Source organism: Gossypium hirsutum, chromosome A05 (assembly GCF_007990345.1).
Source record: "Gossypium hirsutum isolate 1008001.06 chromosome A05, Gossypium_hirsutum_v2.1, whole genome shotgun sequence".
Classification (NCBI taxonomy): domain Eukaryota; kingdom Viridiplantae; phylum Streptophyta; class Magnoliopsida; order Malvales; family Malvaceae; genus Gossypium; species Gossypium hirsutum.
In genome coordinates, this window is record NC_053428.1 from 34,709,056 (window position 1) to 34,781,144 (window position 72,089).

Here is a 72,089-nt window from a genome sequence, read left to right on the forward strand (position 1 = left end):
TAGTTTAACAAAACGAAAAACATTACGGTATTTAAGTTTTGTAAAAACTCTTAGATATAAAATCGCGATATTACAAAAATCTAAGTCCAAATAACGCTTACAGTTAATCAGACGACCCTAAGCCATATTAGATTCCTTAATACTTATACAAAGGCCCTAACAACCGTTGGACGACACAAGAAACAGAATGGATAAGTTATGCAACAGAACAAAAATTTGTGAAATAGGGTTATACGACCGTGTACTCTAGTCGTGTGGAAGTGCTTAGGCCGTGTGGAGGTCAACATGCCCATATGGGGAGGCACACGTTCATGTGAAAAGAGGCAATCGGCCATGTGGCTAAGGCACACGCCCATGCGACCTAGGGACCTGGCCGTGTTATCCGACTATGTAACTCTCTGTCCGTTTCTGGTAAAATAGGGTACAGGGAAGACACGACCGTGTGAGAGTCTCACACGATCGTGTAACCACCAGACACGGCCGCGTGTCTAAAGCACACGTCCGTGTGGCACCAAAACACCTAAACACTAATTCCAAAATGCACACGCCCATGTGCCCACGGGACACGGCCGTATGGAAATCAACTAAAATTCCCAAATCGGCCACACTACCGTGTGGCCAGGCCGTGTAGAGCCAAAATTTGTTAGAAAACCCCAGTTCCCAAATGCACACGGCCGTGTGGACCACCCGTGTGGGGGCACACACTCGTGTGTCCATCCATGTGGTCACGAAACCACCCAAAACCAGCCTAAAAATTAAGCTTTTAAATCGCTAAGCTTACCCCCAATAAAACATAACATAACAAAACGAATTTCATGCAATTTAACACCAATTAGAGCCTTAATTTTGCAACTACAAAATCACCCTAAAGGTTTTCGAATTCCATAATAATAAGGTACTAAGTTGCACAGTTCAGAACACACACATTATGTCAAATTTCACAGATTCAACTCAGTATTTCGATAATGAAAAGAAAAGTTTAGAACCCACACCTTAATTTGTGATAAAACACCCCAACAATCAGTGAACCACAAAGCCTTCACTTGCTACACAATTATATCTCCCTCAAGAACCCAATACCAAATCAAATCGACGAAACCACAATGACTAAAAAAAAGATTTAGTGAGAAAAGAGGGAGAGAGGAGAAAAGAGGAACGTAAAGAGAAACATTAGGAAACCCATAACGTGAAAGAAACCCATGTTTTCTTTTTACTTTTTTTTCATATCAAAAATAAAAACAAATAAAAATAAGCAAAACAAATAAAAAAATAAAATTTAACCTTTTAAAACTAGAACAAAACTAAATCAAAATAATTCCCTCAAAACACACTTGAGGACTCAAACCTAGGACCCCCAGGCTAAACTAACATATAACCAGCCACCAGAGCAAAAGGATCATTCTAACACTTGAATGCAAAAATATACACAATAGTCCGATTTAGCCACTGCCCCCTTCCCACAACTCACAAAACTTCCAATCCTAAGAACCAGGGTGTTACAATGTGCATGATGGAGAAAGTGATGGTGGTGGTGGTGGTGGTGGTGAATCAAACAATTCAAATGGAATTAACAAGAGAATTTATAGATTCTAATTGAATGAATTCACTTTAAATTACAAATCCTAATGTAAAATTTTTAATATTTATATTTGGTATATAAATATTACCACTTTTTGAAACTTTAATCCAAATACATGTAATATTTTAATTTGTTAGGTTTATGTTTTCTATGTTATGTTAATATCTAATATGGGTTATATATTCAAATTACATTTTAAAACAAAATAATAGAAATGTGTTGATATCTAATTAAATTTTATAAATAATTAATATTAATTGCTTAAAAATATTTAAAATTTATATTTCATACATTAAAATATCAACAATTTTAATAAATTATTTATTATATTCTTGCTAAAATATCATAAACTAACTAATTTTAACATTATTTAAATGCATATTTGTTACATTATAATACCATGTCTAAAATGTAAATTTTATTTCTCAAAAGCACTTTTTGACAACAATACTAAATAGTTAAATCTTAAACCAAACTTTTCAAAAGTACGTCTCAAAAGTACTTCTTAAAAGCATTTTCCCACAACATTTTTTAAAAGTATTTTTCAAAAGCAATGTTAAATTAGCCCTTAGTTTTTTTGCGGGCATTGCATTTATGGGAAGCAGACTTGAGCCAGCTTCGATTTGGCATTGCACAGGACTAAAGAGACCCTTGACTATATCCATTCCTGATTTATGGGGTCTGACTCTAGTCATCTCCAAAGGAGGTAGTAGATATCTTCTAACTTTTATCGACGACCACTCCAAAAAAGCTTGGGTATACTTCCTGAAGCACAAAAATGAAGTCTTCGGGATCTTGGGGATGCCTCTTTTGTTTTAGGAATTTAGATACATCAAGACCGATCTTGGGGTATTCTTGGATTTCCACAAAAGAGCTATATCAATAAAGTACTCAAAAGGTTTGACATGCAAGGCTGTAGATGTAGCGCCCTGAATAAATTAATCTTGTTTCTATAAATCTTGACATAATTAAGTATCTGCTTTAGTGGTTAAGTGTTCTGGGTGTGTGTTTAAGGTCTTGAGTTTAAGTCTCACTCTCTGGGAAAATTCTGTTATTTTTTTATCCAAGCCTGATTCTTATAGGGTGGGCTTATGTAATACTTTTTGTAAACTCATATTAGAATGAGCCTACTAGTTCGAGCTGTAAGAAGTTAGCTTGCTGGAGGTCTTGTGTTTGAATCATTACATGAGTGTGGGTGATAATTTTTGCTTTAGTTGTCTGAGAGAGTTTGGATAGGTTTCGAAGTCTGTATAAATGGATGAGAGAGTGGGTAGTTGGGATTGGTTTGATAGGAGATTATGCCTTAATTTTAGGGATTTTGGTTTGTTTTTATTTATTTTTTTGTTTTTTTCTTTCTTTTCTCTCTCTTTCCAAGGAAAAACTCTAACGTAAGTTTCTCCATTCTTTCTGACGTTTTCTTCTTGTTCTCCTTCTCTACACCTTTGATACTTTCTCTCGTTTTCCTTCCTTTTCAAATTTATTTACATCTTTTGTTCTTCACGTTGCACTTTGGAACTTGGCATTTTTATGTGATTTGGGTAAGCTATTGGTTTATTCGTTTCGTAGTAGCGTAGTGATGTAGATAGGGGATTTGATTTCTGTAAAATTTTGTGTAGGAGAAGGCTACGTAGAAGGGGGTTTCACTTCGACAGTCTAAACCGGGTTAGTATCTATTCTTGTTGATGGTAAGTTATGTGCATTATTTTAGGTTATGTTGTTGATTCGTAGACTGGTTGCTAATTGGTCAATGGGATGCTATTTCTTAGGTTTCGGTGGGCTTAGGATTGTTGCAGCATAAAAAATGAACCAAGTGTATACCTTGAACACGAAAAATTAAGGTTTGACGAAAGCCAAAAAAGGGCACTGTCGACGCCACAAGGGCGTGTGCCCGGTCGTGTGGCTGGCCGTATGTAAGACACGGCCATATGAATGTCGTAAGTGTAGCTGTGTGCAAGACACGATCGTGTGTCGGTGATGGTGTTGCCGTGTGGGCCACATAGGCTAGGTTAAATTGGGGGTATAGGTTTTGGGCTAGGCTGTGTAGGCCAGACAGGTAAGGCCAACTAGGCGTGTGGAATCACACGGGCATGTGGGCCCAAAATTTTAAAAATTTCCCTAGGGTCGTATGGGTTGCTCTGGTCAACTATGGGCCTACCATAGGGTTGGTAAGGGCTAACCAAACCATAACTCATGCGATCTAATACTCTAATAGTTTGATCTAAGTAGGAAACTGATATGTATGTCTAACTGTACTGTTGGGTATGTATTTATTTGTATACGAGCATGTTAAGCATGTTTATTCTGTTATTTTTACATATGTATTCTATATTTGTGTTTGGGGTGGGATTTGTTTATGTGGAGGAAGTGATTTGTATGGTGACTTTTTGCTTATATACTGGCAGCTTGACTGCATATGATCTGTTCTGTGTTACATTGACACAATATGGTGTGTAGGATTGGGTGGGTGTTTTTAACCCCACATGGTGTGATGTGATGGACGGAGATGGTATGTAGAGGATGGGGTAGGATTCTGTACATCTGATCTATTATCTGATTCTGATATCTGTTTCTGTTATTGACTTAGGTCCAAATCTATATCTGACTGTATATGAAATTCTGTGTATATTGCATGACTATCTCTGTTGGGTTACACACTGAGTTTACGAAAACTCACATCTGTTTGTCTGTTCTATTCAAGTAATCCCGACATAGGCGGGCCAGTGTGACGAAGGCTCAGCAGTGACTGCTTGACAGAAATTGTTTTCATTATTATTATTATTTAACTATTTTACTGAAATTTTCTATTTTCGTGAGAGTTTTGTAATTTTTGAAAACACGAGCTTGGTTTTGTTTAAACGATTTTCAAACTTCCACTGCAAATTAACTGGTTAACTTTAAAGAAAAACATGTAACGGTTACAGTAATATATATAAAAATGAATATGTTTTACAAAACTGAGACATTTTGTCAAATAACTAAAACATTATTTTATCGAAGTATCGTCGGCTTCAAAACTCTTCTTCGTAACACTCCTGAATTTGACCAAAATGTTTAGGCTGGGTTCGGGGTGTTACAGTAGACCAAGTGACACCCCTGTTGCTAAAGGAGACCAATATAATCTTACTCAATGCCTTAAAAGTAACTGTGAAATTCAAGTAAAGCAGAAGATTCCCTATACATCAATTGTTGGGAGTCTAATGTATGCTCAGGTATGTACGCGTCTGGATATTATGTACATTGTTAGGATGTTAGGTAGACATTTAAGCAACCTAGTATGAACCATAAGGTAGCTGCTAATAGGGTTATGAGGTATCTTCAGAGAATAGAAGATTACATGCTCACATATCGAAGGTCTGATAAGTTAGAGATCATCAGGTATACAACCTTCGATTTTGATGGAATATTGATGCAAAATTTTGTCACGAGGGTGTAAATTGTGATAATAATTGGTAGTCGTTTATTCCAATAACAACAAGAGCACATCAAAGTCAAAGCACATAAACTTTATGTTCCTGGTTGTTAAAGTAAAAGTTCAGAGTGGTTAGGTGCCTATAAAGCATATTGGGACAAACTTCACGATTGCGGACCCACTTACTAAAGGACTACACCCAAGGTTTTATAAGAGCACACTGCTCATATGGGTATAATGTCATTTGAGAATTTTGGTTTTAGTGGGAGTTCGTATTTTTAAACGTTTTTATGTTATAGTCACATTTTTAGTTATTTTAGTTTATGAATATTAAGTTTATTTCCTGTAGAAATAAAGTTTATTTGGTTTATTCACACTTTGATTTTGGTAAGGTTTGATCTTATTAAAGTTTAAGGAGGATCAATTGGAAATAAACATGTTTGGTTCATACGTGATCTATGTCATTTGGTTATGTTAATATACTTGTCAAGGATGGATTTAGTTACAAAATATGTAACGAGAGTCGCTTTGGTTCTATGTTAACATAATTAATGGATGAGATTATTCGGAATACTTTTTGGATATGATAGTAAAGTTTTAGGCTCATAAGGTTATATAATGACATGTAATTATAGAGTAATTAGTATATATATGTGGTCCAAGTGGGAGATTCTTGAAAAATATGGAAATTAAATATATAATAAGAGTAATTACATATTATTTACTATCATAAAAGATTAGCTCAAATTAAAAGTGATCTAATTTGGTTAATGTTTATTGGGCTTTAGTTATTAAATAAAGTATGAGTCAAATATGTGTAAATACTCTAGTAACTAATTTCTAATTGATGATAAGTTGATTAGAAATTAAGCTTAATGTACAAAAGTTATATATTAGGGTTATGGTCCACAAATTACACATATGTAACTTTTCTGATATCCCATCTTCAGAAAGAGAAAGCAACCCTTCTCTAAAATACTTGTGTGTTAATTTGGAAGATCAAAACCCAAAAAATAGAGATTTTAAGAAATCGATGGATTTGGAAACGCTTACTATTGCGAGATAACCATTCATACAACAAACACACTTGGCGAACTATTCGAGAGTGCCGAACCCACAACACAAGGCAAACACATAAGGAAGACTGAACATGGCAAAAGCTTCATGTTTGGTGAACTCTTAGAAACTGGCAAACCCATATTTAGGAGTTTTTTTTTCTTGTTATAAATACGTGTATTATATTGTTCAAATATATTGTAAAAAAATATAGAACTTTATCGGACAGTTTTAGTTGCTAAAATTCTAGTCTTTTCTCTACAATTCCTTTTTCCTTAATATCGAAATTCCAACACTTCCGCATTTAGTTTTGTTCTTGGTTTATTATTGATGACTTAACATGATAGTCCTTGGTTAATAAAGTTTTATATCAAATATATATATATTTTTTAACATATGCACTTATTGAAACAGGGCTCTAGCTCAATCGCGAGAGATGCTTTCCCAAGACAATCTTACAGTACTCAAAGAAGGTCAATCCACAACCGTCAAAGCCTTAACCTCAACCATGCTGTACTACGAGATTAGATATCTCACCGAAAAAGTTGTCCTGTTTTCTTTTGGGTTGCTATTAGCTCCATTGGCCATATATTCTACAAGAAAGTAGTTGGCATTGATGATTTGATTTAAGCTATTGGTGAAGTCTGTATTGTCAAGGCGTCAGGTGGAACGTATAACAGATGCCTTGACCATTTCTTACTTTTACCAATCAAGCATGTTTACTTGCTGGTAGTTACAGCTACTGGTTATGTATCGAGTTGCTAGGATGCTAGTTATGTTTTATTGTGCTGTTGGAGACATGGTTTGTTGAATTGTTGTTGGGAGTTTATTTGTTGTCAGATTTTCTATGTTATGGTTCGTGGTTTGTAGTTTAATAATACGATGGGTGGATGCGGAAGTTGGAGAAAACATAAACTATAAATTTGAGTCAAAAGATAAAATAGTAAAGGCCATTCTGTTTTATTTTTCCATAATATTATACAAATAGTCAACCATGCATATATACATGGCACTGACATGATTGTGAAGGCCTACACACTTTCTAGTAGTTGTACCGGCTATCAAATTTTTTTATTATAATTGTAGTGCAGGTAATGCAGCAGCAGGCAGCACATTATTATTTAATTTTGATAGCCTTAATTACAAGCATAGCTTGATGAAGAAGCAAAGGCAGTTAAGCCTCTAACCCAAATGATGCCTTCATTGTGGGTGAACGGCTCGCGGCATCAATTTCAATAGATGCAACGTACCCAAACTTTGTAACTTTATATTTTGGTTTTCCTCTTTTCTCAAGGTCGGTTTTGATTTGCCCCCAGTGAACAGGTTGCCTTTGGATATCAGTATAGACCTGCAGCATGCATACAATTAATCATAGATTAAATGATTATGTATACCCATTCTAACTAGTTAATTAGTGATAAGATTGAATCGAGTGCAATATATACCTTGCTGTTCTCATCTAGAGGGTTGCTCCAGGCAACAACCCACTTAGTTCCATCACGTCGCCTATACACAAGACCAGCAACTGAACCAAGACTATCAGCATCGTCAGTCACTGATTCATGTGTAAACTCTCTCGCATCTCCATCTTCAATTATTTCTGGGAAATCCGCATAATGAGAGCCTTGCCAAACTTTCTTGTCAGTCAAGGTTAGAGCTTCGCTGGAAGAGTTCGAAAGCTTGCCGTTTGTGGTTTGTTGAGCATTTTTCTGAGAAGCAGCCATGGTAGTTATCTATGTGCTATGGTTTGGTTGTGTTATGCTTCAAATATTGCAATGCACAACTACTTATATACTAGTTTACACCATGCATGCATTGTCCATAACAACAATGTTTATTATGCGCATGAAATTTATATCAAAACTTTTTTTATTCCTATTCTTGATGTGTCTTTTCACTTCTAACCAAAAAATTTAATCAATTAAAGAAATATCTTTTAACGTATTTGGATTTTCTGATAAATTATTATTTTCTAAAATGATATAATTTTTGTCTAATAAATTAACAATATAAAGAGTAAATCACTGCCAATGTGTAACACCTTCATACCCAACCCGATTGTCGGGTTAATGTATCGAGATATCACATTCACTGTCGAAGCAATTACAAAAATTTCAGATTGATTTATGACAGAACTATTTATGAGTTGGAGCTCATTAAAACATGATATTCAATTAAAGATAAGAAGGTTTATAAAATTAACACAATTATTGAACTTTTACAAATAACTCCATTGGAGGACTTGCACTTCTAAAGTAGTTTACCCACTTTTACGAAGTATAGAAACTAAATTTGAAATTTACGAAGAATATAAGGACTTATGAAAATTTTTAACCTAGTATAAAATATGAATATTTTAATTATACAAATATGAGTATTTGTTTAAATAATATTTAGCTTATTTATCTCATATGTAGAATATATGTAATTTAAATTAGCCATTATTTATTATCAAGTTTATATATGTTATTGATTATTACAAAATATTATCTTATTATAAAATAAATTTCAATTGTGAAAAGGAAATTGTGTTATAATATTTTGTAACAAATATTTTATTTTCATTTACAAAGAACAACTTTTAGAAAATGATTTTGAAAAATTTTATCAAATAACGAAAAATATTTTAAAAAAATATTTCAAGCAATACAATATATATCAATTTTTTTTTCAAAAAATCAATTCATTTTTAAAAGAATCATTTTCGGACAACCTTAATAGTTATTAAATAAGGAGAGTTGGAATCTTGAATGTCCAAAAGCCACCTAAAATGGTCACGAAAGAATACGATAGTTTTGTTTTTTTTCAGGTAAAGAATAAGATACTCTTTAAGTTAAAAACCATGTTAGATTACGTCACATTTATTACGTGGGTGATTGAAAAAAATATAGATGAAAATTATATCTCGGAGAACATATAAAATAAATTTTTAATATCGAATTTTGATATTTCGTGTTAAACTTTTTTTCAGAAATCATATTTCCAAATTACTTTTCATAAATTATCGTATTTTATTTCATATTTAATTATTTTTAAATTGTGTACATGCAATTTAGCATGTATAATATTAATGACATTACTAGATTTTAGTTGTTCTTTTAACTTTGAATTATCTTCTTTTTACAATTTTTTTAAGAATAACCAAATATTTTGAATTTAATCAAATGAGACTTTGGTTTAGTTGGCAAAAGCAGAAGTCTTGAGTTTTGAGTACCTAAGTTTAAGACTTACCATGTACAATTATATACGTAAGGTTTTTGAGTTTTACTTCAGATAATCTTAATTTGGTTTTAGTCTTGACTATGTTAGTACAATTGATTTATGGTTATTTATATTTGTAACTATATTGTACTTGTTATACTTAAAAAAAAAGTTGATAAGTGAGTGAGGCAGAGGAAGCGAAAGAAGCATTGTATTCAAGTTGTTTGACTCAAAAAAAAATTTGGATGTGACTTGAATGGAAGAAACCAAACAAATTTAGAAAATAACAAAGGAAATAAGAAAAATTAGAAAAAATAAAGGATAAATATTCAAAATAATAACTAAATAGTGAGAAGATAGATTAAAGCAAAGTGGAAGATGGAACGATAAAACGATGAATATGATGGATAGAAGGATAAATACCCAATTGAATCTTTTGAGATATAAGTCCCAACAAACTCAATTAATGGCTCTAATCAAGCCTTTAAGAAATAATCATTGGCAAATTGATGGGTGAATAATGAATTCCCACAGCTCCTTAAAGAAAATTGAGAAGAAAACTATTTCTAAAAATCACAAGAAAGAAATATTGCACAAGAAACAAACTCAATAATATTCAAAAAGTAATGAAAGATATTATTTTGATCCTTCAAATTAGCTTCAATCATGGACGTCTCTTTTAAAAATAAGGTATAAACACTAAACAAAGAAATGCTAAGAACATGAGTGTTCAAGTAAAATACAAACTATAAATTTCTTTGGATATGCATGGTCATCCATAAGAATTTCCAAAGATTAGTTAATAATTTCACATAATAATTAAAATCTAGAAGTTTAATATTATTATGTAAAAATTTATATTTAAAAACTAAGGTAGAAAATTTGTTGCAAGATCAAATGCATAAAGTTCTTTAATAAACATATCAAATGCAACAAAAGTAACCTTGCCATACCTAGATAAACCCATAAAATCAATTGAACTTTCAGACCAAGGTTTAATAAAATTTGACCAACGAGAAAACATGTTGTAAGGAAATATTTTACACACAAAATCAGCAGCATACTTATCAAAAACATTTAAGGTATACCTTCTTAAATCAATTTCTAATATTGCCTTACCTTTCTTACATTGTACCACTTGTGGAGAATTATTAATATTCAACTTACCTCTTTCCCACAAGTAAAATCATCTATCGATAATAGAGTAATATAATTGGAAGTCCATCAATGGATCCTTAAAACAAATTTGAGTTAGGGTTAGTTAAAACATAATCATTCCTCACTTTTGTAGGGGTATTTTCTTGTTTTTCATTTTTTCCACTTGAGAACTCTCCATGAAACACCATATATCCGGCCTAGACGACAAGGTAAAGCCTAGAGAGTTACAACGAACGATAATCAAAACACATTCTACAATTTATAATAACACACCCTTTTAAGTTTGATAAAGATTAATAAAGACAAGCTAGTATCTCGATAATATCTTCCAACTAACTGAAACTACGAAAATAACTAGAAGTTCATAATGCTAAATGATATAAACACATAACCGAGCTCCGCATCGGCCAACCTGATCAAGCCTATGATTTACTTGAAATTCATTCAACAATAATTAAGTTAATATTAGGACCCAACTATTTATGTATTCAATATATTATCGGTAAAACCAAGATATCCAAGTGCGAATGTTAATTCAGAATTAGGAAACAGTTCATTTAGGTGCATATCAGAGTCATACAGACGGATAACAAATCAAGCTATAATCAGATGCAGAACAGCACGGAACAAATGCAGTTACTTAATACCAACTGCTACACATCATCTTCTACAAACCCAACACACCAAATAGGGTATTCATTACCCATCCAAACTTATACACCACTCAGTGTCGATCTAACACATTTCAGAGGTAGCAGACTAGCTGCCAAATTAGTATACAGATACCAGGGACTTAACCACTGGTTTAGAATAGAATACTTCCCCCTGATTCAATTCTCATCCAATGCATATACATACTTCACATAACAATTGATACAGAGTTTTAAATGAATATTCAATTACAACTCATACTCTTATACAGTAGATCAATTCTAGTAATTCTAGTCAAACACAATACACACATTGATAATCAGTATTCAAGTTTTGGATCACAGAATATCAGTTTATGCAGTTAAATTCAGTTTAAACGGCCTCACAGAAGGTTTGTGTTTAGTGCGAGTGACGCACAAAATATGGTAAAATTTCGTAAGCTGGCTTACACACCCGTGTGGTCTCACACGACCTGGGAACTGGCCCGTATGGCTCCATACGACCTAACACACAACCATGTCCTACACTCATGCGATCCTATTTTGTAAACAGTGAGGTACATGGCCTAGACACACACTCGTATCATTGGCCCTTGTGAACCTTATATTTGTAAACAATGAGGTACACAGCCTGGACACACGCCCTTGTGAACCCTACACTAACATAGCCACACATGGTCTAGACACATGCCCGTATGGCTCTTACTTGGTTGACAGCGAGATAGACAGCCCACTAAACGGCTTGTCACACGGCCTACCACATGGCCGTGTGTCACGGCCATGTAGCATCGGTAACCATGTTTTTTGGTGTCTGAAATTCATAAAAACTCGGGTTTTCGGTATGCACCTGAATAGTTTTGAAGTAGGAATAACGTACAAGATTCACGAGACCTAAAACGAATAATCTATAACCAATTAACTAATAATTTGAAACAACACGAAGATTATCACACAACCAACCCCGTCGAAAATGTTTTGACATAAGAAAATCCTAAATCGTGTAGCAATTACCTCCACACCACCGCAATCACGAACCTAAGACGTTAGAGGGGTTGTTATCTTCGAGACCCTTTCTAAAAGAACAAGAATCGAACTTATAAACAAAGGATTCAAATAGTTTAAGCAAGAAGTCAAATTTGCCACAGTGCCAACAATCGACAATGATTTTAGAAATTAAATAACCGAACTTACAAAATTAACAGAAATGAACTAACCCGATAATAGTAGCAAATAAGAATTATGAATCTAAGCCGACAGCGAAGAGGAAAGAAAGGAATAGAAGAAGAATAAAAATGAAAAAGAAAAGAAAAAGAAAAAGAAAGAAAAATAAAAAGAGGCAGGAAAGAAGACGTGTAATTCCTATTTTAAAGATTACCGGTTAAAAATTCAGACAAGTAACAAAAATATTTCCATATTGCATATGTCATGACTCAAACACATGACCAGTAAGAGAACAAATACTTAACCATTAAACTAGCATGCTTACTCTTGACATAGATTTACACAAAATTGAGCTTAAGCCAACAAGTCAAGGATAGAGGTTAGTTTAGAATAAAACAACAAAAACTTCTCTTAAGACATGACTCATACTCAAGACCTCAAACACATAAGCAGAGCACATAACCAGAGATACAAAGGTTTAATTACTACAAAATCCCATAATTAAACATTCAAATTTTTAAGACGGTACACTCCAATTTTACCTCCTATGAATTTTCACTCGCCAAATTTGGACCATTAAGGAGACTTTTATCACTCAAAATCTCTATTCTCTCTATCTTTTCACATGATTCTTCCTCATTTCCTATATCCCCCTCACAAGTATTATGAATATTCAATTCAGTGCAATACATCTTAGTGGGAGAACCTAACATTTGTATATCATCTAAATCTATAGATTTAAAAAAAAATTCTCACTATCATTTATTTTGATAAACAAAAATCTCGTGCTGGTATAATCACGACTATACTGCCCACGCCCTTTGCACTTAAAACATTCAATTTCATGAACTCTTTGTTCTTTTAGTGAAGAATTAGTAGAAATGGGCTACTTAGAAGATGTAGAAGAAGGTTTTGTAGGAACCCCACTTTTCCACTCAAAAGGCTTAGTCTCATCACATTTTGGCAGTAACTTATTAGTAGCATAAAGAGGTTTTGAATTCTTAAAAGTAGAATTAGAACCCGTACCTCTATAATATTATGATGCACTAAATGAACAAGGATGGTGTTGTTGAAATTGTTGCTCAATCTCAACTGCCTTGTGTACTACCTCCTCAAGATCAATGTAGGTTTGAAGATTAAGAGCATTGCCTATTGAAATGTTCAAGTCGTCTACAAACTACACCATAGTAGTCTCATCATCTTCTCACACATTTGTTCATTGCATAAGCATCTCCATCTCCTTAAAGTACTCATCGACAGATGGATTACCTTGAACAATGCGTCAAAGTTTCATTTTGACCTTTTTTCTAGTAATGAGAAGAAATGTAACACTTTCGCATCACTTGCTTCAACTCATCTCATGTTCCAATTACCCTTTTGTAATTTTTTTGACGATTAATTCCAAGCTGAATCCACCAAATCAATGCATAATCTAAAAATCCAAGGGTCGCCAATGACACTTTTTCCTCTTCCCAACATTTATAATAACGCAACATAAGTTCAATTTTTGATTCCCACTCACAATATGCTTTAGGATCATACTTTCTTCAGAATGGTGGAATGTTAAACTTTGGTTTAGGTAAAAAAATGTTCCCCACAATCATTTTCACGGGAGACATCGAGCATTATTTGCACGAAGATAAGGCTGATCCCCAATTACGATTCCGACGCTTAATTTTGGTACTTAGACATTCCAAATTTTTGCTGATTGTGTCTAGAATAGTGTCACGTTTATGATCTCGAACATTTTGAACATCTTAACCCCTTTGCAACTTCCCAATCATAGTATTGTGAATCATTATGAAAGCTTGAAAATAACAGAACACTCAAGAAAAGAAAAATTAAGTAAACCTCACTATTATACACTCACAATAAAATAAAATAAAAAACTCTAAGAGACAAAGAAAGAAATTAAGATTTTCTCTTATAACTTTTAAAGAGTAATCAAACTTAATAATATTCAAAAAGATGTAGGATCACTCTCTAACAAAGTCGACCTAAGGCTCTAAGAAGCCAAAGAAAAACTCGATCCCAACTGAAGTAAGTTGTATGGAGAAAGAAGAGGTAACTCTTTTTGTACCTATTAATACAAGAAATGAAAATGTGTTAGAATGTGTAATCGAGTAAGAAAAGATAAAACAAAAGAAACCCTAATGCTAGAATCAAATAAAATAAACTACCCAATCGAAAACCTAAAATAATGGAAAACAAGTTGAATTTTTTCATTCAAGGTGTTCTCGATTTCCAAAATCATGAAATTTAAACTGGAGTCTCCTCAAATAATGTAGATCCGATCTAGAAAATTTCGGTACAAAATTCAACCCACAAAATATTTTTTTATTTTTTCTTTTATTTGTATATATATATTGCACTTTTTTGATAACTTTTTTTGGTGGGAAATATTTTTTTATATTCTAAGAGATTGCCAATAATTAATATGTAAAATTTTAGATTGTTTGGAAAGCATTTACCCACTGAAAATTATTTTTTGCCGAAAACTTTTTGGGTAAAATGAAAACAAAAACTGTTTTGAGATTGCTTGTTGGAAATCAGTTTATAAGAACACAAAGAACACATAAAACTCTTGAATCTGATACCAAATGATAAGGATTGAAGTGGAGGAAGTGGAAGAAGGTTCAAATTCAAGTTGTTTGACTTAAGAAGAAAATATTTGCATGTGACTTTAAAGGAAGAAACCAAACAAATTTAGAAAATAAAAAAGGAAATAAGAAAAATAAGAAAATGCAAAAAAATAAAGGATAAATATTCAAAATAATAACTAAATAGTGAAAATATAGATTAAAGCAAAGTGGAAGATGAAATGATAAACCGATGGATATGATGGATAGAAGAATAAATCTCCAATTGAACTCTTTGAAATATAAATCCCAACAAACCCAATTAATCGCTTTGATCAGCCCTCCAAGAAATAATACTTGGCAAATTGAATGGTGAAGAAAGAATTCCCACAACTCTTTAAAAAAATCGAGAAGAAAACTACTAAAAATCATAAGAAATAAATCTTGCACCAGAAACAAATTCCCACAGTTGAAAACTTTATTATTGAAAACAATTGTCTGATTTGTGTACAATGCAAAGGCATATAGACTAGCTAAATAAATCTAAATAAAATTCTTAAGTATACTAGAACTATAATAAATCTAAACAAGAAGTAGTTTTAAACTAAATTTTATTATTGACATCAAACTCGTAAATAACTTAAACTACTTAATAATTATTAATTAAAAATTCAGAATAATAAAATAATAAGAGCTGATAAATATAATTTTTTTCGCTTAATCGAAGTACCTCAGTTTAAAGAACTGCAGCAAAACAAGGCAAAGCTACCAGAACAAAACAATCCCAGCAAAAAACAAAAACCAAACACAGACCACAAAAACCAAACACAGACAAAATAAAACAAACAAACCACAAAAACCCCACTAAACCCCATCAGTAAAACAGACCACAAAGCATAAATAAATCAACACAATTCGCCCCAAAAAACCACCACGCAACCTGCAAATATTACAGCAAGTACCCAACCACTTGACCCCTTAAGTCTCCACCATGCCTTAAACATGTCCTGCCTTTTCACACCAGCAACCGCCAGCGCAAAAGCTAACTTCACTACAGGAAAATAGGGTTTTAGCGGCATTTTTAGTGGCGTTTTATCAAAAACGTCGCAAAAATTGAAAAACACAGAGCAATAGCGGCGCTTTTGGCAAAACGCCGCTAAAAACCAGAGCATTAGCGGCGCTTTCGACAAAACGCCATTAAAAGTCATATAACTCTTAAACCCTAAAAAAATCATAAACACTAATCTATAACCCCTAAAACAATAATTATTAAAATTTATGGTTATACAATATATTAAATATTTTCTTATATAATCATAAAAGATATAGTATTGAATTTAAAATATCGAATTAATTTTGCATTTAAAATATCGAATTAATTATCATTATAGTTTAAGGTTTAGGGTTTAAGATATATGATTTAGGGTTTAAGGTTTATGAGTTAACTATGGTTTAAGATATATAGTTTAGGGTTTAAGGTTTAGGAGTTAACTAGTATTTGAAGGTTTATGATGAATTATGGGTTTAGGGGTTAGGGTTGGAGTTTAAGGTGTAAGGGTTTGGGGTTAAAGGTTCAAGGTTCAAGGGTTAGTGTTTATGTTTATGGGATAGGGGTTAAGAGGTTTACGGTTTAGATTAATTAGTATTTTTTTAATTTATATATTAAACAATTTCTTATATAATTGTAAAAGAGATAATATTAATTTGAATATATTAAACTTATGATTATAGTTTAAATTATTTAAGAGATAATACTACAATTTCAAAATTTCAAAATTACAATGACTAAAAAAACAAAATTAAAGTAAAATGACTAAATCCACAACTTACATATAATTCAATGACTAATAGAAAAATAATAATAATTAAAAATATTTAACTTGTTTATATTTAAAAATTAATAAATATCAAATGAAAATAAAATGTATATATTTATAAAAAATTAAAAATTTAATTTACATTAAGTATTTATAAATATGATGTGTTAAGTAAAATTTAATTAGAAATTTAAGGGGTTAGTGGCATTTTTTGAAAAAACGCCGCAAAAAAATAAAATAATTTAACGTCATTTTAATTGAAGATTTAGGGGATTAGTGGCATTTAAAAAAACGCCGCAAAAAAAACATAATTGTTTACTTAGCCATTCACCCCCAACGCAAAACAATTTTCCAATTCTCTAATTTCTCCTAATCCCTAAATTTCCCCCAAAAGAATCAGCAGACACGGTGAAGACTCATTGTTTTCCTGTCATTCTTTTGTAGCTTTGGTTATCCACCGGCCAAAAAAACACACGCTATAGAAGGAAGAGAGTTTTCGTGAGAGGGAAACCCTAAGTTTTCTCTGGTGTTTCTGGTTTTTGTGATTTTTGATATTCGCTGCTTCAACGGAGACTCATTTCAGGTATCAATCTCTTTTTAGTTTCAGATCCATGCTTTTTTACTTGTATATCAGTGGGTTTTTCTTAGGGTTTTTGGTTTGCAGCTTTAGAAATCACTGTTTCATTCCGTCTTTCAAATCTACAGATGTCGGTCTTGCTCTTCATTTTTGTTTGTTTATCGTCTAGTATACGTTGTTCTTTATTTTTGGATTGTTTGTTTCCTTCTGTTAAATATTATAGCTTTTGCGTTAGTTTCTATTTCTTTAAGTCTTTGCTTAGCAGAATACTAATTGCCTAAACAAAAAACATCCATATGTAAATTGTTTATTGCATCTGTGTTGGCCTGATTTTAGTTCTAGGAAGCCGGTGGGAGTTGTGACGCATGTAGAGTTTATTTGGTTTGTACTAATTTGGCCAACAATTGATATGCCTAAATTGTTTGTAGTTAACAGGTGATATACATGATGAAGTGGAGAGTCATAATCGTATGCTTGACCGGATGGTGTGTAATTGCAGCTGTTAAACCCAAAACTTCCAACTTTCATGAAAAATTCTGGTTTTCTTGTTATTTAACTGATTTTGTTGTAAATCAGGGCAATGGCATGGATGCTACAAGGGGCATAATGTCTGGCACCATGGATCGGTTCAAGAAGGTATCTAAACAAGTTTTGTGCTACTATTTGAACTTCATGTTTATTTAATTCAGTTTCTGATAAAAATTGGCTGAATATTATGAGGCTGCTGCTTTATAGGTGTTCGAGAAGAAGTCCAACAGGAAAATAATGGGGGTATGTATATCTGATTCTAACATTAATTTTATTTGAATGAGGGGATACTATTACGTAGATATAACTGCTTGGAGACACGATATGTTTGCAAGTAGAGACACAATATAACTGCATAATTTGGCTTTTCTGACAAAACTTTAACTGAACAACCTTAGCTTTAAGGTTCCATTTCCAGACATTCATGGCGGTGCAATCTTTTTTATTTAATAAAACTATTTTTGGGTGAAATATTAAGAACAATAAAATACTAGTAGTCTGTATAACATAGCATTAGTTAAAAGAGAAAGGTTGATTGCAACCTTTAACCATTGCTTTTTGTGTGCACTTCATAACTGTTGCTTTGTCTTTCGAGTTTTAGAGGGAAGTTATGTATTTATGTAATTTACATAAGTGGAAACAAAATGCCTAATAATAAAATCACTAAAACTGATTGGACACATCTCTCCATTCTCTAACTTAATCATTCACTTCATTTTCTGATTTAACTTACATGTAGCTTTGGATTATGTCTTCATTGTTCTACCCACACTCTTTGCCTTACATGTAGTGGGAATTTATTGATATACTTTGTCACTTACTTGTGTATCTTGGCTGTTGGGAATTTAACATTTCTAGCTTCAGCACTTAGCAAAACCTGTCACATTTTAATTACAAAATTCTTTGTATGCAGTAGACATTATGAAGTGGAACCAAACATGATTAGAAAAGTACAGATTTGTGAGTTACTAGAGCCGACAGTAACAAGCATAACTCACGATTAGAGGTGTTATTGGCGAGATTCAACTTAGAATTACGCATGTTGTTAATAGATTTTATATTTGTTCAAATTCAGCTTGATTTGAAATATGCACTTAAAATTTTGTCTAAACTCATCTTAAGTCTATTTCATTTTATTTTTTAAAAATGCTATTTTATATTTAATCTAATATTTAGTAATTTATGTATTTTTCATTCATTAAATTTTTATGTATAGTCATTTTATTTTTTTAATGCTTACATTATAGTATTATATATTACTATAAATCTTATTGGTAAAATTTTGCTCTTATTGGTAAAATTTTGCTATCTGTCCTGTATTATGTATAAATTTACATACTTGTCCATTTTTGTGAACAACAGGAGTATTTGCTCATGTATTAAAGGATTGCTCGCAGCAGTGGTGGTCAATAGCTTGGCCGATGAACTTAACCACTCCATCGAATCATCTCAATTTTAAGGAATGGATGGCGTGGAACTTAGCTCCAAAAGCCTGGCATCATGTTCACAAAGTGCCATGGAAAGTCTTTTTCTCCTTTATTATTTGGCAAATCTTGCTTGCCTTAAAATGCAAGAATCTTCAAAAACCACAATGACCACAGTCGAGTGGTCCAGCCAACTCCGAGCAAGGCTGTGGAATTTTTGCCATGTCTGGACCCATGTTAACATTTAATCCTATACCCTCGTACATAATATTTTTGTTATTATTGTTCTCATAAGGGGTCTTTACATCCTTTCAGAAAGATTATTATGTATGAGAAGTGGATGTCTACATTCATTCACTTTGAAAACTTCTAAACTTGTCCTACCAATATCTTAAAACTTATTGAATTTGTTTGTATTTTCAGTAAACTTTTATGTTTTTATCCTGGAAAATATCAATCCCAAATATTTTATCATATTAATGTTTTTGAACCTTGCATAATTTTTTTAGATGGACCTTGGAGTTGGCTCCTTTGTGCTAATGAATGCAGTTACTTCACGGCAAGCACGAAACATCAAATCATCAATGTGAGTCGTTATATTTTCCAGATGTTGGTGTTAATTTGTCATGTATATTGCTTACCATTGTAAATTCTTTCTCTTCTGAGCATACGTTATAATTTTGGCATCACAATTTTCTTTTGTGCATGCAGCATATCTAAATTTGGTATGCAGTATATAGATGTATATTGTTTCAGATCTATGTTCCACTAACTTTTCAAAATGCTTCCTAAGGAGTTGGTGGAAGGCAGCCTTTAAATCTGCAACTCTGCTACTACTGTTAGGATTTGCTAGACTTGCTTCTACATTGAATCTAGACTATCAGGTAGAATATATTTCTTTGCGCTGGACTTTTTGTAATAATAGTTGTTTGCAATGGAATAGGATAAGTTGTGTACTATATCTACTTGCTAATATAAAACAAATGGAACTCTGGGAGATGTCTAAAATAATGCTCCAAACCAGTTTGTACTCAAAAGCATTTTGCATAATAAGGTTTTAGTTAAATGACGCCTTTCTTAATGTTGGTAGTTCAACATTTTCGCTGTTGATGATTGATGATCAATACTTTTTTTCGTTTAATGGAATTTCTCCCTTGTAGGTACATGTGGGGGAATATGGAGTCAACTGGAATATGGAGTTCAACATTTTGGCATTATTTTCTCACCAGGATGAATTATGTTTTAGAAATTCTAATACTTTGTGTGTTTGTATGTGTGTATTTTTTTATGTATTAAATTACATATTGAATCAATGTTTATGTATTAAATTTAAATTCATTAATTTTATATTTAGTTTTGAAGTTTAAATTTTAATGGAAAATTTAATTTAATTAATATTGTTATTTATCCTTAAAAGTATATAGTTTAAAGCTCAAATTTCAAAAATTAAACATAATATAATATTTAACATAGAAATAAATATTATTTAATTAAAATAAAATAATTTTTTTAAGATCATTGTTTTTAGCGGCGTTTGTGAAAAAAGCGTCACTAAAGGTCATGGTCTTTAGCGGCGTTTGCTTAAAAAGCGCCGCTAAAGGTCATGGTTTTTAGCGGCGTTTTTTTAAAAGCGCCGCTAAAAGTCCTAGTCTTTAGCGGCATTTGCGAAAAAAACGCCGCTAAAGGTCATGGTCTTTAGCGGCTTTTTTTCAAAAAAACGCCACTAATTTTTGCGGCGTTGCATATAGCGACGTTTTTTGCGGCGCTTAGGAAAGCGCCGCTAAAAGTATTAGCGCTGCTTAAAAACACCGCTAAAGGTAAAAAAAACGCCGCTAAAAGTCTGTTTTCCTGTAGTGCTTATTCCCACTCTTGTCCGCAAACAAAAAGGTTACAATTCCCATTAACGACAACTTTAAATCGACTTTCTTAAAGAGAGGAAACAACAACCACGGTCTCGCACCTTTATTCTCCAACCAATTAAGTACCTTCATTGAACCAACCTCAATGAATAAAGCGCATTAACCTTTCCATCCCAACTCTAAAAACCTATCCAAGGCAATGCTAATCACCCCCACCTCCGTGGCAAGGGAGTCTTTCGCTTTAAACGGACCAGAAAATAATATATATTAAAAATTAATCCTAAAACTCAAACTCAATATGATTTAAAATCGAGTTAAAAGCCCGAAACTTGTAATTCCTGTCATAATCTCGTCTAGAAATTCTGCTCGCATAGTCTTCACTAAAACGATTGTCGAAACCATTTTCAAATCGAGTTTTGGAAAATGGGAATCGACTTTAAAAAAAATGAAAACGGGAGTCGCCACCAATCTTTTTAGGTGTGATTGGATCACCTTTAAAGCATTTTGTTTTAAAATCATTAGTTTTGGTCCACGAAATAAAAGAATGGGTTCGGGAGTCGGTTACATACGAGGAAGGATTAGCACCCTTGTAACGCCCAAAAATTGGTACCTAATTGATTATCAAATGTCTTTAATGTCGGAAATTTAAAAAATTTTAAGATATAATCCTCTTTAAAATACTTTGATTTTGAAAATTTGGGTTCACTCGTATCAAAACATTGACACTAAGTTAACCTTTTGGAAATCCCTATCTCGAAACGACAAATCGCCACATCCAATAAGTTAGGACACAACGCTTTGAAATTCCAAGACAGTTGCTCGTATTTTGAAAATCTTAAAAACTTAAAAGGGTACTTGACTATTCGAACTCAACGAGAAAAGTTGCAACCCAATAAGTTAGGGCATTACTTTTCTCGAAGCTTTCAAATACTAAGCATTGCCTTTTTTATTTTTATAAAACTTTTAAATATTGTTTTAAATGACCTTTTAGAGTACAATTCTATATTACGAAACATAGATATTCAAATAGCATATATTATAAAGTATTATAACACTTGATATAAATGCAATCACTATATAGAGGGTAAAATAGAACAATAAAAATAATCATGCTAAGCAAATAGGAATATACCAAAAAGAAAGCATAATAAATGCACTAATTATATACAATATATCATAAATAAAACATTAAGTAATATAAAAAACATGGTAAATATTAATGTGTAAAATATGTATGAGTAAAAATAGATGACATGCATAGCAAATGGATAAATAGAATCTACATAAAATATAAAATCTAATAATTTAATGTACACATGAATGGATTAATAAATAAAATGATGCATATAATACAATATATCAATGTACATATATAAAAATATGCATTTGAAAGTAAATTATAAAAGTCTAAGATATTACATAACATATGAAATACATAACATAACATAACAATAATACATTAATGCTAAAGTAAAAACAAATATTGTATAATAATAAAAAACATAAGTTTTAAAAATATATGTATAATATAAACAATTGATAAATAGAATGAGCATATAAAAAATGTGATATCTAATAATAAATTTAAAATATAATATATAATAAAAAATATATTTATAAGAATAATAATTATATAAAATATATTGGTTTAGAAAAATAATGTATAAAATATCAAATATGTAAAATAATTTATATTTATAATGAAATGATTATATAATATATATACATGCATAGAAAATATATATTTGAAAATAAACTATATAAAAAGGTTAAATATTATGATATATAAAATACATAATCAAATGTATAAAAGATAGGAAAAAATATACATATTTGAAAAATGAAGAAATTAAAATAAAAAGAGTTGAAAAACTAAGATAGACGAAGAATAAAATAAGAACAAACCACAGAGAGTAAGAACGCAAGAGGGAGAGAAATTTGAGTGAATGCTCTTCAAGAATTCTTATTGGTTCCCAAAACTCAAGTGTTTTACAATGAAGGGAGAGACCTCTATTTATAGTTGAGCCTCTCCAAATCCAACGGTACAGATCAATTACATCAACGGTTAAGATCAAAGGATATCTACAAATTAAATCTCCAAGATTACAAAATCATATCTTCTAAGATTGTATATCATATCTAAGATTGCAATCATATCTAAGATTGTATCATATCTAAGATTGCAATCATATCTAAGATTGTATCATATCTAAGATTACATATCATTGAAGATTATATTTCCATATGAGTCAAGCTTGTAGATGGACCTTAAATCTTTTCAAGTAATGGGCCATTCCGATCGGGCCAAATTATATTTGTAATTCTGGACTGAACTTGGACTTCGTTTTTTTTTTTGGGGGGGTTTATTATTTTAAATACTGAAATGGGCCAGGCAAAATTGAGTGTCTACAACGATCATAACTTGAGCTCCTAAACACAAAATCAAGTAATTTAAAATGCATTTCGAAGCTAAGAGATAGGTCTTCGAATGCCTTGAAGACATCTCAACCCAAAAATATCTGGTCCCATCCAAAAAGTCATCGCAAGTCTTCTGATTTTCTAAACTTGAAAATTGACAGCTTCGATGAATGAAATTTAATTAATTTCATCATCCATGCTTGTATAAAAAATAAATAAAATTTTTTCCTTTTTCTTTTCTTTTTTTCAGAATATCTCATATTAATTCCTAATATATCTAGACATCTCTTTTGTGGTGACATCCACTTTAAACTTCATAATTCCAAAATAGGTGAGCAGATAAGGGATTTGCCTTCCAATTATTTATCCGGACTAAATGAATATATGCCTGTTAAATTCCTTTTTGTTTTTCTTAGAAAAAAAATATGCAAGAGCCTTCATTCTTCATCATCTTCATCGTTATCATCATGCATTTGATTTTGCCTTTTACCTGGCTAATTGGAATGTGTACATGTGTGTGTATATATACATGCTAATTGTCACCATCTTTTAAAGCATATATTCACCTGCCTGATCAATTATAGAGGAATATATATTTGTTAGCATCCTCGCAATTTCAGACTTACTTATTAAAGTGAGATATTTAATAAATACGAGATTTATGATACACTTACAAAGGGATGAAGCTAAATTTTTTTTAGGGTATCGACATTAAATTATAATTTTTACGATAGTAAAAATGTAATTTCATCATTTTAATAGCATTTATATTTATAATTTTTAAAAGATTATATCAATTTTTTATCATTTTTATAGGGGCAAAGTATAATTTTACCTTCATATTATAAATGAAAAAGAAATTTTACTATGCACGAAAGTTGGAGCTGTCTAAGGGTTGAATTACTCATTTGAACTCAAAGGCCTGCTCAAAATATGAGAGGGCTTGGACAAGTAGATAAAGCCTAAAAAATGGAGTGATTTGAGAAATAATACAAGTTTAAAAGATACAAGGAATAAAAAATTAAAATAACTTTTTTTTTATAAAATTAGAAGATCAAATAAGCTATTATATCAATTGTTAAATAAATCTACTAATAATTGAATGAGTTTAAATATAGTTTACCTAATTGTTAGGTACTAAAACTAAAGCCGCATATATAATTAAATAAATAAATTTAGACGGATGTATTATATATTAGTACATAATAATAAAAACCATCTCTAAATTAAAAATTTCCATCATATGAATTTAAATTTACAAAATATCCCTTAATCTTAATTATATATTTTTAAACAAAAAAATTTAAGAATTGTTGAAATAAATTTCCGTGTCCACCATAAGCATTGCTACGATTTTGTTTTTCCATGATTTTGGTGTTTAGCTTCGTCTCATGTTTCTCCTTCGGTATGTTGGATCGTTGGACTTTGTCTTATGATTTATCTCTAAAACAAGAAAGGCATTTGTCTTCCAAGTTCTATATATATATATCCATTCATTTTAAAGTAATTTGATAAAAATATAAATTCAAAAAATAAAAATTTAAAAATTAAATACAAAGTTAAAATAACTTTTTTTTAATTAGAGTATCAACTTATTATACCAAAATAAAAAGCACACAAACAAACAAAGCAACAATTTCAACATTGAAGTTATCTCTCCAAAAGAGCTAAGGTTAAGGTTCCCACTTTAAAATTGATAATTCTAAAAGCAAAAGGTGACCAAATGGGTATCTTTCTCCTATTTTTATATTCTTACTCAACTATAAATTAAATATATGCTTGTTAATATTTACCGTATTGTTTGTGCTCATACACCATCAATTAATAATATAATACATTATTATTACTGCAAAATAAAAAATATTAGAAGACTTAGAAAATAAATACAATTAACTTTATTTTTATTTAAACATAATTAGATATTAGTTATAATTATTTTATTTATCTTTCAGGTTTTAGGTTTCAGATTTTGAATTTTGGGTTTCAAGTTTCGGATTTGATTTTTTTATTTATTTATATTTAATAATTATAATTAATATTTATTTTTAAATTCTTCAATTTTTTTTATTTTACACTAGTGATGATGTGTCATTTTATTATCAACTGATGGTACATAAAATCTATATACCAATGATATTTTTGGCTTTATTTTATTTTTAACTTTGTAATGAAGTGAGTATTTCTCTACTTACAAATTAGCTTCTTCTTTTTTTCCATAAAAACATCAAGACTTTCATTATATCATAAAATAATTATAATAAGAATTCAACATCTTGCAAAAACTTGACTCACAGTGTACGAGAGAACCACAGCTACCTCATTGTAAAACTAGCTTCAATCTCAATTCGAAGGGGGAGCAGGCGATTTGTCCTTTTCCAGAATGAACACCAAAGAAGATGGTGGTTGTTGAGTCCAACCATTGTTGCACATCCCCTTTCGAGAAGCCTTAACAATCCAATCAGCCGCTCTATTAGCTTCACGCTTAATGAGGGAAACTTTCACCTCTGATATTTCATTCAACAGCCTATAAAGTGTGGTTTGATAATTTGTTTAATTAATTGTTTAGTTATAGTACAATGATTAAATTGTAAAAGTTCAATTATTATGGTTTTTTAATTGGACAAAGACTTAGGGATTTAAATTGCAATTAGTTAAAGGTGTAAAATAGCAATTAAACCATTTAGTATTATGAGTTAGTGCTTGATGATGGAATAATCCATTAATTTTTTGTTAATGATGATTAAGGTTGATGGGCGTCGAAACCATCAAATATAAATTCCTACAACAAAATAATACTAAATAGTAGTATAGAGTAGTAGGGTCGATCCCACAGGGATTATGATTCCTAATTTTCCTATTTTTGGTGACCAGACTTTTTAGTTTAGGCAGCTATCGTGCCCTCGACTTGAGTGTGCGGAGCTATAATATAAATGTACAATGGGGAATTTAGTTGATAGAGAAAATAAAATAAAAAATATAATATAATAAAATAAAATAAAAATAGATTTGAGATTGAAAAATAAAATTAAGTGAATTAAATTAAATCGGGAAACTAAATATATTAAAACTTAGTCTCAGTCTCATACTCCAATCTTGAACCGATCCTTGAAAATGGGTTTTTTCATCCAAACGATAATTTGGTTATAGCGGTTGATGCGTCCTCAACCGCTAACTTTTCCTCTTGTAGTAGGTTCCGATACGACCTGCAAATCGACCCTTTTCGAATTTCTAACCACGTGACATATGCCCGTTATTTAAGACTTCCGCAGCCTTGCAATCTGAAAAGTCCAACTCAAATCCAATGACCTCAACTACGTGGGTCGTTTAAATTCGATCATTATATCATTTGACGGAATCCAACTAGCTTTTTCCAATTAAACATGCCAATTTTTTTGCGAGAATTCAAGTACAACACGGCTGACTCAACTTTTCAATTTTACGCCAAATAATTCTAACTCAACGCTTGCTTTTTGAGTTGAAATCGAATTAACTTTAAGGGAAGAATTTATACTATCTCATATATCGGAGAGATAGCGAATAGATAATTGAAAAGTTTTTAGTGTGGATTCATATCTCACGATTATTTTGTTGGAGTGAAAATCGGGCTAAGACTAAAGGGACTTGGGAAGCAATTTAGCCAAAGTGTGGAAATGGAAAAAAGAATGACCGAATGTCAAAACTTCATTGACGCAAAAATGGAGAAAAGAAATGAATTATTTTATTCCCAAATCAAATGTGTATTCAAGTGTGTCCAACATTAAGTATTTATACACATTTCTCATGCTAAATTTAGCATGTTTATCCTAAGAAAATATCAACTAAAAATCAAAATTTAAAAATCAAATTTAATCTAAAGATAAAATTCAAACTATTTATAGGATTTTGACAGTATCAAAAATAATTACTACACCAAAACAGACTTTTCGCGGCGTTTTTAGCGGCGTTTTAAAAGAAAACGCCAGAAAAATCGAATAGATGGAGTTTTAGCGGCGTTTTTCAAAAAACGCCGCAATAGGTCAAGCTTTCGCGGCGTTTTTTGAAAAGGCACCGCTATAGGTCGGCCTTTAGCGGCGTTTTACCAAAACGCCGCTAAAAGGTTAATCAAAACGACATCGTTTTACATGAGCTTCATTGGCAGTAACGACGTTTTCCCAAAAACGCCGCTAAAGGTGGACCTATAGCGGCGTTTCTGGAAAAACGCCACTAAGGGTGGACCTATAGCGGCGTTTTTGGAAAAACGCCACTAAAATGTTAAGAAAAACAACGTCATTTTATATGAGCTTCATTGGCAATAGCGGTGTTTTCCCAAAAACGCCGCCATAGGTCAAACTTTAGTGGCGTTTTTGAAAAAACTCCACTAAAATGTTAAGAAAAATGACGTCATTTTATATGTGCTTCATTGGCAGTAGCGGCGTTTTTCCAAAAACGCCGCAGTAGATCAAACTTTAGCGGCGTTTTTGAAAAAACACCGCTAAAATGTTAAGAAAAACGACGTCATTTTATATGAGCTTCATTGTCAGTAGCGGCGCTTTTTAAAAACGCCGCAATTGCTAAATATAATATTATATATTTTATATTTGTTTGAATTTATTTTTAGTAGGGTTTAAATTATAGGTTTAACATTTTGTTAAAGCCCACTAATACTTGCAAATGATTAACCTAAGCCTATTTTAAGTCCAATCATATTATATTTTTAATTTTTGTAATAATTATGTCATTTTAATTTAATATTATTTATTTATTTAATTTTTTTTATATAGTTATCTTAATATTATTTTAATGTTTATATTAGACTACTATTATACATTTAGTATAAATTTATTTTTTTATAAATTATAAAATTACATAGTATATATAAAATATTATGAAGTTGAAAACGGATTAGACCAAACTCAGGTATTAAATGTTTCAGTCTAACTTATTTTTTAAATGAATTTAAAATTTTCTATTTAAACTGATTTTTACATTTAATATTTTTATAGGTTTAGGGGTTATGGGTTTAAGGGTTATGATTTAGGGTTGATGATTTATGGTTTGAGGTTTATAATTTAGAAGGTTAGGGGTTTATGGTTTAAGGGTTAGTGGTTAGTGGTTAGTGGTTAGGATTAAAGGATATATATGCATGGGTTTAAGCTGGTTTATGGGTTAGGTGTTAGGGGTTTATATGGGTTAAGGGGATAGAGGATAGGGGTTTAGTGTTTAAGGTCTAAGATCTTAGTGTTTAGGGTTTTAGGGTTTAAGGGTTATATGGATAGGGGTTAAGAGTTTAGGGGTTAAGGATCAATGGTTTATGAATTATGAATTATGTTTTGTGGTTTATGGTTTAAGGGATAGAGGTTGGGGTTAGGGGTTATGGTTTATGATTTATACTTTAAGGGTTAATTAGGGTTTAGGGTCTAGTATTTGGGGTTTATGGTTTAGAGTTTATGGTATAGGGTTAGGGTCTTAGCATTGTTCAATGATTTAGGGGTTATGCTATCAGGGTTTAAGGTTAGGGTTTTAGCCGGTAAGCAATAAGATTTTAATTTTAGTGTTTTAGGGTTTAGGTATATAGTTTAGTGCTTAAGGTTCAGGGTTTAGGGTATATGGTTTTAGGATTTAAGGTTTAATTTTGGAATTAAAAACTTAAAAAGTTAAAATTTAATATTTTAGTTACAAAGGTAAATAAAAAATTTAAAAAAAATGATAATCTCAGCAGGAAAATTTGAAATAAAAAAGCATAGAAAAATATTTCTTAAAAATGAAAAAAATATTAAAAATGAGCTATAGTGGCATTTGTAATAAAAAACGCCACTAAAAGTTGACCTATACCGGCGTTTTAAATAAAAAAACCGCAAATATTTGAGTTTTAATAGGTTAAACGGCGTTGTTTTTATTTTCATACTCTTTATCCCCAAGTAACCCCCGATACTTAGTATTTTTTCCCAAAACAAAGTTTCCCCTATACCCTCAGTTTCCCCAAATCAAACCCTAAGTTGCTTTCCTCCATATTTCACCGATTCAAGGCCTGAGCTTGGTGTTTCTTCTCAATCAATCTTCCTTTCTTTTTTTAACTCTCTTTCTCTCTCAAATCCTCGATTCCACTTCACTCTCCAGATTTCCAAGGTAATATTCAAACCTTTCTTACGTTTTTTTTTAATCCTGTTACTTTCATGTCATCACGAAAGATCCCAATCATGACATTGCTGTTCTCCAGGCTGAGCCACAGCATAAGTTCAGTCCTTCGCTGTCAAGCTCGACTTATTTTTCAGATGGTTCCTTAAGCCGAGTTCCTGATTCACTTACCGAATCAAAAACAGTTAACTGGAAGGTTATTGCCGCCAGAGATTTCGGCTCTGCTGAACTTGTTAGTTGTCTGGTACTTGACATATAGGTGAATCAAGAACCATGTAGGATGCAATTTATGATATTTATTGCCTGGAATTTGTAGAAATGATGTTAGGGAATTCTAAAGTAGATAATATACCCTGTCCGGAGGTTCAGAATTGGGGATTGTCTTTTGTCTGTGGTTCACCTTCGGTCATGTTACCGGATGTTAGTATCTAATGCAAGGATCCCAGCCTATTTCAATGTGTAGTAAATAGCATTGTAGTAAATTAAAGGAAATTCTATCGTCTTGATTATAATATGAGCATATAGAGCTTTTATAAGTATACAAGTTCATTATTAATTCATTTTCCACCTTTCATTATTATCTTAGTAATGCCTAGTTGTGCCAAACTTCACAAAGAAATGAAAATCAAATGGAGATATATATACAACCACATGAAACTAAGTTTATTGCTTGGCTACTAATTTACTTCAAATTTGGTGTCTTTCTTCCTCTGTAGCTTATGGCTAGTGCAAATATTTAGATACGGCTTTCCAAGCAATACATGTTAGAAATATAAGCATAATCCTGTTACTTTCATTTATTTTCATGGGGAGTGGTGGTTTTTTTTCCTTCACTGGCAAACAGAAGGTCAGGTAACTTTAATTTCTAAGTCTCTGTTTACAAATACAAATACATAAGTTTATGTTCATTGTTGAATGTATGGCGTTCCATAAAGGTTAGGCTGATTGGATGGTGCTCTCGGTTTCCTTGGTTAAATATTTTGTTTCTTTTAATGGTATTGAGCTTGGTCCTATTTCTCCTCACAATGGTCTTTATTAGGGTGACTTGATTTCATTGTATTTGTTTATTTTGTGCACAAAGGGCTTCTATTTTTTTTATCATTTTATTTGTTAATTCCCACCTGTTATTAGCAAATATAATTAATATTATACCAATCATTAAATGTTGTTTATTTTTAGAACTCATTTGATTGTTTTGTCGACCAAAAACAGACTTCTGTTCTTCAAATGCAATGAGTAGATTATTAGAGATCAATCCCAAGCATCTCCAAATAAACCCTCAAGAAAACATTTCCAATTCAATCAAGGTAAACATTGTCTTCCCTAACATTTATGTTTCTTTCAACATGTTTTTCCTTTTATGTTTTTAATGTTTATGATGAAAGATTCAACATCTCTAGAAACTAAATCAAAACAAAGTCCAGATAGGATTTACAGGATAAAGCATGTAAATGGATAACAACTAAAACGAGTGTGACCACATCTCTATATTTTTTGGAACACTATCATGCATGTGTTTAATATCTACCATGTTTATAGTTTTAAAAAGCTCTTCCTTGAATTGCAATTTTTTTTTGACTTAATTCATTTTTAAAATTATTTTTCGAATACAACTATGAGGTTATTATAATATGTATAATTTCAAAACTGACTTACTCCATTGGATCGTAAAAATATGGAGTAAAAATATGTTTGATAATATGGATCGTAATAATAAGGAGGAAACCCAAATCCGGTTGGCACCATCTCTTTCCTAGGAGTAACCTTCTTCACTTCAACTCTCTTGTTGTATAATAGATGGAAATTAGTTCGCAAAACAAGGTTGGCTGACTCCTCTGCTTCATATGTCACAAACCCAAACCCTCTGCTTCTCTTAGTTTCTTTGTCATGTATTACCACTGCATCAACTATGCTTGAGAAAAAAAAATTATTTATTAATTTAGACATACTCTGCTCATTGATAAAATTAGCGAAAAATGCCGCTTAGTTAGACCCTCTTTTTCTTTTGTATAAATGCCCCTTAAAGTCCCTGTACTTTTTGCAACTGAACAAATTAGTCCCTCTCTGAAGAAAACAGATTAATGGGGACCATGTACTCCATATTAACAATTTCTACTCATGCATATATGACACGTGTCTAACTATGATTAGTTAAACTTGAAAACATTTTAAATAAATTAATATATATAATATGAAAAATCTATAAAAATTTCTAAAATTTAATTATCGTAATATAAAACTTTCATATATAAAAACCCTAAATTAGCCCAAATTATTTCAATTGAATAAGTATGAATAAGTGGTTGTAATATAATTATAGGTATAATCATAAGTAATGCATTACTTAATGTCTGTAAACTATAAACTATACAACAAACATAAACTTTATGAAAGAATTAAAGCTTTTATCCCTATCCCTATTGTTAAGAGAAATTCGTGAGCATCGATTAAAAAAAATTAATCTCTATAAACTATACAACAGACATAAACTTAATGTTAAAATTATAACTAACTTGATAATCCTACCTTAATGTTTATAAATTGCTATTATTAATGTGAGCAAAAATTCAATTGAAATCTATTAAGTTTTGTTGATGTTGAGTTCAAAGCTCAATCGAAATGAGTAAGTTGATTACTTATTATTTATTAAAATTTATAATCAAAGCGGGGATTTCACTTATTATATATTATTTTCAATTTGGTTTAAATATTTATAATATAAAATGAACATATGACTTATCAATTTTAATTTATTTTAAACAAGAAAATTATTAATTTGACCAAAATCAAGTGGATTTGATTAAATTGGTTAAAACCAAAGCCGATGGATCAATTACTACTGAATGTTGATCAATAGGTTGATTATGTATAAAAAACCGAATTAACCAGTTTCATTTAACGTTGGTAAATGTGAACAAATATTGTAGTGATTCCTTACTCTTTCTGTAAAAGCCGGTACATGAGTTTGTAATGGTCTTAATCTTTTAGGTCTTAAAGTTCACCTTATATTAATTGTTAATATAACTAAGTTTGCATCTTTGTAATTTTGATTTTGTTATTAAAATAAATTTAGTGATAACCAATAAGTGGTTGAGTGTGGACTTAGACATTGGACCAGACCTGATTCTTGTAGCTTAATTATTATTTGAAGTATAAATAAGTATGAATAAGTTTTTATATTTGGTTCAACTTAATTATTATTTGATTCAATTTAAGTATGAATAAGTATGAATTAATTTTATTACCATGTAGCTTGCTTGCCCATTAAAATTACAACAATAGTTGACCTTCTCTCCAACTTTATTTTAAATATTTTAAAGATTCAAAGTATATAGGCTGGAAACCTGACGGGTTGCCTTATATCGAGCTGTAAGATATAATGGATCCTCCTTAGGTGTAACAACGCCACGTATGATGAATCTTAAAAAATTCAAAAAGACTTGAAAAAAGTTCTATCGAGCTCATTTACTATTGAATATTTATATAACCTTAATTTATTTCCAATTTACTTATAAAAATTAAACTACGATTCTTTTTTGATATTATTATATTCAAATTACTATTTTTTTATATTAATAATGTTTTATTTTAATATTTAATATTTTTAAAGGTATTTGTATAAAAAAAAAGATTTCAAAAAAAGTTCTATGGAGCTTATAAATAATTCTATCGACCTTAAAAAAGATTTAGAAATTTCAACGACTGAAGGGCCACTTATAAATAATTTTATCAATACAATAATATTGATCATTGTTTAAATATATTATAATATAAAAATTAAACTATGATTCTTTTTGATATTATTATATTCAAATTACAATTGTTTTATATAAATAATGTTTGATTTTAATATTTAATAATTTTAAATGTCTTTAAAAGTTATAACTAATTTTATCAAAATAGTATTAATATTGATCATTACTTAAATAAATTACATAACTTACATAACTCATATAACTTACATAATTTACATAACAACTTACATAACTCACATTACTTAAATAAATTACATAACTCACATAACGTACATAACAACTTACATAACTTAACTAATACATGTAGTTTAATCTAATAATTTCCTTAAAAGCATATAGTTTAAAGTTCAAATTTCATAACTTATATAATCTACATAACTTACATAAAACATAAATATATATCATATCAAGACTTACATAACAAACAACTTACTCGTGTAACTTATTGCCAACTTTAGACTTCAACAACTACGAAATGGATAGGACTTGGATGAATTTCTCAAGGGCAAGCAACGAGTATCAAAATGGAGTGCAATCTTTTTTAGTTTTTGCATTTCACAATTCAAGCCAAGAGAATATGATTCTTTGCCCGTGTAAGAAGTGTGGCAATATCTATTGGCATTATCGTGAAGTTGTCTACGGACATCTAATTGTTGATGGCTTCATTCGGGGGTATAAAAAATGGATTTTCCATGGAGAGTGTACACCTAGTGGAGCCTCTTCGACTATTAATCCAGGTTATCCTTATAGTGGTTATCGTCAGTATGTTAGAGAAGATGACATGGAAGGTATGATGCGGGATGCATTTAATATGCGGAGTGAAGGTTTCCAATCATTTCCACCAAACTATGTTGCATCCGATGATTATAATATCGGTGGGAATACTTTTATGGAAACGAGAAGAAGTGTACCGGATGAACAACCGAATGAAGAAGCGGCGGAGTTCTACACGTTACTTGGTGAAATGAATGAAGAACTTTATGAGGGATCAAAATTTTAAAAAATGTCATTCTGTATTCGCCTTTTCCACATAAAATGTTTGGGAGGGTGGACCGGAAACTCTTTGACAATGCTGTTAGAGCTTTTGAGAGAAATGTTCCCGTTTGCAAAAATCCCTCAATCATGTAAAGACATGAAGAAAGTGATAAAAGATTTGGGCCTTGGGTACAACAAAATTCATAGTTGCCTAAATGATTGCATGTTGTATTGGGGTGATCGGAGAAATCAACAGTCTTGTCATGTTTGCGGTAAATCTCGTTGGATGAATAGAGATGCAGAAGATGCTAATGAGGATGAATATGGGCCACAGTCAATAAGGAAGCCAAACAAGATTTTGCGATATTTCCCGCTAATCCTAAGGCTTCAAAGGCTATTCATGTCATCAAAGACAGTCGAGTTTATGACGTGGCATCATGATCAACGAACGGGTGATGGATTATTAAGGCATCCTGCAGATTCTTTAGCATGGAAATCATTTGACAATAAATTTTCAAGCTTTGCAAGTGATCCTCGGAGTGTAAGGCTCGGGTTAGCATCTGACGGATTGAATCCTTTTAAAATCATGAGCACCTCGTACAGTACTTGGCCTGTGGTTCTTGTTCCTTATAATTTGTCTCCATGGCTCTGCATGAAGCAATCTTCTTTGATATTATCTATGATTATCCCTGGAGAGAAAGGCCCCGGAAATGATATTGACATATATCTGCAGCCACTTATTGAAGAGTTAAAACAATTATGGGCGGGTATTGAGACGTATGATGTATTGAGAAAGGAGAACTTTTACCTACGTGCTGCTTTGCTGTGGACAATTAATGATTTCCCGACATATGCGAATTTATCTGGTTGGAGTATCGGAGGACGTTATGCTTGTCCTTGTTGTGCTGCTCAAACGTGTTCACAGTGGTTATATAATGGGAAGAAGTTCTGCTATATGGGGCATCATCGGTGGTTAGATGAAAATCATAGCTATAGATTTCAGAGGGCTTTATTTGATGGTACTGAAGAGTTGAAAGAAGCTCCTGAGCAGACCATTGGATTTGAAATCTTATTCATGTTAAAAGATATGGATTTTAGTTACGGGAAGCTGAATCAACCATCTAACAGGCAAACAAATAGACGATCAAGGGATGAATCTAATGATGAATCTGACGAGGAGGATGACCCTAATGAGGCGGACTTGTGGAAGAAAAGAAGTATTTACTATTGTTGTTATTTCTTACTAAAATTTTAACTATTTTATGTGTTGCAGGAAAAATGCCTAGAAGAAGATTAAGAGATCTAAGTATTGTACAGAATACTACAAATTCGGAAGAAGTAAGTACTGAACAGCAGACAGTTGTTGGATCTTCAAGCGTGCTGGAGACACTTGACGAGTCTGTGGAATTTCAAAGTAATGTTAAGTTTATTTTACAAATTGTATTAAATTTTATTACTGATTTATTTTTAAATTTCAATATAGTAATAATATATTATTTTTCAGCTGAAAATGGTCGGACGTGCAGAGGTCGAGGACGTACGCTCCTAACAGATTTATATAACTTAAATTCTGTCGAGCGTGTCAAAGTAACTAGAAACAGCCATGGTCAGCCTGTTGGATAAGAAGCTCGACTTTTAGCAGGCTATTTGGGCATTATAGCACGAAATGCCAATATGTTGCCCATCAACTACGAATCATGGCATAACATGCCTGATAGCAATAAAAATCAAGCTCTCTCTAATATTAAGGTAACAAAACGTTAATGTAATTTATAATACTTTGGTTTAAGTTTCATTTATATTTACTTCCTAAACTTGTGTTTTTTAGGAGAGGTTTGCTTTAGAGGTCTCTGATGCCTATATCAAGAAGGCATTGGGTAAAAAATGGAGAGACCATAAAAGCATTTTGAAAAAAGAATATTTTAAAAAACCCATAAGCCTCGAAGAAAAATTGCAAAATGTCCCACCGGGAATGCTGAGGTACCAATGGGAAGATGCGGTTCGATTTTGGAATTCGAAGAAAGGAGAGGTATTATGTACTTGCAAACTTTTATAAATTTTTCGGTTTATAGTATTTACTATATACATAATAATAATTTCATTATGTAGGATCGTGAGCGAGTTGGAACAAGTAGCAGGCAAAAACAAAAATTTACGCACACGGCAGGATCGAGAAGTTTTGCTTGTGTAGCTCAGGCCGCGGTACTATGGATTTATTAATTCTATCAAGTATTAATGACTTTTTACTATTAAATAATATTTACTACTATATTGTAGGAAGCCTCGTCTGGTCAAAAAGTTGGACGCCTTCAGTTTTTTGACATTACGCACAGGAAAAAAGATGGAACTCCGATGACATCTGAGGCTGCAGAAATTATGGTATATTTACTTAATAAAATTTGATTCATTATAAATATTTATAATATTTAATTATAATGTTTTAATTCATTGTTTTTATTAGTTTAATTTAAATAATGTTATGTTGTATTCCTTTTTATTGTATATTTCGTTTCTAACTCTTTAACTGATTTATTAGGAGAAACTAAAAGATAAGATGGCAGAGTATGAAGCGACTGCTTCGACTAATAGTTCTGTTAATTTTGAGGATATTGATAACAGAATTATTAATGAAGTTTTGGGTCCTGAAAGGTATAGTCGGGTTAGATTTCAAGGATCTGGTGTTAACCCGACCCAATATTTTGGATCCACCTCGCACCAATACATGCCTTCCGGGAGTCAAAGTCAAGCTGAAGTTCAGAGGCTAAAAGATCAGATAGTTCAGATACAAGCTAGCACAGATGAGCAAATTTCTCAACTTAGAGTAGAGGCAGCAGCGAGGGAGGCGGAGTAGAAACGAAAATACAATGAACTCCAGCTATAGCTTCAGTCTATGATGACTATGTTCCAGCAATTTCAAAATCCCCCATCTTAGACATTTGTTTTCTTGTAATTTTTAACATTATTGTAAGAATATTTTGAATATTCATTTACAATTTATATAATATATTTTTCGTATAATTTGTATTATTTAAATTTGCGGGTTTTGGTTGGATTTCATGGTATATTTGTTGTTTTTGGTTGGATTTCTTGCAGGAGGGTTGGATATAGGTGCAAAAATACATATTGCAAAATTGGGCAAATTAGCGGCGTTTTTTATAAAAGCGCCGCTAAAAGTCCTGGTCTTTAGTGGCGTTTTTTTAAAAAGCGCCGCGAAAAGTCCTGGTCTTTAGCGGCGTTTTTTAAAAAAGCCGCGCGAAAAGTCCTGGTCTTTAGCGGTGTTTTTTAAGAAAGCGCCGTTAAAGACTAGGACTTTTAGCGGCGTTTTTTTCAAAAAAACGCCGCCAATTTTACCGGCGTTACATATAGCGACGTTTTTAGCGGTGCTTAAAAACGCCACTAAAGGCAAAAAAAACGCCGCTAAAACTCTGTTTTCCTGTAGTGAATTTGATCTTTGTCCAGCCAACCACTAAATATTCAATCCTTCAATTTGGCCCTCAATTTTTCTTTTCGTTCCAATTTAGCTCTTTTCGTATGATTTTGAATTTCGGCACACCAATTTCATTCCTAATAAGAAAAACCCAAGTTTAATAGCATCTTATTCAATAATTAGCCAAAAATAAATACATTAAAAACACAAATTTAACTTGTTATCAAAGGTCCAATTAACTAAGCTTTAATTAAGTAATTAAGGTTAATTAAGGTTTAATCCAAATATATAAGACAATTTTAAGTGGAACATATCATCTTCTTCATTCTCTTCTAACTGGCCAAGCTTAATAAGATAAAGAAAAATCCATTTTTGAAGTCTTTACTTTCTATCCTCAATTTTAAGGTAATTCCAAGTAATTTTCTTGTAATTTTTATGTTTTTGAGATCATGAGAGCTTGATTTAGCTAGCCGATGTACCAATTTGTAAAACTATTAAAGTTTTTGAAAGTTTTAATTGTTGATTTCTTGAAGAAATTGGTGTTAATTTGATAGATTTTAAGCTTAGATTATGAAAAAAAAAGACTAGATTGTAATGTTTGGTTGTCAATTTTGTACATAAGGACTAAAGTGAATAAAATGCGAAACTGATGTGAAATTTTGGTGATAATAGATAGTAGAGGGTCTATAATGAAGGTAATTGAGGTCAGTTTTCAAACTGAAGCTCAATATTGAAAGTTATGGCTATTTCGATTTCAGGGACTAAATTGAATAAAATATAAAAAATTAGGGGTATTGAACAAAATAAAATTGCATAGGTTCATTCATGTCATGATATAATGAATAAATGTTTAATATTGATTAATTGAATGAAATAATTGTATAGATCGAGAATTGGATCAAATTAGAGATAATCGAGAAAAAGCAAAAATTGTAGATTAGTCCTTGAAGTTTTAGCTTGTTTGGTGTTTTGGTGAGGTAAGTTCATATGAAACTTACTACTAAGTTTGGTGTTTTAGGTACAAAAGTGAGGTTGTAACACTGGGGTGTGATAAGAATTAAATCACTTGCTGCATTAGGATTAAAGATAGTAGGTTTACTCACTGATTTAGGTTCCGTAAATATATAGAAACCGAACTGCATAAATAATTTGTTGTGTTATTAATAATGGTTTCACATTTGTCATTATTTTAACTTAAATAGATCTTTGTGGAAAGCTATTTAACTAAAGTAATAATGAGTGTATAACCATTAACTTAACACTCACTATAAATATGTTCTCATTATGGGATAATCTCAATAAGAATCATATATGACTTGTTATCCTTCAAAAGGAAATCTCACCCAGTAAACCCACATGACAATACCAGGTTAAAATTGGCTCATAGTATTATTATGCTATCACTTAGATACCATTAATGGAGGCTGTGAGCCTTAGAGGCATTCTCCCACTCAATCATTTAAAAAACATGCAAAGTTTTAAATTCTGATTTCATATATGAATGGTTATATATGCAAATAAGATTAAGTGACATTCTCTCATAATATATATGACATGCTTCAATCATATATGCATGCCATGCTAATCAATTTTATCAACATTCAATTAGACATAATATAATCAATATCAAATCCATAATATAAAAAATAAAATTGACTTTCAACAACAAAAAGTTTTCATGGTTCCATTTTAGAAAAAGAAAATTTGTAAAATATTACAAAGTTTTCCCCAATGCATATTTTGGATCTTGAACTTTTCTGACTTTCGAACTTTTGAACAATGTTTTTCTAAGATCCAACTTTGTCGTGATGTGCAAAATTTCAATCGCATGAAAAATCTAAAGTTTTACATCAAACGGATATAAAAATAGATGAAAATTTCCCCAAACCAAGGAACGAAAGCTATTGCATCAGCGCAAGGCCCGCACAGGGGTGTGTGAGTTGTGGCGTTAGCGTTGCACGCCCCTAGTCCCCTACTATGCATGATATGCGCGATGCTTGGTTGTGCCATGCATGCTATGGCTCATTTGGATGTAAGTGTTTTAGTTTTTAGGTACAAAGGTAAAATCTTTACACTTGAGGAGTAATAGAGTGTGAATTAGTTGTATTTGTGATTAAAGATAGTGGGATTGCTTCAGGCAACTACCCACTTAGTTCCATCACGATCCCTGTACACAAGACCAGCAACCTGGAATATCAGCATCATCAGTCACTGATTCATGTGTAAACTCACCCGCATCTCCATCTTCAATTATTTCTGGGAAATCCACATAATGAGAGCCTTGCCAAACTTTCTTGTCAGTCAATGTCAGAGCTTCGCTGGAAGAGTTCCAAAGTTGTCGTTTGTGGTTTGCTGAGCATTTTTCATTTGAGAAACAGCCCTGCTAGCTTTCTATGTAATTTGGTTTGGTTGTGTTATATATGCTTCAAATATTGCAATACACACCTACTTATATACTAGTTTACACCATGCATGCATTGTCCATAACAACAATGTTTATGTGCATGAAATTTGTAGACTTCATTCATATCAAAACTTTTTTTCTATTCTTTTTCTTTTTCTTTAGTCGTATTCTTGATGTTTTCACTTCTAAGTAAAAATTCTTTTCGACGTATTTGGATTTTTTGATAAACTATTATTATTTTAAAAAAATTATATAATTTTTTTATAATAAATTAACAATATAAGGGGTAAATCATTTCCAATGTCACCTAAATTATTAATAAATTTACATTTCCTTACCCAACTTTAAAAATTTATAATATGATCATTGAATTCTTTTAATGTTACAGTTACTCCAGTTTATCTTTAAAGTTATTCTGCAGGTATGACATTTAAATATCCATTTGTAATGTTTTTTTTTGTACTACATACCATATTTTTTTATTTTTATTGTTCTATCTTGATAGTATTTCCTTAAAAAAACAATTTTCCATGTTAATTGTTAACTCACTTAGACATTTGTTTTATGGTGCCATTCACTTCGTGGGGGTGGTATGTCTTCCGCTGTTTGTTTCTTTCTTAGTTTGTTGGTACTTTGTATTATCTTGATCGAGCGAAAAAAAAAAATCTAAATGCAGAAGATGACCAGATTGGCATTTGTCTCCTAATTTTAAATTATGACTCAACCATGAATTGGATGTATGCTTGATATCTATATATACTCTATTTGGCTTTGTTTTATTTGTAATTTGTACTGAAGGGAGATACTTCTAAGCCTACTATCGAAACTTTTTTTTTACTTTTAAAAACAAACAATGAGGATCGACGTTTTAAAACTAAAAATGCGAAGTCGCCACCAATCTTTTTTGTTTAGGTGTGATTGGATCACCTAATAAAGCATTTTATTCCATTTAAATCAATTTTGGCCTATGTAAATATGAGAAAACGGGTTCGGGAGTCGGTTACGTATGATGAAGGATTAGCACCCTCACTACGCCCAAAATTGGTACCAAATCGATTAAATATTGTCCTTATGTCTAAGATTTAAAAATGTTTTTGAAATGTGGTTCCTTTTATAAACATTTGAATAGCCCAAGTTGGTCGTCAAAATTCTCTTGCTTTAGAGGAATACAACATCACATCCAGCACGATAGGACACGATCCTTTATATCCTCAAAAACACGATAAATTTCGACTTCCAAAAGTTTATATGTTGAAAATCACAAAAAGATGCCCAATTATTTAGTCCAACGAAAAAACCGAAACCCAGCACAGTAGGGCACGATTCCTCGAATTTCTAGACATCGAACATTGCCTCATTTTAGAATTTAGAGAACGCGAGTGAAATTCTAAAGGGATATTCAATTATTTTGAACAAACGGGAAATTGCAACCCAGCACGATAGGGCACTATTCCACGAATTTCCAAACATCGAACATTACCTTCGTTTTGAAGAATTTTTAAAGACATGAGTGAAATTCCAAAGGAATATTCGATTATTTTGATTAAACGGGAAATTGCAACCTAACACGATAGGGCACAATTCCACGAATTGCCAAACATCGGACATTGCCTTCGCTTTAAAGAATTTTTAAATAATGATAAGCGTGATAATTAAATGAAGCGTATTTTTTATTTAAAAGATGGTTTGGATAAAAACGTCATGCTAATGAATAACAAAAATTTACATACACTAGCAAGAGGAAACAATTCACGATAATCACATGTCATGCCAACATTTAGCAATGATGTAGGCAATCAAGAGGAAGAATGATTACTCAAAAATAGCCAATACCACCAAAAATATAATGACAACCATAATGCTAATAAATAAAATAGCCAACATGATAGTAATAATAAAATCTAATTGTGAAATAATGCAAAAAGGAAAAAAGATTGAATATGAGAATAAAATAAAAATGTGTGTATATAAAAAAAATGTGAAAAATTTTAAATGAACAACAAAATGATTTTAAGGATACAACGAGTTTTAAAATGGACAATATACACATATATGTGATAGCACAAAACAAATAGCATGTATCTAAAATAAATGGTATATGAAAATCATAGATTAATAATAAAATAATTTAGAAGTAAAAGATACTACAAATTTTAATTCATATTTTGAAAATGATTAAAACCTAAGTAGACATATATATACCAGATAATATATGACAAATAAAATAATATATAATAAAACCCTTTAATATAAATAATAAAAAGAACAATGATTTAAAATGAATACTATATAGAATATTAAAATAGATAAATAAATAGTAAAATACGAAAAGATTAAAATCTAAATAACTAGGGATCAAATCAAAACAAAAATAAATTTCGGGGTGAAAAAACATAAAGGAATAAGCCCGTAAGGACCAAATTAGAACGCGCGTCGCAAAAAAAGGGACTAAATGGGCAATTGTACCCTATCGCCAGAACGACGTCGTTCTCGTGTCCTACCTTCAAAAGGTCAAGGGACTAAATCGAACCAAAGTAAAACAAAAGAGTCCAAATTAAAAAAAGAAATTGAATGAGATTGAATAGCAGTGGAAATGAGGAAGGACTAAATGGGCAAATTTCCCATTGATGGGAAACACGCGGACCCTTCCCAGGTCGGGTCACGTGTTCCGAACATGCCATGAAACGACGTCGTTTTAAAAATATATGTAAACTAAAGTTTACCTTAAAAGTTTCGTTTGGCAGATCATTTTCTAAGAAAGGTTTTGAAAATCTTTTTTTTTCTTAAAAACTCTTAATCCCCCCTCTCTCTTTGGCCGATTTGCTTGCTATAGTGGAGCCATGTGCGCCCCCATTCTCCATTGTGGCTCTAGTCGGATCCCCAGAGATCCCTTTGCCCTTAGACAGAGAAGAAAATGCCGATCAGGTCGGCGCCAATCAACAGGTAAGAGATCTCTCCCTTCTTTTTTTATATTAGTATAACAGAAAAAAAAGGTAAGAAATAAAAAGAAAATAAGAAAGAAGAACAGTGTATGAACCACCTTCAAGTGTTTTCTTTTCTCTATTCGATTGCTTTGTATGTGTTTGTATAGTATGCGTTCGTAACCTTACAAATGAGAAAATCTCTTGGCTTTATAGCCGAAGGGATAACAATGATGAAAAAAAAGAAAAAAATAAAAAATACAATTTTTGTTTTTGTTTTGCTGTGCGTTTGTCTCTTCTTGCAGGTACAGGGTATGTGTGGCGCGAGTACGGGACTGTGTGCTGGAGTATGGAGGCACGGGCGTGGCTGTGGCGCTAGGAGGCTGAAGGCTGCTATTCGATTGCGACGCAAAAGGGAAGAAACCCTAGGCTTTCTGCTCCTAAAATATTTCGGGCCGTTTGGGCCTTGCACTTTGGGTTATTTGATTGGCTAGGTTGTTTTGTAAATGGGCTTGTAACTGGGCTATTAGGTCTAATATGTAATGGACTGATAATTGGACTTTTTATTATTTGGTTTTATTATTTATTATTTATTTTGGCTTTGATGTGGATCCGAGCAAATTGGCCTGTTTACAGCTGCCCCTCTTTGCTCATTGTCGTGTAACGAGAATAGAGCAAAGACTTCAAAGAGGGTCAATTTTACCTAGTCTCACAGAATCATGACTTCTTTGGTGTTTTTCTTCTTCGAGGTAGCCTTGTTCCGATCCTCTGCAACTTCAAGGATATAGGAATTGTCGCTCCTATTTGCTCTGTTGTAACTCTAGAGAGACTAGCCTTGTAGCTTTTAATTTGCTCTATCGCAACTGCTCTACTGCAACCTCAGGGAGACGTGGTTCGTGTGTCTTTATCTTGCTCTTCTACAACTTCAGAAAGATAAGACTTGCAATTTTCAGCCTGTTACCCTACTTCTTAGGAGGTTAAGGTTCACCGTCTTTGATTTGTTCTACTGCAACTTCAGGGAGACAAGATTAGCTATCTTCAGCCTATTACCCTACTGCTTAGAGGGTTAAGGCTCGCCGTTTTTGATCTGTTCCACTGTAACTTCAAAGAGACAAGATCTATGATCTTCAACCTGTTACCCTACCACTTAGGGGGTTAAGACTTGCTTTCTTTGATCTATTCCACTACAACTTCAAGGAGATAAGATCTGCAATTTATCCTGTTACCCTACTACTTGGGAGGTTAAAGCTCACCGTCTTCGATTTGTTCCACTGCAACTTCAGGGAGACAAGATCTTCAATCTTTAGCCTATTACCCTACTACTTAGGGGGTTAAGGCTTGCTTCTTCGATTTGCTCCACTACTGTTTAGGGAGACAAGATCTGTAATCTTCAGCCTGTTACCTTACTACTTAAGGGGTTAAGGCTTGCTTCTTCGATCTTCTCCACTACTGTTTAGGGAGACAAGATCTTCAATCTTCAGCCTATTACCCTACTACTTAGGGGGTTAAGACTTGCTTCTTCGATCTGCTCCACTACTGTTTAGGGAGGCAAGATCTACAATCTTCAGTCTGTTACCCTACTACTTAGGGGGATAAAACTTGCTTTCTTCAATCTGCTCCACTGCTGTTTAGCGAGACAAGATTTACAATCTTCAGCCTGTTACCCTACTACTTAGGGGGTTAAGGCTTGCTTTCTTTGATCTACTCCACTGCAACTTCAGGGAGACAAGATCTGCAATCTTTGCCAATGTCGCTACACTATCCTCTAGGGAATATTTCCTATAGACTTGGTTTCATATGCCTATGGTTATGCCAAATAATTAGGATACCATGATCGAAATGAATCAAATGCTCCTAATTAGATGTGATGCTTATGTCAAATAACTAGGATGCTATGATCGAAATGAATCAAACGCTCCTAACTAGATGTGTTATGAATGATATATGAATGCAGAAATGGAAGTGATCCCCCTCTTTTTTTTTTAAAAAAAAAAGGCTTAAGGTATCATTGCTCGTTGTTCATCAAGACATTATCACTGACGTGCTATCGTGTCTTCTTGTTTAGCCGGTATCTTCGACAGAAAATTTGAAGAGATAGTCACAATTTGGACTATTCTTTTCCAATGTTTCCAACTTTTGAATCTGGTTAGTCCTGACTAGTGGCCCTGTTTCAGGTCCTTGTACTATTTAGAGACTTTCTAGAATAATATGCATGACTTCTTTTATGTGAATATTATAAGTCCAAAAATTGATTTCAACCAAAAATGCTCGAAAGAGATTATCATAATAAACGAGATGGAATTTTATTGAGAACAAAACTCAGAGTGAATAAATTAAACAGGATAGCAAGTCTGCTAAGGTACAAAATAAGATGAGAAAAAGGTGCCCCAGATATCGCAGCACGAGCTTCACTATTCCAACTTCTCAAAGGTCATTTCGAGCTAAATATGTGCTCAGGAAATCCTGCGTATTTTTTTGATGCTCCAAGATGTACTGTTTTTCCCTCTTGTTAATTTGGGGAGGATAAGACTACCACATGCCCCATATCCAAGATTTGAGCTGCCCGTTTTCAGGTTTTCAACTCAAAACCCCTTTGGTCTCAAAGTGCCCTTTGCGAGTTTTCACATTGGCCTCTCCATTTTTTTTCAAAGAGCACTTATGTGGGTTTTCACTTTGGCCTCCCTCTCTTTAGGTAAAATACTTCTTGATGGAATCTGAATTCACAGGATTGGGCAAGTTTTTACCATCCATCTCGGCTAGGATCAATGCTCCTCCAGAAAAAGCTTTCTTTACTACATAAGGTCTTTCCCAGTTTAGCATCCATTTCCCTCAGAAATCTTTTTGTATGGAAGGATATTTTTCAAGACCAGGTCCCCCTCATGGAATTCCCTCGGGAGAACCTTTTTTATCATAGGCTTGAATCATTCATTTTTGGTACATCTGACCATGACGGATAGCTCTTAGCCTCTTTTCTTCAATCAAGTTCAATTGATCGTATCGAGACTGGATTCATTCTGCTTCATCTATCTTTAGCTCGACAACACTCGAAGGGACGGGATCTCAATTTCAATTGGCAAAACCGTTTCCATTCCGTAGACCAAAGAGAAAGATGTTGCCTCAGTATAGGTTCTGACTAATGTTCGATAAGCAAAGAGGGAAATTGGTAACTTCTCATACCAATCTTTGTAAGTCTCAGTCATCTTCCCCACAATCTTCTTAATATTTTTATTGGTCGCTTCTACTGCCCCATTCATTTTCGAGCGATACGGTGATAAGTTGTGGTGTCTGATCTTGAATTGACTGCAGACTTCTGCTATCATACTATTGTTCAAGTTTAATGTATTATCAGATATGATCCTCTCCTGCATTCCATATCGACATATGATCTCTTTTTTTAGGAATTTCCTCACTGTCGACTTTGTAACATTAGCATATGAAGCGGCTTCTACCCATTTGGTGAAGTAGTCGATAACCACAAAGATGAATCGATGCCCATTGGAAGCTTTCAGCGATATTGGTCCAATCACATCCATACCCTACATAGAGAAAGGCCATGGGGAAGCCATGACATGTAGTGGTGAAAGAGGCACATGAATTTTGTCTCCATAAATTTGGCATTTATGACATCTCTTGGCGTAATTGACACAGTTCCCTTCCATGGTGGACCAATAATACCTGAATCTCATAATTTGCCTGGCCATTGTAAAGCCATTAGCGTGTGTCCCACAGACACCCTCATGGACTTCTTCCAAGATTTTCTTAGCCTCTACAGCGTCTATGCATCTTAATAATACTTGATCTTTTCTTCTTTTGTATAGGATCTCCCCATCTAAGACATAGTCAATGGCCAATCTTCTCAACGTCCTTTTATCATTCTCGCTTGCCTGGTCCGGGTACTCACGTATTGCAATATATCGTAATACCAAGGGTGATCATCTTTTTCTTCGTCTTCGTTAATATTGTAACAGTGAGCCAAAGTTTCATAAATGCTCATCCGGATGGGTTTGACATCTTCTTGTTTGTTCACCTTGATCATGGAAGCTAAGATGGCCAAAGCATCATCCATCTGATTTTCGTCCCGTAGAAGGTAGCGGAAGGAAATATTATCGAACTCTTTAATCAATTCAAGGACCAGTTTTCGATAATCGATCAACTTGGAATCTCTGGTCTCCTATTCTCCCTTGAGTTGATAAATCACTAGTGCAGAATCTTCATACACCTCTAGCATTTAATCTTGCGTTCTATGGCTGCACGGATTCCTATGATGCGCGCTTCATATTCTGCCATGTTATTCGTACAACCAAAATCCAATTTACTAGTAAATGGATAGTGATCTCCGTTTGGAGATACCAAAACTGCCCCTATTCCATTACCCACAGCATTTGACGCCCCATCGAAGTTTAGTTTCCAGGGAAGTTCTTCTAGAGCACCTTCTTCAATGGTCGCAACACACATCAGGTCTTCATTCGGGAAATCGAAGTTCAAGGGCTCATAATCTTCCAAAGCTCTACTGGCTAGAAAATCTGCTATTGCACTCCCTTTTACTGCTTTCTGGTTCACATAGACTATGTCAAATTCAGAGAGCAGAATTTGCCATCAGGTCATCCTTCCATTCAAAGCTATTGACTCCATCATGTACTTTAAAGGGTCCAGTTTTGAGATAAGCCAAGTAGTGTGATACAACATATACTGCCTCAACCTTCGGGTTGTCCAAACCAGGGCACAACACAACTTTTCTATCAGAGGATATCTCGTCTCACATTCAGTGAACTTTTTACTAAGATAGTAAATGGCTTTTTCTTTCCTTCCTGACTCATCATGCTGACCAAGTACGCATCCCATGAAATTCTCAAATACTGCCAAATACAGTATCAATGGCTTATCGGGGTTAGGTGGCATCAGCACTGGAGCGTTAGATAAGTACTGTTTGACCTTGTCGAAAGCCCTTTGGCATTCTTCATCCCATACACCTGGGTTGTGTTTCTTGAAGAGGCGAAAAACAGGGTCACATTTCTCGGTTAATTGTGAAATGAACCGAGTGATGTAATTTAATCTTCCTAGAAAGCCTCGAACCTATTTCTCGGTATGCGACGAAGATAGCTCTTGTATGGCTTTGACTTTGTCTAAATCGATCTCAATCCCTTTCTCACTAACCACGAACCCGAGAAGCTTTCCATACTTGGCTCCGAAGGTACATTTGGCTGGATTGAGCTTTAGCTGAAACTTTTTCAATCTTAAGAACAACTTCCTCAGGACTTGTACGTGTTCCTTCTCTGTTCAGGACTTTGCGATCATATCATCGACATAAACTTCAATTTCTTTGTGCATCATGTCGTGAAACAGAGTTACCATGGCCCTTTGATATGTTGCCCCCGCATTTTTCAATCCAAACGGCATCACGTTGTAGCAGAACGTGCCCACATGGTCACAAATATGGTCTTCTCCATGTCTTCAGGATGCATCTTGATTTGGTTATATCCAGAGAAACCGTCCATGAAGGAAAACAGTGAGTGTCCTGCCGTATTGTTCACTAGGGTGTCAATATGAGACAGTGGGAAATTATCTTTCGGGCTGGCTTTTTTCAGATCTCTGTAGTCTACACACATTCATACTTTTCCATCCTTCTTAGGGATGGGGACGATGTTGGCTACCTATTCTGAGTATTTTACCACCTTTAAAAATACAACGTCAAACTGCTTTCTAACCTCTTCTTTTATTTTTGGCAAGACGTCGGGCCTCATTCTTCGGAGTTTTTGCTGAACTAGCTTACATTCTTCCTTTATAGGGAGTCGATGCACCACGATATCAGTGTTCAACCCAGGCATATCTTGGTATGACCATGCGAAGACATCTTTGAATTCTTGAAGTAATTCGATAAGGTCTTGCTTCATCTCCATGGTGATACAAGTTTCGATCTTCACCTCTTGTCCCTCTCCTAAGCTCATAATTTCTACTGATTCTTTGTGAGGTAGGATTTGTTTCTCGTCTTGTTCTACAATCCTCAACAAATCAGGAGATAAGTTACAGCCTTGGTCATCTTTGAAATCCTAAGAATCCTCCATACACATATCTCGCTCAAAAGGAGATTCTGAGCCACTAGCAGTGTCACTAGTATCATTGATATCTGGGGACCTGTTATGAGGATGAAGGAAGATACAAAGAACTAAAAAAAATTAAGAATACTTATCTGTATGGTATGATTATGAATGAAAAACGAAAGAATATTTGGAAGAATGTCCAAAAAATGAAGGAATCCGAAAGTAATCATTTGTATAATATGATTATGAAAGAAATGGAAAGATTGAAAGAATATCTGCTCAAAATGATAATAACTGTGCATTTCATTGAAATAACATTTTTGAACATAAGCCTATTTCACAAAAGATTCTTATTACTCCTAGGCCTAGAGCAATAAGTGTGTTTTGGACATTACTCTGAGTCAGCTCTAAAAACTACAGGAATCTCTTCCGCAGTCCAGTTATCCAGAACACTTCCAAGTATGTAGGGGCAAATGCCTGACAAATTTTCTCCCTCAGCCTCTTCTTCATACGTGGCATTGATGTCTAAGTTTTCCAACTTTTCTTCTATATGGCTTCCTTTCTTGGCGTGCCCCGCTTGGGATGAATGATTCTTCCAGGCACAAAAGTTTCTGATATATGGGGGAATAACATTGGCTCCCATTTGATTTCCTCCCCCGTTAACGTGCTCTCCTTCTTTCTTATTTCTTTTCCAGCTCTTTTTTCCTTTGTCTTGCATCCAGTTTAAATCCTAAGTCGAAGCGATCTCTCTTGTCCTTTAATACTAGCGTTTCAACCCTTCCTTGGAGATGTCTTCCGAGTCCTCTTCCCGGTAAAGCTCCTTTTCCAACCATCAACTGTAGACTCATCCTTGTAGTTCTGGATAATTTCGGCGTCAGAATCCTGCTCCCCTCAGTAATGAATGTTACATTAACAAATTCCAAAGACTGAAATGAGTATTTCATTACTTCGTCATATATCTCCAAATAGGGTGCATCACTGCTTACAGCTGCAATGATATCCTCTTCAGCATTTATCATTATCAACCGCCCTCTGATATTAATTTCAACTTTTGATGCAACGATGAAGGCACTGCCCCAGCTGAATGTATTCAGGGCCTTCCCAATAAGCAGTTGTATGAAGGCTTGATATCCATCACCAGGAAATCTACCTCATATGTGTTTGGCTCGATTAGAAGAGGTATCTTAATTCTGCCCATCATCCTTCTTTCCGTACCATCGAATGCCTTCACTATATTCTGGCACTCTTTTATGTGAGAGCTATCTATAGGTAATCTGCTTAGTGTGGACAATTGTAGGACGTTCAAGGCTGACCTGTTGTCAATCAGTACTCCTGGTAGCGTATATCCCTTACAACGCGTGGTGATATGTAAAGCTTTAGTCGACCCCCTGCCATCGGGTGGTATCTCGTCGTCATTAAAGAAGATAAAGTTATCGGCATTTATGTTGCTAACCAAGCGGTTTAGCTTGTTGATGGAGATATCATTGGCAACATATATTTCATTCAAAACTTTCATCAGCGCACTGCGATGGACTTCCAAACTTAAAAGTAAGGCCAGCACCGAGATACGAGCTAGTTGTTTACGCAGTTGTTCTACAACACTGTATTCGTTGTGCCTTTAGAAACTTTAAAAACTCCTTAGCCTCCTTTTCTTTGACCAGCTCATTAGCAAGAAGTTCAAATTTGGCCGTTTTCTCCTTTATCTCTTCGACCACTGTGGCTTTTCTTTTTGCCGGTTCTGCTTTCTCGCCTGCTGAATCTTAGCGTCTCCACTACATGTATAGGAGCCCCTATCTTGGTCCTCTTTTGAAGTGACAACCAAGCTTTCTTTTTTTGGGATCGTCACGTTACATTCGTAATTCCATGAGACCCTCTTACTGTCTTTATAGGGGAAGACTGCAGGTCTTTGGATTATGACTCTCGGTGGCACTTGCACTCCTACTTCATTATTTTTGGGTCGTGATATGATGACCATGGGGTAGTTAACTGTTTGGTTCTGCGCCATCGATTCTCCCTCTAACGCGTATATATCTCCCTCTCTGGGGTTTTCGGTTTCTTCATAAAACTCTATTTCTCTATTGTTTATCATGTCTTGTACCACGACCCTGAACTCCACGTACTCTTGAATTTCATGCCCCACCTCATTGTGGAACTCAAAGTAGTTCCTCTCTTCTTCAGATTCTTCTCTCGAATCCAACTCGATTAATCATCTCTTGACCATCTCCTTCCACACCCGCCTCAATGGGGTCCTGACCTCTGCAACCTCATATTTGATCTTGTTGCTTCCGCCTTCGCTTATCCTGTTTACTCCTTGGTCGGTATGATTGGGGAGCGGGTTTCCTGCTATATTGGGTACGGCTGGGTCATCAAACCTTACAATCCCTATTTTAATGAATCTTTTAACTAGCTTTTTGAACGCGGTGCAGTTTTCAATCAAATGCCCAGTGATTCCCGCATGGTATTCACATTGGGCGTTTGTGTCATACCATTTAGGAAATGGGGGTTGCAGTGGCTTCAGGTAGAAAGGGGACACTACATGAGCATTGAATAGGTTCTGGTACAGCTCCCTATAGGTCATGGGTATAGGGGTGAACTGTGGCCTTTCTGTGTTCACCCTCGCGTTGAATTCTTGTCTCGTAGTGCTATGTTGATTGGCGGTCACTGTCTTTGGTTGGTTTATAGTGAGTGACTTGGACTAACCCTTACTAAATGTGCTCGTGTTGTTCACTTCGTTATCTTTTTTCCTTGGGGCCAATCTTTTGGTACTTTTCCTGACTTCAATTTTACCGCTCCTCGCAGCATTTTCAATCATTTTGCCTGTCATCACTATGTCTGAGAAGCTTTTGGTGGCACTCCCCAACATATGAGTGATAAAAAGGGACTTCAAAGTGTTGATAAAGATCATCATAGTTTCTTTTTCTAAAAATGGCGGTTGAAGTTGTATGGCAACTTCTCTCCATCTTTGTGCATACTGTCTGAAACTTTCATTTGGTTTCTTCTCCATATTCTGGAGAGTGATCCTGTCAGGAGTCATGTCCGTCACATGACTATACTGTTTCATAAAGGCTTGAGCTAGGTCTTTCCATGAGTTAATCTTAGCACGGCTCAATTGGTTATACCATTTAGATACCGTCCCAACCAGACTGTCCTGAAAGCAGTGAATTAATAGCTGGTCATTGTTGATGTATCCGGTCATTCGCCTGCAAAACATAGTGATATGAGCTTCAGGGTAGCTCATTCCATTGTGCTTCTCAAATTCAAGCATTTTGAATTTGAGGGGAAGGACCAAGTCTGGGACCAAACTCAGGTCCTTAGCATCAATCCTGTGATGACTATCAGCGTTTTCCATCGCCCTGAATTTTTCCTCCAGTCATTTACACTGTTCATCTAATTGCTTCTGTGATTCCATCCTTGCCTTTTCTTTTTCTGTAACTTCATCCAAATCAGGAACAAACGGATAATTCGGGTTATTAACAGGGTTAGAGCCTGAGCGGGCTTGGAAATTCATCGGTATCAAAGCTCCAGCCTGAATCTGTAAGGCCTAATCGTAACAGATGGTCTCTGTAGATTAATTTTAGGTTGCGTTAGTACATGTGTCAGAGTGAAGCCAGGAGAATATTGAGGGTTTTTATTATTTTCCCCAACATTTTCCATGGGACCCTTTCCTTTATCCACTCTTCCCATCAACAATTAGGACAACTGACTCATCATCTCTCTTTGGGATTCCATCATTTGTTCTTTCATCTCTTACTGAATCTTGGCTAGCTGCTCTTGCATCTGTAACTGTATTTGTTCCTGCATGTCCTTTTGCATTTGCTCCAATTTTTCAAGTCTTTTATCCATTAACTTGGTCTTTGTCCTTATACCATAGGGGTGCATAGTTGGTTGGTTTTCGTTGGTTTCCAGATTACTGAAATAATTTTTAATTAATCAGAAACTTTTTATGATCTTTAATACATATGATGTAATGCAATGCAAATGCATGAAAGCAAATGAGGCATTAATTTTGATTCAATTCCCTTTAGAAAACTTCACTAGAAAATAAAATTCTTTACATAAAATTGAGTTACAAATAAAACTTCGCCCTAATGCTCAGAGCCTTAATTTTCCTAAGCAATGAAGCCAGCTCTTGCCCCCGATCTGACTCTAACTCGTACTTCACACTTAGTGTGTCCGCTTGTACCACTAAAGCTTGCAAGTAATCGGTTACCTCCCGAATCTGGGTTATGGCTTCCCCTATAATGTAATCCCTGTTTTTGAATTGGTCTTGCGCATGGTGAAGCTGCTCCTTCCAATGCTCCTCACTTGCCTCGAAAACTGAATTCACATATCATAGTTTTGTAGTGACGCTTCTAATTCTTCTATTTTTCCTTTTATTTCATCCACCTTACTCAAGCTTTCCCTCAACTCCATTATGGAATTACGACTTCAATATTGATGAAGAGACTTCTCGAGTTCTGACACTCTAGCCCTTAATTTACCTCGTTCATTTCTGCTTTCTAACTCTTCTCTAGATTCTCATTTCGTGCCTGAGCCTCTCGAAATTTTCTTTCCCATCGATCAGCTTTGGTCTTTTCCTCTCGAATTTCATGGCGCCATTGTTCGGAAGTTTTACCTAACCCTGCAGTCCTCATATACATGCGTAACTTCTTATAATCTGTCTTCAAACTGTCTAAATCTTCTTCGGCCTTACTTTTCCCTTTTCTCCACTTCTCAGCCTCTGACCTCTGAATGTCTACGTCTAATCTCAGATGCACTTTTTATTCCTCCAATTGTTTGATCTTTTTCCCAAGTCAGAACTCTTCTTCTCGAAGTCTTGCTTTATAATTTCCAACTCTGACGGGGCGATTTGTAATTGTTTTTTCACAGGCCGAGTATTTTCTAAACTTAGCTTAGGAATATTATCATTGACCCTCTTCCTAAACCATCCACTGTATTCGGGTGTCACCATGGCACCGACAGCCAACCTCTTCATCCAGCGAGTTTGCTTCCAAGCATCAAATAGTTCCCGAACCTTCTTCTTATAGTGGTCACCTTTAAAGGAGAATTCACACTGAGCAAGCCCATAAGTCATGGGTACAAACTGCTTCAATTTATATTGCCTTAGTGCAAGCAACAGAGTATACCCAGTAGCTCCCCAAATCCCTAGCAACGGTACCCAATCAAAGGTCCCACATCGATACAGGATTTTACCAGGAACCATCCAAAATGATCTCCACACTATATCCCCCACCTTGAGGTTTTGAAGAATTTCCATCCACTTCTCCTCCGAGATATCCTCTCTCCTTTGTATGGCTGTCTCCTCTTTTAACGAGAAATATCCTTCAGAAAAACCCCGATAAGAAATGTTGTCCACCTTCCAAAAATGCCCATAAAACCACACTATCAATAGCTATGCACACCCAATAAACTGTCCCTCGCCTGTCTTCTGACACATGCTCAAGGATCTGAACGTCTCAGCCAATATTGCAGGCACAAGTGTGATTCCCTTCTCAAGACGGTTGAATAAATCAGTGACTGCCTCATCCACGTGCCTTAAAGTCTTATGAAAAATTACCAATCCATAGATGCTTAAGGCGAAGATATCGACCCTCTTTCTTTCATCTGGATATGTTAAAACTAGCTCTCTCAAATTCTCCCAAGAGATACATTTACTATCTCCCTTTTGTTGAATCTGAGCAGTGACCCAAGGCTCGTCATCCTTGAAACATTCATCAATTTCTTCATGAAAGTCTAACCATTAAAAACCTTGGCATTGGCTCTTCTAACTTAAACTTTCGGACACCTGAGCAGGGTAGTATATTCCTCCACGGTAGGCACTAAATCAACTTCTCCAAAAGTGAAACACTTATAAGCAGAATTCCAAAATTGCACCATAACTCGGAACAGATACTTGTCAACCCTAATATCTAGCAAGTAGGATATATCACCATAGCTTTGATAGAACAACTGTTTGGTCCCTTCATGCCAACGAGCCCATATACCTCTCAACTCTTGCAACTCATTCTGTGTTACATTGACACGAGTGAATTCCTGCAACTCGGATGTATATCCTTCTGCCAAGCTATCCCCTTTCTCCGATTGTAACTTCTCTGACCATACATAGACGGCTGCATTATCCTCAACTTTATTAAGAAATTTATTTTCCATGTCAAACTTTCTAATCTTAGTAATCGAATACGAATCAACACCTCATTTAGTATGTAATGTCATGCAAAACATAATCAAAACAAAACACAAGTTAGTATCAAATATAAGCGATAAAATACAAGCACAACAAAGATAATTATAACACACATATGGGAAAATACTAAGGCTTGATGCGGCTTTACCCAAGGATAGCTCTGAAGGTTCACTATATGTGGTTCGGTTCTAGAGAGAAGGTACTTAAACCAGCAGATTCCTCAATCCTCACCCATTATAGGCTCATATGGATCGAGTTCGATTCAAGGGAATACATTTCCCTATGATCATGCAGAGATGAAAATCTCACGAAATCATAAGTATAGATGTATCCCGGAAGCAATCCACTAGCCCATGCGGAAGTGAAAACCTCACGAAAGCATAGTTTCTTACTCCCACTTAGAAGGTGTGACCACAACGGTCATGCAATGCAATGCAATATTATTCTACAAGACCCGAACCATAACGATCATACAATCAAATGCAATTGAAAGAAACATGATTTTTAAAACAAATTTTCAATTTTTGACAAAAGGACGGGAAATAATCAATTTTATGGCTTGACTCTCTGATTTTGTCCCCAGCGGAGTCTCCAAGATGTTGAAACTTTTTTTTTTATTTTTAAAAACAAACAATAAGGATCAACGTTTTAAAACCAAAAATGCGGAGTCGCCACCAATCTTTTTTGTTTAGGTGTGATTAGATCACCTAATAAAGCATTTTATTCCATTTAAATCAATTTTGGCCTACGTAAATATGAGAAAATAGGTTCGGGAGTCGGTTACATATGATGAAGGATTAGCACCCTCACTACGCCCAAAATTGGTACCAAATCGATTAAATATTGTCCTTATGTCTAAGATTTAAAAATATTTTTGAAATGTGGTTCCTTTTATAAACATTTGAATAGCCCAAGTTGGTCGTCAAAATTCTCTTACTTCAGAGGAATACAGCATCACATCCAGCACGATAGGACACGGTCCTTTATATCCTCGAAAACACGATAAATTTCGACTTCCAAAAGTTTATATGTTGAAAATCACAAAAAGATGCCCAATTATTTAGTCTAATGAAAAAACCAAAACCCAACACAGTAAGGCACGATTCCTCGAATTTCTAGACATCGAACATTGCCTCATTTTAGAATTTAGAGAACGCGAGTGAAATTCTAAAGGGATATTCGATTATTTTGAACAAACATGAAATTGCAACCCAGCACGATAGGGCACGATTCCCCGAATTGCCAAACATCGAACATTACCTTCGTTTTGAAGAATTTTTAAAGACATGAATGAAATTCCTAAGGAATATTTGATTATTTTGATCAAACAGAAAATTACAACCCAGCACGATAGGACACGATTCCCTAAATTGCCAAACATCGGACATTGCCTTCGCTTTAAAGAATTTTTAAATAATGATAAGCGTGATAATTAAATGAAGCGTATTTTTTATTTAAAAGATGGTTTCGATAAAAACGTCATGCTAATGAATAACAAAAACTTACATACACTAGTAAGAGGAAACGATTCACGATAATCACATGTCATGCCAACATTTAGCAATGATGTAGGCAATCAAGAGGAAGAATGATTACTCAAAAATAGCCAATACCACCAAAAATATAATGACAACCATAATGCTAATAAATAAAATAGCCAACATGATAGTAATAATAAAATCTAATTGCGAAATAATGCAAAAAGGAAAAAAGATTGAATATGAGAATAAAATAAAAATGTGTGTATATAAAAAATGTGAAAAATTTTAAATGAACAACAAAATGATTTCAAGGATACAACGAGTTTTAAAATGGACAATATACACATATATGTGATAGCACAAAATAAATAGCATGTATCTAAAATAAATGGTATATGAAAACCATAGATTAATAATAAAATAATTTAGAAGTAAAAGATACTACGAATTTTAATTCATATTTTGAAAATGATTTAAACCTAAATAGACATATATATATACCAGATAATATATGACAAATAAAAAATATATAATAAAACCCTTTAATATAAATAATAAAGAAGAACAATGATTTAAAATGAATATTATATAGAATATTAGAATAGATAAATAAATAGTAAAATACGAAAAGATTAAAATCTAAATAACTAGGGATCAAATCAAAACAAAAATAAAATTCGGGGTGAAAAAACATAAAGGAATAAGCGCGTAAGGACCATATTGGAATGCTTGTCGCAAAAAAAGGACTAAATGGGCAATTGTACCCTATCACGTCCTACCTTCAAAAGGTCAAGGGACTAAATCGAACCAAAGTAAAACAAAAGAGTCCAAATTAAAAAAAGAAATTGAATGAGATTGAATAGCAGTGGAAATGAGGAAGGACTAAATGGAAAAATTTCCCATTGATGGGAAACACGCGGATCCTTCCCGGGTCAGGTCACGCGACCCGGTCATGCCATGAAACGACGCCGTTTTAAAAATATATGTAAACTAAAGTTTGCCCTAAAAGTTTCGTTTGGCAGATCATTTTCTAAAAAAGGTTTTGAAAATATTTTTTTTTCTAAAAACTCTTAATCCCCCTCTCCCTTTGGCCGATTTGTTTGCTATAGTGGAGCCATGTGCGCCCCCATTCTCCATTGTGGCTTTAGCCGGATCCCCAAGGATCCGTTTTCCCTTAGACGGAGAAGCAAATGCCGATCAGGTCGGCGCCAATCGACAGGTAAGAGATCTCTCCCCTCTTTTTTTATATTAATATAACAGAAACAAAAGGTAAGAAATAAAAAGAAAATAAGAAAGAAGAACAGTGTATGAACCACCTTCAAGTGTTTTCTTTTCTCTATTCGATTACTTTGTATGCGTTTGTATAGTATGAGTTCGTAACCTTACAAATGAGGAAATCTCTTGGCTTTATAGCCGAAGGGATAACAATGATGAAAAAAAGAAAAAAAATACAATATTTTGTTTTTGTTTTGCTATGCGTTTGTCTTTTCTTGCAGGTACAGGGTATGCGTGGCGCGCATACAAGATTGTGCGTTGGCGTACGGAGGTGCGAGCGTGGCTGTGGCGTCAGGAGGTTGAAGGCTGCTATTCAGTTGCGGCGCAAAGGGGAAGAAACCCTAGGGTTTCTGCTCCTGAAATATTTCGGGCCGTTTGGGCCTTGCACTTTGGGTTATTTGATTGAGCTAGGTTGTTTTGTAAATGGGATTGTAACTGGGCTATTGGGTCTGATATGTAATGGACTGATAATTGGACTTTTTATTATTTGGTTTTTTTTATTTATTATTTATTTTGGCTTTGATGTGGACCAGGGCAAATTGGCCTGTTTACACCTACATATTAGTTTAACGTAATATTGGCAAAATTAAGCATTATTTGATAAGGCAAGAGAGTTATATCTATATTAAATATACTAGATATAAGAACAACTTCATGAGTAAAAAATTATATTTGTTTTATTTAAAAATTTTATAATTTAGTTAATCTTTTAAGAGAATAGCTGGTTAATTTTATATTGAGAAGAAAAAGATGCATGAAAGAACAAAATGTGTCCAATGACTGTGTAGAGGTTCTTTTCTGTCTCCCCTCTATTTGGAGCGGATGTTCCTTATTTATAAGATATGATTTCTTTGATGTGACATGTTAGGAAGGTAGCTAGGTGTCATGCATATAATTCAGGATGACACATATTCCCTTTAGGTTTGACACATATCCTAGATGTGTCTTTCTAGTAGAATTCACACCCAGGTGTCATCATATGTGCTCGTGTGTCCCTCGCAAGGTATGTTCGAATGTCCTTCTCACGAGGGACTGATGTAACATCTTGCAAGGTTGTGGGGTATTCCACCTTGTGAGGTGTTGATGTTCCACCTCGCAAGGTTGTGGGGCGATCCACCTCACAAGGTTGCAGGCATACCATGTCAATGTTTTGCTAGGTGTTCCATCTCGCAAAGTGCTGATGTTTCACCCCGAAAGGTTACGAGCATTCCCTGTCAATGTCTATCTCACGAGATTGCGAGGGTGCCAATTATGGGTCAGATTTCAGTTCACAAGGCCGGATCAGATTTCGGGTTATGAGGTATTCTATAACAACTTGTCCCCCACTTTGTCGAAGAAGAGTTATAAAGTGACTCTTCTAAGACATAATTGCGGGCGTCATTCGTGTAATTGACAGCTTAGTTGTACTCAACTTTGAATTAAGAATGAAGTTCAAAATATAGTTATGACTTTATGCAAGCTTAGATGATTGTCATGTTTGCTTTCTATATACTTTTTTTTTGTTTATGATTAGTGAACCGTGACCAGCTTCAAGTTTGCAAAGAACTTATTATCATATAGATTTATAAAATGAAACTTAACTTCTCAAATATATAAACTTTTATGGTGTTAGGCTATTCGAATGAAGGAGGGATAAAGTGTTTCGCAGCATATTAAAGTAGGTGATATTTGTCTATTTTATAAATTGCAAGGGATCATAATTTGTTTTTGATGAGCAATTTGACAATTTGTCTTATGATTTAACAAAATTGCAACTTAGATTAATGAGTAACATTAGGAAGATTGGTGGTTTAGATCAGTGATGTGTATTGTGGGAGTTGACAAGGGAGATAGATGAGGTGTGTGGGTAGGAGATTTGGCGAACCGTAAGATTCTAAAAATCTTATAAATATATGGTTGCGATCTTAAATTGGTGAACCGAAAATTCTGAAAATCTTATATGGTCGCCAGGGCAGAAGCTAGAACAAATTTTTTTGGGGGGGGGGCGGATAAAATTTTAATTTTTTATAGTTTATATCTTTATAATTTGTAAAGGATTAAATCGAATTTTTATAATTTTAGGGGGGCCAAAGTGAAAATTTACCTTTACTAATTTAAAATTTTAAAAAAAATTTTAAGGGCCAAAAGATCAAATTTACATTTTAGGGGGGCCAGGGCCCATGCCAGCCCCCTGGCTTCGCCCCTGATGGTCGCAATCTTAAACCGGAAAATCGTAAGATTCTAAAAATCTTATAAGTATATGGCCACGGTCTTAAATCGATGAACCAGAAGATTCTGAAAGTATTTTAAGTATATGGTCGCAATCTTAAATCGGCAAACCATAAGATTTCGAAAATCTTATAAGTAAAAGGTCACGATCTTAAATCGGAGAACCGTAAGACTTTGAAAATCTTATAAGTAAAAGTTCACGATCTTAAATCTGCGAACCTTAAGATTTTAAAAATCTTATAAGGTAGATTTTTATCCTTGCACCTCTTTAAGGTAGAGTGAGGCTCGCCTTAAACGTATAGCGTAAATCTTGAATCATGGATCACAAGGAAGATATAAGTAATGTCAATGGTCATGGCAATAATAAATGATATACATTCTAATTAATTGAGAAAATTAATGAGAAAATTAAGCCTTGCGATGCATCGGTAACTTTGGCTTTGCATATATTAATAAAGGAATATATGTAAATGGAGGTGAGAATTTATACCTTCCTTAACAAAACCTGTATCGATCAAGAGGCAAGGTGCTAATGAGTTTGATGAGGCTTTATTTGTGTACAATTTATTCCAAATCAATTTTTTTTATGACATTTATCCTAGTACTTGGCCTGGCGAGATATTGATCTTGTTTTGGATTACCAATGAGGTACTTCCCTGTTAAATATGTCGCACAGTACTTATCGTTTTGCCTAATCAAAATTTTAACCTTTCAACGAGGTACAATGGTGAATCTAAGGGCTGATAGGGGTCAGCCTCCTTTAAATTTACCTTTTATAATTTGTAAAATTTTAAATTAGTAAAAGTAAAATTGCACTTTGATTCTTTTAAAAATGATAAAATTTTAATTTAATTCTTTAAAAATTATATTTTTATTATAGTAAAAATTATAATTTAATTTCGACCACTCCTAAAAAAAAATTTTGGGTTTGCCCTAACGAGGTAGGCTTGAAAAAACTTAGGACCTCCCCCTTATATTTAACCCTGCGACACTTGGAGAAAACTTCAGGAATTTTTATAATATATAATATACCTTAATAAATATGAATTTTACATCACTTGACGAGCTATGCATACAGTTCCATCTATATACGACAAGTCATGTATATATATAAAATAAATGAAATGAAAAAAATGAATGGGCAAAATATAACCCTTGCTAACTTGATGTAACCCTAGCCAAAACTAAATGATGCTTAGCCACATCACAATAATATATACTCACATAAATTACACGTAACTTCGCCAGTACAGATGATGCTTCACTTTTTTTTTTAATTAGCTTTAATAGTCCGCCAACTATTAATATTAAGCTTTAATATATAATATACACAGTAAAATTTTGCCAAGCATGTACACTATTCGTGTTATGGGTACACCTTCGCCAACTGTTAGCCCTCGGTACTGCATATACAGAACCCTCAGTATAAGTAACGGATGTCCTTCCTTAACCATTAGTAGTATGCTAGCTCCTGCTTCATCCATATAGTATGGTAAGGTGGAATCGAATGCTTTATTACATGATTCATACATAGGGTTTGCATTTGCAAATAGAAACAATCAGACAGTAAAAGCATGCTTTGGAATTACAAACAAAGTGGGGTGATGACACTATAAATTATAATTACAAACTAAATGGGATATTGATACTATATACTTCGCCAGGCAGTCACCAAAATTTTCTCTCATACATGATTGTAGTTTAGTGGTCTATCAACTCATGTCAACCAATAACACATGTTCATACATAAAGGAAATTGAACTTTAAACCCTGTAATAATTATAACTATGGCAAAGCATTACTCACCTTTGAGGAGCCATAAATTTGGTACTAATTCCTGTTAAACTTGAGATAAGCGTTAGTAATTATTTATATAATATAAGTATACCTTCATCGATGTGTGCTTGAAAAGGTTGGGGGACTTCACCTCTTATATTTATCCTTGCATCACTCAGAGAAAATATCAATAAAAGCTAATTATACTTTAACTTGGTGAGTTATGCTCCAATGACAACATTTTGATCAAATTAGAAATATATATTTAATGACAGTTGGTGAACCAGATATAAAAAATTAATGATAGTGACGAAGCTTATCATAATAAAAGTTGGGTAGGGTTATGGCATAATAAAATGAACGAAGCATGACGAGGTCTTATACCTCGCTCACTTCAATTATGTTCGTGCCTTGTCAACTTCAATAATTTATTGAAGGTTTGACTACCTCAATGGTTAGCTAACTTATTGCCTGAGATAAAACACAATCTCAACAACATACAAGCAGCAGGTTCCGTCATTCAAAACGAGATGGAGTCTGGGCGAGGTACACCGCTAAAATTCATTCTCTCATCAATTTAGGCAATTTTCATGTTTCCCCAATTTGTAACCCCCTACCCAAATTATCGCTCGCTACAAGGACAACACCCAAGTTCGTAGCATTCTTTTTTACTGCTTCGCCACCACTAATTGCGAAGGGAAGATGTAATAGACTATGGCTGGCCAAATCAAACTAAAGGTTTTTTGAACCTTGAGCTAGAATTTACCCGCATCACGGGATCTCCGTTAGGTGCGATTTTCGGCTACTTTTTGTTTAAGAGGGTTTTTCTCAGTGGGAGAAGGATCGCAATAAGATAGAAAATTGTTACATTGAAAATAAAAAACATAGGTTGGATTTACCCTATCTATATATTTTTTCATTTGCAGGAACAACTGAGCTTGGGTGAGTCATGTTATAGACGCGGTGAGTTGAGGTTCTTTTTTATCTCCCTTCCACTTGGGAGCAGTTTCTTCCTTATTTATAAAACATGGTTTCTTGATGTGACATGTTAGGGAGGTAGTTATGTGTCGTGTATATAAGTCAGGATAACATGTATCCTATTTAGGTTCGACGCGTATCCTAGACGTGTCTTTCTAATAAGATTCACACTTAGGTGTCATCATATGTACTTGTGTATCCCTCACAAAGCGTGTTCGCATGTCTTCCTCGTGAGAGACTAATGTAATATCTCACAAGATTGCGGGGTGTTCCACTACGCGAGGTGCTGACCTTTCACCTCACCAAGTTGTAGGCATTCCATATCAATGTCCACCTCACGAGATTACAAGAGTACTAATTGTGGGTTGAATTATGATTCATAAAATTAGATCAAATTTCAAGTTATGAGCTATTCCATAACAAATTACTTGCAAAGAACAAAGAACAAAATATTGAGGTTCAGGACAAAAAATTTGACATACGTAAAGGTAAAGCATTGTATAATTAAACAATTTCTTGCCCTTTATTGTTGATTAACCAAACGCCAATATTTTTTTTAATAAAATATTCTATCTATAATGAGATCACCAATATTACATTATCATATCAACATCACAATTGATGCTTCTTTTTAATAAAATATTTGTTAAATTTTAAGGATAATTCTTTTATATGTGCGGATTTAGTTTTATATATATATATAAATTTGTTTTCTTTCATTGTCGAATTACTTAGGAAAAAATTATTCCATTAAATCTATTTAGAAATTAGATAATCATAAATTTAGTTTTCAATTTTAATGGTTTTCCTCAATTTCGCTTCTACTCATTTTTTTTCTTTAATTAGCTCTCAGCCTTTTATTTCTTTGTCAAATTGGATAACTTTGTTACAATTTAACAAGGCCATTAATAGTTACACTAGATGCCGATGTAATAGTTTAGGTGGTGATTCACGTGTATTTCATAGTTAATGTCTTTTTCTTTACATGTAATTTAAATTTGAATAAAAAAGTCAATTTTTTAAATATATATAATTTATAAAATTTCCAAAAATTATCCCATTTTTTGTGCGTGTCATCAACGAGGGCTGCAGTGCTTGTGAATGGAGCGGCTACAAATGAGTTCAGAATGTTTAGAGGTCTCTGACAAGGGGATCCATTATCCCCCTTTTTATTCATTCTGGTGACAGAAGTTTTGCATCTGATGTTAGTGGAAGCGGAGGAATTAGGGGTCATTGAGGGGTTTAAAGACGTTATTCCTGGGTATTCGGTTTCACATCTACAATTTGCGGACGACATCATTTTGTTTTTAAGGGCGGATGAGGATGTGGTAAGGAACACTAAGTATATTTTATGTTGTTTTGAAATCTTTTCTGGATTAAGTATAAATTTTCGAAAATCTTTCTTAGTGGGTTTTGATACTGAAGAGGAGTTTGTATTCAGAATGGATGTTGTTTGTAAATGCAAATTTGGGGATTTACCGTTCAATTACTTAGGTATTCCTTTAGGTGCTGATCCAAGGAAGATATCTTCTTGGGATGGTATTGTGAAGAGAGTTGAGAGGAAATTAACGGGTTGGAAAAGTAGGTCTCTCTCTTGGGCTGACAGAGTTGTGCTTATTAATGCCGTGTTATCCTCTTTGCCTATTTATTTTATGTCAATTTTTCAAGTGCCTATTGCAGTGATTAAAAAGATTGATAAAATTTGACGAAACTTCTTGTGGGGAAGCGTTGGAGGTTAGATGAAAATGGCGAAGGTAAAATGGAATCAGATTTGTTTGCCAAAGGCTAAAGGGGGCGCGGGAGTGGTGGACATAAGGGTTAAAAATAAGTCTCTCTTGGCTAAATGGTGTTGGAGGTTCGCGGTGGATAGAGAAGCTTTGTGGAGGAAAATAATTGCTGCAAAGTATGGAAACTCCTACGCAACGTTGGCGTTTCAAAATGAACAATTCAAAAGATATGTCAGTGGTTTGCAAGGGTATTGTGGAGAATCCGAAAGATTCGATAGTAGCAAGATGGGCAGGGATTGAGTCTTTTAGATGGCTGGTGGGGAATGGACGTTCAATATTATTCTGGGAGGATGTTTGGTGTGGAGATAGTCCTTTGAGAGCGGAATTTCCAAGGCTATTTCGTTTAGCCTTGAATAAAAATAGTCTGGTTAAAGATTTCTCGATGTTGAATGGGTTCATGGAGGTAAATTGGGCTGATTTATTTTCTTGTCTGTTATTGGATGGGGAGATTCATATGGTCTCTCGTTTAAAGGAAGCTTTGAGCAACATAATTTTGTTCCCTGAGGTGAAGGACAGATTATTATGGATTCATGACAATAAAGGGGTGTTTTCGGTGAGAAAATTAACAGAATTATTGCTCAGTGTTGGGGGTGGATTTAAGTTTCAATTTTGATAAAATCTGGAAGTTAAAGGTGCCTCCTAGAGTGAGAAGTTTCCTTTGGATGATTTCAATTGATCGTCTTCCTACGAAGGAGTTCCTCATTAGAAGAGGCGTGAAGCTTGGTCAATTAAGGACGGTTGCCCTTGGTGCTACAGAGAACAGGAGACTGCGGTTCATCTTTTCTTCCATTGCAATTTTATTGAGAATTTTTAGAGAAAAATTTTGGATTGGTGGGAGGTGAAATGGAGGCCATTTGATGGTTTCCCTGATTTTTTCTTATTTTGTAATAATGTCTCTTATTTAGGTGTGGTTAAAAGTTTATGGATGATCTCGGTGTCAGCGGCTTGTTGGTCGGTATGGTTAGCGAGGAATAAGCTGATGTTCGATTGAAAGTGGCCGAAAATGTCCAGTTTGGTTTTTCTTTCAAAGACTCAGGCTTTGATGTAGATAAGATCGATGTATGAAGAATTGAAAGTGGATGAGCAAATTTGGTGGGTCTATCCATATAGAAGTTGGTGTAATATCAAAAAAGTGAGTGGCAGGTTTTGGTGTTCTCCGTGTTATGGTGGGGTTAAATTTAATGTTTGTGGTGTGGCGTTTGAGGATGAAGTCGGGTGTGGAGGGGTGTTAAAAAATTCAAATGGAGTGGCAAGGGCCTTATTTTCTGGCCCGTTTACAGCAAAAGACTCCTTTGCTGCGGAGGACGGGACAATAAGCATTGCATTGGATATGGTTTTAGAGATGGGATGAAATGGTAAATGCTCTTTATTCATTGAGGTTGGTTCAATGGAGGTGTTTAATTGGATGGAGAATAAAGGTTTGAGACCGTGGTTGCTGTTTTCTCTCTTAAAGGAAGTCGAGTTTAGGTTGTCGTTAATTAGAAATGTATCCTTTTTTATAGTGGACAAGAGTGGGAATAAGATGGCTTTTGCGCTGGCGGTTGTTGGTTTGAAAAGCCAGGGCATGTTTAAGGCATGGTGGTGACTCAAGGTGTGTTATTGTTGTGGGCTTGTAGGTATATTTATAGGTTGTGTTGTGGTTTTTTGGGGTGATTTGTGCAAATTTCTTTCTGTTTTGTGGTCTGTTTAACAGAGGGTTCAGTGGGGTTTTTGTGGTTTGTTTGTTGTATTTTGTCTGTGATTGGTTTTTGTTCCTAGGTGGGGACTGTTTTTCTTGCTGTTTGATTTGCTTTGCTACAGTTTTGGAAGTTGCTGCACTTTGATTAAGCAAAAAAAAAAAAAGAAATTATTAAAAAGTATAAGGATTGTTTGAGCCATGTGTCAACTCACTCTTTTTTCACTAAATTATATAAAAGTCTATACTATTCACTAACAATAATAGATTTTATATTTTCTGTTAATTTTTTCACTAAATTTAATACTAAGTTAAATTTGATAGATTTTTATTTTATCATTTAAAATTTTTGAGTAATAAACAAAGATATCATTTAAATTATTTAGTTTTATGTAAAAATATATAAATACTTATTATTCAGTATAACTAAAATTACTTATTTTAAAAAAAATTAAATTTTACTATTAGTCCCTAGACTTTATAAAAGTTATGAATTTAGTAAAAAAAAAAAAACACATTCAACATCCTGCAAAGCTTCCAATTCACGTGGGTTGGGAGAGAAGCAACTATTGCGTTTTGAGATATTTGTTATTTACTTCCCTCAGATTTAAACTGTAATTTAATTTCAACCTTAATCCTTGCTTTTAATATTTTTTTTCTTAATTTAGTTTACATCTTATATAGTTTTTAATTATTAATGTTTTTGTATGTATAAGGTGAAGATTCAATTTGTCATATAATATTTTTATGTCTCTTTTAATATAGATTAATTGTAAAAGAATTAAAAATTTAACATGCATTTAATAATATTAAAATATAAATTTATTATCACTCTACCTATATTTATAATTAAATAATTTTAAAACAAAAAAAAATGTTTTGAGAATTAGTATAAATTATTATTTTTTCATCCATATTATGTGAGTGACAAAATCTAGTAGTGTTTTAAAATGCCACCAACTTTGATGTGGATACAATATATAGAAACCGAAATTGCAATGAAGACTGGGCCCTTTCTTTAGGCCCAAGGGTTGGGCTACAATTAGCCCACCAATCTACATTTGGGTTAAAATTATACATGGTATAAAAATTTTCTTTTAATAAATATTAAAATTCTAATATGTACTAAATTTATCTTAATATTAAATTATTTATTTCAGAAAATAATGGTTTTGTCTTAATTCTTAACACCCATGGTTTTGAAACTATAGTTTTAAGAATACAGTATGAAATAAATACAGCCAGGTATAGAGCTGTCAATTCTTTTTACAGTTAATTTGAGTTTATGGCAAGTTTTGGTATTATCTAACAAAGCAATAAACATTTAAATGGAATAGTAAGTAATTTATTTCTAAAATCTTTTAAATGAGGTGTTAGGGTTTTAAATAAGTTAACAGTATCTTATAATGGATTTGTACATTAAATTTATTAAATGCTAACCATATATGCATATATCATGATTCCAATTAATATTTACAAGAAAATATAGGTAATGTCAAATTTCACAAATCATCATCACCTTATATGTAACTATACTTAATTTCACAACCATTCACACTGATTTAATATATAATTATATTATTTTTGGGTAAAATATTTTATAAAACTCTATACTTTTTAAATTTTTGAAATTTAATCCTTGCATTTTATTATAAAAAAAATTAGTATTTTTATTTTTCAGATTTTAAAATTCATGTTTAACTGTTGACATTATTATATATATTTATATAATCATTCTTATGAAATACATATAGCATCTTATTTTTAAATTTGTTTAATTTTAAACCTCATATATACTATATGTATATATATATATGAATATTAGCATTTATAAGTAAATTTTTATACAAAGCTCAATTCTTAAAATAAAAAAATATTATTTATTTAAATATTTTCGAGCTAAAGACTTTAAAACAAAAATTATAATCGTTGTTACTAAAAAAATTTAATTAATTAATTAAAAAATATATTGCACTATTAGATTAAATCTCAAATTATACATCAAATTAAAATTATCCTCACATATGTTTAAAAGTTTAAATCACCCTTAAACCAAAAGAATTTCTACTTTATGACACAATAATACCAATTTTCCCCTATAAATAAGCATTCAAAGTTTTCAATTTTCACAACACATTCCCATCTTCATTTTACATACATCTTTTGTGCTTAAGCTTCCTCCTCCTTTAGCCCCCATTGCTTGACTTTCTTGTGGTCTCCTTTATCACCAAAACATACCATCTTCCATCAGGTAAAGGCCTCTTTCTACCTTTCAATTATCACCATAGTAGATTGATTTCAATCATTATGATGTTTTTAATGTTTTCAATGTATATTTCTAATTAATCACTTCCTTTTAAATATTATTCCACCTCTTTTTTGAAAGAAAATAAAAGATATAAATGAAGTGGACGGTTTTTATCTTTATTTATATTTACGTTTATAGAAGTAAATTATTTCGTGTTTAACGTTGATACTATCGATCTATTATTTTGTGTTTGAAATTGATGCTATCGATCTATTAGTGGTAAAATTAAAAGTTCTGCAGAATATTTTTTGTGATATCATTTATAAACTTAAATCTATATCCATTTTATCTATAATATAAGGAAGATATCACCTTATTTTGTATAAAATTTAAAATTATTGTGTTTAAAATGAATGAATTTAGGAAAGTTAAAAGAAAAAAAAAACCATTTCTTTTTACTCATCATTCACGGAAGTATGTAATGTATACATAAAATAAAAATTTTAGAATAATTTTATTATAATTTGAGAAAAACTTAAACAATGAGTTTAAAAAAAAAAATAAAGTCAATGAGGTGTTGGTATTATTGGCAATTATAATCTATGGGTTTCGCTCCTACTTTATGTATGTTTTGTGTTAGTTTTGTCCATTATTTGTCCGTTATGCATTATACTAAATAGATTCTTTACTGTAATTGGTTGGCATATTGTATTAAAGGATTATATTAAAACATTCATTTTAGTAAAATTGAATAGAAGGGCTAATATATGTTTATAATTCTTTTGGTATCTTATATATTTATAATATTTATTTTTATTAAGAAAATTAGCATTATGAAAATATGACATAATAAATATCATTAAATATGGTGTTGTTTGATAGTGAATGTTTAAGGAAAGCATATCTGGACCTGAATTGAATCCTTCTTGGTCAACTTATTTGCTCAGACCGGTAATGTAAGAACATACCATTACCATGGGTCCAATAAAAAGTAATAATACAAAAAGATATCTTACTGAAATTAGGTACTTAATTGAAAATTATCCAAATAAAATGGTAAAAGTAATGTTTTATTTTTTATTCTTTGGAGCTACATATCATAATTTTTTTTCTTTTTCTTTTTTAATTAAACAATAAAAAATCAATATAACTTCAACATCCGACTGATTTAACTTTTAAAACATGAATCTACTTGAGTACAAATATAAGATTTTGGATATAAAATAACAGTGTTTATTTGAATGCAAATTAAATATTAAGATAGGAGCAATCAAATTATAAGGATATAAATAAAATTGAAAAAAAAGTCCTTTTTCTTTAAACCTCTTAATAATATAGAAAGTGAGATAAAATGAAAGCATATTTTTTTTTAAAAATGTAATGAATATTATAGAACTTAAAACCATTGATATGATTTCTTTTCAACTTGTCTAAAAGCCAATAATAATTGGTATTAAAATTGGAAGTGAAAGAGATGATCAGAATTTAGTCCAACAGTAGTTCTTATCGAATGTCAACATATAATTCAATCATTCTTTGCTTTTTTAGATTGACTTGTTGATGCCTAATTAATCTACTTCTATTCCATTCTAAACCTTGGCTACTGACTTGTAGTTCATTTAATTCCAAGTGGAATTTTAAATAATTCAGGCATTGTGATTGTGCAGTAATTCCTTTTGCAATGGCATACATTTAATTTCCCTATTTTGCTTTATTTATATGTTTTTAAAGCAGAACAAGATATGGAGAAAGGGTGTAGCTCAAAAGCAGGTAATTTGAAGTTCCAGTTATTTGCTTCTAATGGGGATGAGGATATGCAAAAAATTAAGCAGCCAATTTCCAAGTTCAATCTCCCTGCCTCTTATCATGACAATGAAGTCCCTGAATTTCCCTCGGCTAATAATGGTCCAAACCTGTCTCTATCAGGGTCATTACTTGCTGAGTATACAGCAAAAGAACTAGAAGCATCACGGATGCAGAAAGCATCGGTACATCTCCATTTACCTTCATTTTTCTATTTAATTTCTCACTGACCAAGTCTTGGACTCATCAACTTGTATTGCAAAATAATGATAGTAACGTTCTGATGTGGTCGCTGTTTAAATCCCTCCATAAGAGTAATTTTATAACATCAATGCCTAGTTCATGTACTTGAAATAAGTAAAATCTCATGGAAAATTTTGAGTGCAATTTAAGCAGGAGGATGCGAAACTGGAACTTGGATTGGCACCAGCAGGAGATGATCAGCCTCAGCTAGATCAAATGAATGCCAATATCAATGGCGACTCAAATCCTTTGCCTGTTAGTTCTCCCAAACTAATGTGAATATTACAAGAACAAGAGGATGGATCATGATTCAGATTATTTCTTCCTTTCCATTGACTGATATAAACATTGTTGTATTTGTCGATAGCAGAAAGCGAAGTTGGTGTCATCACCTGCACGCACTACGGATGAACCTTTTCTTCAGCATCGGAGGTCGAACGAGAAGCCGATGCAGCCAACATGTCCAGGAATTGAAGGCAGTGGTTCTTCAGGTGGTGATGCCACAGCTGCACAACAAGCAACTTCGTTTACTCCTCTTATAATGGGGCCAACACAGTCATTCTCTTTGGCACTGGTACCTCTCCCAACCCATTCCAATCAGTCAGTTCCAGCTTCTGAAACATGATTAATAATAACAGACGATGACTTTCTCTTATCTCAATCAGGCGGAAAATATCCCACAAAATGGATGCTCTGCAACTCAATCGTCTCACTCAAAGCATTTGGGCAATTCAGGTCAAGCAAACAAGCCGAATACTCAAACTGGAAGAAGCCTCCGTGCTGAGCTTCAACAGTATGTTGATTCCTTTGTTGACCTTTTAAAAGTAACGATGCATGATATTTTCCTCTACCAATTGAACATGACATGTTTCTAACATTGTAATAGGCCTCAACGGGTAGAACCCCTCGATAAAGGCAAGACAATATTGTTTGCCGATGGGGTTGAAAAGAAAAAGGGAAACCCTCATTCCAATCGCAATCAGCGAGCGGTTCACTACCCAAATTTGTTCCCTCAAAGCTCAGTGAGTATCAATATTGTTTACTTTAACTCAAGATTAGTATGGGTCGCATTTTCTCGACTGAGTTTGAAATAAATGATGAGCAGACTGGGATCAGATTTCTGAATGGAGAATCTACCCAAACCAACCAGCCGCCAGCGTTCTGTAATAAACAGACTGATATTTATAGGTCTTTGGCACCAGGGTATTGAATTGATATATTCTAACCTCAATCTTCTTGTTTGGAATCGAAACAATAGTACTGAGATATATACCTAATTGTGTATGTTGTTTCTTTGGATTTCAGGTCACTATTGATCAATTCAAAGCAACTAACATTTCCGATCTTCTGTGTTACAACTTAATGCTGCCGAGAGCTTCTA

General features: G+C 33.3%; 3 protein-coding genes and 1 long non-coding RNA gene across 4 annotated transcripts; 3 read left to right on the top strand and 1 right to left on the bottom strand.

Moving 5' to 3' along the window:
* Positions 1 to 6,982: 6,982 nt before the first annotated feature.
* On the bottom strand, positions 6,983 to 7,813 carry LOC121229077 (uncharacterized). Its single transcript, XM_041112298.1, has 2 exons — positions 7,490 to 7,813; positions 6,983 to 7,392 (listed from the first exon to the last, which is right to left on the bottom strand). Exons 1-2 carry the CDS (start codon positions 7,766 to 7,768, stop codon positions 7,219 to 7,221), a joined length of 453 nt encoding a protein of 150 aa, XP_040968232.1. The 5' UTR covers positions 7,769 to 7,813; the 3' UTR covers positions 6,983 to 7,218.
* Positions 7,814 to 13,264: 5,451 nt separating this feature from the next.
* LOC121228917 (GPI-anchored wall transfer protein 1) lies at positions 13,265 to 20,532 on the top strand. Its single transcript, XM_041111939.1, has 8 exons — positions 13,265 to 13,337; positions 17,275 to 17,339; positions 17,616 to 17,672; positions 17,764 to 17,823; positions 17,923 to 17,958; positions 19,649 to 19,725; positions 19,933 to 20,023; positions 20,300 to 20,532. Exons 1-8 carry the CDS (start codon positions 13,265 to 13,267, stop codon positions 20,504 to 20,506), a joined length of 666 nt encoding a protein of 221 aa, XP_040967873.1. The 3' UTR covers positions 20,507 to 20,532.
* Positions 20,533 to 29,313: 8,781 nt separating this feature from the next.
* On the top strand, positions 29,314 to 35,674 carry LOC107944941 (uncharacterized). The gene is made up of 4 exons (XR_005926553.1): positions 29,314 to 29,521; positions 29,613 to 29,789; positions 30,743 to 30,837; positions 35,534 to 35,674. It is a non-coding gene; the product is annotated as an uncharacterized lncRNA (long non-coding RNA).
* Positions 35,675 to 36,088: 414 nt separating this feature from the next.
* On the top strand, positions 36,089 to 37,275 carry LOC107952808 (uncharacterized). The gene is made up of 3 exons (XM_041112299.1): positions 36,089 to 36,462; positions 36,538 to 36,639; positions 36,797 to 37,275. The coding sequence occupies exons 2-3, from the start codon at positions 36,613 to 36,615 to the stop codon at positions 37,109 to 37,111; spliced, it is 342 nt and encodes a 113-aa protein (XP_040968233.1). The 5' UTR covers positions 36,089 to 36,462; positions 36,538 to 36,612; the 3' UTR covers positions 37,112 to 37,275.
* The last annotated feature ends 34,814 nt before the right edge of the window (positions 37,276 to 72,089 follow it).

Excerpts from the sequence above, each read along its gene's own strand:
- LOC121229077 (XM_041112298.1), bottom strand. The coding sequence starts at position 7,768 with ATGGCTGCTTCTCAGAAAAATGCTCAACAAACCACAAACGGCAAGCTT. Across the intron at positions 7,393-7,489 it reads CTCTAGATGAGAACAGCAAG|GTCTATACTGATATCCAAAG; the intron begins GTATATATTGCA and ends TGCATGCTGCAG.
- LOC121228917 (XM_041111939.1), top strand. The coding sequence starts at position 13,265 with ATGAACAAGGATGGTGTTGTTGAAATTGTTGCTCAATCTCAACTGCCT. Across the intron at positions 17,824-17,922 it reads CCATGGATCGGTTCAAGAAG|GTGTTCGAGAAGAAGTCCAA; the intron begins GTATCTAAACAA and ends GCTGCTTTATAG. Across the intron at positions 17,959-19,648 it reads CCAACAGGAAAATAATGGGG|ATGGACCTTGGAGTTGGCTC; the intron begins GTATGTATATCT and ends TAATTTTTTTAG.
- LOC107952808 (XM_041112299.1), top strand. The coding sequence starts at position 36,613 with ATGACATCTGAGGCTGCAGAAATTATG. Across the intron at positions 36,640-36,796 it reads CTGAGGCTGCAGAAATTATG|GAGAAACTAAAAGATAAGAT; the intron begins GTATATTTACTT and ends CTGATTTATTAG.